The 72,089-nt window shown below is 43.2% G+C and overlaps 2 protein-coding genes across 2 annotated transcripts; both read left to right on the top strand.

Annotated features, from left to right (window-relative positions):
• The first annotated feature begins 22,893 nt into the window (after positions 1–22,893).
• On the top strand, positions 22,894–35,478 carry LOC115466825 (putative lysozyme C-2). The gene is made up of 4 exons (XM_030198370.1): positions 22,894–23,104; positions 27,185–27,325; positions 32,803–32,881; positions 35,018–35,478. The coding sequence occupies exons 1-4, from the start codon at positions 22,972–22,974 to the stop codon at positions 35,076–35,078; spliced, it is 414 nt and encodes a 137-aa protein (XP_030054230.1). The 5' UTR covers positions 22,894–22,971; the 3' UTR covers positions 35,079–35,478.
• Positions 35,479–51,559: 16,081 nt separating this feature from the next.
• LOC115466824 (olfactory receptor 5V1-like) lies at positions 51,560–71,790 on the top strand. The gene is made up of 2 exons (XM_030198369.1): positions 51,560–51,795; positions 70,768–71,790. Exon 2 carries the CDS (start codon positions 70,803–70,805, stop codon positions 71,724–71,726), a length of 924 nt encoding a protein of 307 aa, XP_030054229.1. The 5' UTR covers positions 51,560–51,795; positions 70,768–70,802; the 3' UTR covers positions 71,727–71,790.
• Positions 71,791–72,089: the final 299 nt, after the last annotated feature.

Here is a 72,089-nt window from a genome sequence, read left to right as displayed (position 1 = left end):
AAGGAGTTTATAGATCTCTATCATATCTCCCCTTAGCCTTCTCCTCTTTAAGTTGAAGACCACATACTCTGTAGCCAGTGGTGTGCTGGAGCCAGCTCGCACCGGCTCTCAAGAGCCGGTTGTTAAATTTTTTAACATCTTGCGAGCCGGTTGTTCTGCAGGGCGAGCCGGCTCTGGTAAATGAGGTAAGCATGGCAGGAGTGCGCCACAAGCCATGCTTACCCCATTTACCTCACCTCCCACCACTGCCCTCGTTTGCCTGCGCTGCCCTGGGGGGGGTTAAATCTTTTTTATTACCTCCGTCCGGCTGCATCACTGAAAGCCCTGCCCATCTCTAGCCTTCCCTTCGTGAGTTCATTCCCAGAGTCCCGCCTTCTGACATCATTTCCTCTTTCCACAAGGGCAGGACTCTGAGGGAACAAACTCGAAGGGAAGGCTAGAGATGGGCAGGGCTTTCAATAACGAGGCCGCTTCGACGGAGGTAATCAGGGGAGAGAAGAGAATCGCTGGGTATGGGTGGCTGGAGGGGGAGCAGGGGAGAGAAGAGAATCGATGGGTATGGATGGATAGAGGGGGCATGGGAGAGAAGAGAATTGCTGATATGGATGGAGGGAGGACAGGGGAGAGGAGAGTAGCTGGACATGGGTGGATGGAGGGGAGGCCAGGGGAGAGGAGAGTTGCTGGACATGAGTGGATGGAGGGGAGGGCAGGGGGGAGAGGAGGGTTACTGGACATGAGTGGATGGAGGGGAGGGCAGGGGGGAGAGGAGGGTTGCTGGACATGGGTGGATTGAGGGGAGGGCAGGGGAGAGGAGGGTTGCCGGACATGGCTGGAGGAGAGGGAAGGGAGAGAGAAGAAATGCTGTACATGGATGGAGGGGAGGGAAGAGTGAGGAAGGAGATGAGATCAGGGAAAAGGAAGAGAGGAGAAAAACTGCACATGGATGAAGAAAATAGGCAGAAGCTGGATCCACTGGACAGTCAAGTCTGCGGAGGACCCAGCTTTTACTTACAGATGTAGGGCAAGAAATGAAGAAGAAAGGCGAAAAGTAAAGAAATAAATGGAAAGGAAGCCCTGGAAACGGAGTTAAGAGGACAGATAGCAGCAGAATCAGATACTGGGCCAGCATGATCAGAAAAACAAAGTCACCAGACAACAAAGGTAGAAAAAATAATTTTATTTTCATTATAGTGTTTGGAATATGTCCACTTTGAGAATCAGGTGCTCAACATTAAAAGTTTATATTTCTTTACTTATTTATGGCATTTTATCCCACATTAAACATGAATTAGATTGGAACCTGGGATCATTTAATTTTTTTTTTCCTGGAGTAATGCATTGCCCCTCCCTGGCTATGTGCAGCTCTGCAATTTGGGGGGGGGGGGCGCAGAGGTGGACCGGGGAGAGAGCCTTTTGTTAAACATTTACCAGCACACCACTGTCTGTAGCTGTTCCTCATAAGAACTTTGTTTCATCCCCTTTATCATTGGCTGTTCTCCTCTGTACCTTTTCTTATTCTGCTGTATCATTTTCAGATGCAGTGACCAGGATTGCAGACAATACTACCGGTGTGGTCACACTATAGAACAAAAGTGTATGAAAAAGTGGGAGTACGACCAAGGAAACCAGAAACTGGAAGATGTTCTTAAAAAAGACTTTATTAAAGGTTAGAAGACCTGTTGGTGGATCTTCTCTCACACTATAGAACAATACAGAGGCATTATGATATTCTTTGTTTTATTCTCAATTCCTTTCCTAATATTCCTAACATTTTGTTTGTTTATTTCAGTGGTTCCCAAAGTGCACCTCAGCACCCTGGTGCACTGCAGCGAACTCTCAGGGGTGCTGCAGTGCATTGCTCCCTACTTTCCCCTCCTGCATGTCCGGCGTCTGACGCTTCCTGCTTCTTCTCTTTGCTGTGTCTGGCACTCCCAAAAGGAAGTTGCATCAGAGGGGGCCAGACTGGGAAGGCCCCGGAATGCCTGTGTGAATCGTGGATGGCCTGAAAATGTAAGCTACAAGCACTGCAGCAGCGGCAGGGGAAAGAGAAGGAAGTGACAGCGATCATGGACCTGCAGGAAGGAAGGTAGTGAGCGATGCTGGATTTGGGGAAGTCAGATGGCTGCAGGGAAAGGAAGACCTATGTGGCGGGAGGGGGGGGGGGGTGCCACAGAGTCCCATGTGGCCGGGGGGGGGGGGGGGGGGCCGTGCCACAAGCTGAAAATGTTTGCGAACCCCTGGTTTATTTGATTGCTGTCATATATTTAATATCCAGGTCATTTTCTGTCTGTGGAGTTCAACACTTCTGTACCCATTGACTACAGCAGGCTCAAAATTGGCCTATACTTATCTATGGGTAATCAGTTTTAATAGAAAAGTGCAAATGATCCTTACATATACACCTACTTTACCTGTGTAGAAGGGGGGGGGGGGGGGGGGGGGGTCAGAAATAAAACATCTTATTTCTGTGATTTAAAAGATATTTCTCAATGGGATTGGCTTTCATTATTGTCTGTAAGGAAGTTGTTGAACCATGTGATGTCAAAAACAACCCTCCTATTGCTAACATTCCTCTATAAAATTCCCTAAAGTGTCTGTTACACTTGAACCTTGTTCTACCAAAACATTACTGTATTTGTTCATACCGGAATTGGCGAACGCCTTTACGGTACAATGTAAGCCACATTTAGCCTGCAAATAGGTGGGAAAATATGGGATACAAATGTAACCAATTTATAAATAAGCTTAAATGTCAAAAACCAAACAAGACTTAAATATATTGACACAGAGTAAAGCAGAATGTACAAGAAGATAAAAGTCTCAGAGCCCCACCTTCACTCCAGTAACAAGTGATAAGGAATTAATGGCAACTACCTCACAGGCATGGGAGCTACCATGGCTTCCTCAATAGCGAATTTATTTATGCAACAATTTGAAAACAAATAGATAAGGTCAAATCATTTCACAGTTTATATGAAAATTTGACTGCGTTTTATAGATGATGTTTTTGTGGCTTGCACTGGTTCGGAGGAATCTTTATTGGAGTTTCATACTTGGCTTAATACTTGCCACCCTAACAAACAGTTTAGTATGACATATGATCAGAATCATGTGGCATTTCTGGACATTTTTATAGTTAGATATGAAGAAAATTTTGTGACTACAGGAAAGACACTGATAAGAACACCTTTTGGGATTTTTCAAGCAGTCATACTCCAGCATTAAAATGGTATCGGAGGATTTGTTCTGAACTGAAAGGATATGGGTTGGATCCCTGTTCTTTTTGGCTTTTCAGAGAGGATAAAGTGTTTTATCACTACTTTAACACGAATGATTGCCTCTTCAGTTCTGGGTCACACCCAGTTCCCTTAAAACAGGCAGTTATTAAGCCTTCTCGTAAGAAGATTTTTTTTAATGATCCTGTTGTCTGTAATTATCTTTGATTGACATATGCAAATATATTGCAATACTGAAAACCTGACTGTCTAGGCATGCACTGAAGAGAGGGTAGACAAGCAACTCTCTAGGCCCAAATACAAAAACATCCTTCTTTGTCACAGAAGATCAGTGACTCAACTGTTTGATGAGGCTAAGTTATGCAAGGCTAAGGCGGGGCTAGGACAGGATGAAATGGAATGTGATGGGGCAAGTTAAAATCTCTCTTTCTCTCTTTACTCTTATCCTACTACTACTACCACTACTTATCTTTTCTATAGCACTACCAGACATATACCGCTCTGTACACTTGAACATGAAGAGACAGTCCCTGCTCAACAAAGCTTACAATCTAATTAGTACAGACAAACAGGACAAATAAGGGATAAGGGAATTACTAAGCAGGTAATGATAAAACATGGGTACTGAACAAGTGAGTAAGGGTTAGGAGTTAAAAGCAGCATCAAAAAGGTGGGCTTGTAGCCTAGATTTGAAGGCCAGAGATGAAGCTTAACGTACCAGTTCAGGAAGTCTATTCCAGCATCTCCTCTTCTCCCCTCTCCATCCAGCGTGTCCCCTCTCTCTTTTTCCTTTCCATCTAGGGTCTCCCCCAGTATGTTGAGCTTTTCATTCCATTGTTTGCTGTGCTCTGCCCCATGATTGTTGCTTTGCCATGTTTGTACCACCTTAGCTGCTGCTCCTTAGTGTAGCCCCCCTGCTCTGACTCTCTTAATTCAACTAGAGTGTTTTGTTCATTATTGCAGTGCTGTTGGATTGTTTAGGTGCAAGTTATAACTGGAGAGGGCTATGGTTACAGTAATAGATAGAGGCCATAAAACTGAAGGGCAACAAATATACCTTTCCACCAGCACTAGTTACTATCTATACCTAATTTAAAAAAAAAAAAAAAAAAACCTCAGAATCACCGTGAGAATGTGGCATACCATTTAAATGCAACAAACTGACTTGCTTTAACTAAGTATTCTCAAGATGGGCAATGGTACACAGATTCAGAGGGCCTGATTCTGATACCTAAAAAGATGCAGATATAATTCATCATTTACCTTCAAAAGCACACTATGTAATTTGTTTTTGATTAGTATTTCTATTAATGTTGCAGAAGTTATAAAAAATGATTTCAATGAGATATCATGAAACAGACATCCATAGGAGCCAATTTTTCAAAATGATTGGGGGTGCTGAAATTTTTTTTTTACAGGTGGTGCAATCCCCCCTCCCCCTCTCTCCCTATCCTACCTCCCTCTCCCCTCTCCCCTCCCCCCTCGTTCCAGGCTCCCCTCCCTCCCTCTCCTTCGAATTCCAGAGCCCCTCCCTCTCCTCCGAGTTCCAGACCCCCTCCCTCCCTCCGAGTTCCAGGCCCCGCTCCCTCCCTCTCCTCCAAGTTCCAGGCCCCTATCCCTCCCTCCTCCGAGTTCCAGGCCCCCACCCTCCCGCTGAGTTCCAGGCCCCCATCCCTCCCTTTCCTCCGAGTTCCAGGCCCCCACCCTCCCTCCAAGTTCCAGGCCCCCTCCCTCTGAGTTCCAGGTCCCCCCTCTGAGTTCCATGCCCCTTCCCTCCAAGTTCCAGGCCCCCTGCCTCCGAGTTCCAGGCCCCCTCCCTCCCTCTGAGTTCCAAGCCCAACCACAGCCCTACCTCTTTTCCCACAGCAGTCCTCCACCGGTCCACCTTTGCCTTCCTGCGTGCTGCCCAGAATTTTAAAAGTCATCTTACCTCGGGGTCCCGGCAGCAGCAGTGAAAGGCGAGCAGGATCGGCGCTTCAGCCTTTCCTTCTCTCTCTCTCAGCTCTGGTCCCACACTTGCGGAAACAGGAAATGAGGGCGCGACCAGAGCTAAGAGAGAGAGACGGGAAGGCTGAAGCACCGAACCTGCTTGCCTTTCACTGCTGCCGCCGGGACCCCGAAGTAAGGTAACTTTTAAAATTCTGGCTTAACCGATTATGCACTAGCCGGCCCCACAAAAATGGATATTCAGTGCTGAAGTCTGGACAGACTACGGCATTGACTATTCAGGAATGACGCTGGTGGTCAGTGGCATAGCTAGGGTAGTTGACACCCGGGGCTGGTCATTTTTTAACACCCCCCCTCCAAAATCCAGTACTAGGCATGCCAAGAACACAAAACACTCAGGACCTATAGAGCAATTCTACCATACCATAAGCAATCATTTCTACGAGTCACACAAAGAAAAGGAATGCATCTTAAACACTACAGTGAGCACTAGAACATCAATTCACCTATTGTAAAACGAAACCAGACAGAAAAGTACAGTCAATGCCAACTGAAAGCCATGTCTTTTTCACAAACACAGATACACCCTAATCCACTATAGAATAAGTAATCATCCAAGATGGCCACATCTTACTAAGACGCTGTGAGTCTTGGAACCTCCGATTTTACAATGCCTAAACGCCGAGGAAAGCTAGTGACCAGAGCCTCGCCACTAACTCCCTCATTACCTAGATCCATTGAGAGATTCCTGAGACCACAGAGAGACATGCAGAACAGCGGTATGCTGCCAGTAGGGAGAGTCGGCGTTTCAGGAGAATCGACCACCCCTGGCCTTGAGACCACGCTGAGCCCCGCTATGCGCACCCCACCTCCCCAGCCGGTTGGAGCGAGCTCCTTTCTCGATGACTCGACAGGGTCTCCCCGCGAGGGTAACGTAGACCCCGAAGAGCGTCGAGTTGAAGGTTCAATTACATCAGAGAGAGGAATGGATGGCTTTGAGCCTGGGATACCGCCACAGATTGAGGGGAGAGGGACTGAGCGTCAGGACGAGGTACCAGTGAAGATTTCTGGAAAGTTTGAAATTCCAACGGTGTTAGCAGTCAGACCAAAGGAGGTAACACTTGAAGCTCTATGGGACTTGGTATCTAACCTGGGACAGACTCTTTTGAAACAAGACCATGAAACTATAACTAAAGTAAATGCCTTAGAAAATACCTTACAAGGGACAGAGGAAAAGATTAAAATTATTGAAGATAAATGGGGAAAAATGGATCAAAGAGTTATGAAATTGGATTCGCAACAAATTTTGATGACAAATGACTTGACAAATCTTAGGAGAAAAATGGAAATGTTTGATAATTATACTAAAAACTATAATCTAAGATTTGTCAATTTTCCTAGGATTAAGACTGTTGCTCCTCTGGATATGCTAAAACGATACATGCGGGAAATCCTGAATGTACCAGAGCAAAACTTGCCTCCATTTACCTTAGCATATTATATCCCAGGAAAGGAACCAAGTCAAATGTTGGAAAGTTCATTAGATGTGTCTCGTTTGCTTGAGACCTCTGACACCGAACTAGCAACAGCCGCGACTTTGGTCGCGACTGTTGCACTATTACCTGACAAGAGTTGGATCTTTCGTCTCTTTTTCCGTAATAAAGATAAACCCTTTTTGGGCCTTAAAGTATTATTATTTCCAGATGTCTCTAAGGAGACACGGAGGCGAAGGAAACAATTCTTGCTACTTAAGCCTGAAGTGTTGCACTTGGGGGGGGGGGGTACCTTTTTTTTAAGATACCCCTGCAAGTGCATAATAAGACTTGCGGAGAAGAAATATGTCTTTACAGAACCAACACATGTATCCGCTCTGATAGCATCGGTGAATAGGGATAAGCGTTGAAGTATAATTGACTCAGCTTAGTAAGAATGTGATAACCTTGTGTTACTATATTTGGTAATTTACCTTATTTAATCCCGTAATTCTTAAATTTTGGATCCCAATTTATGGACTTGAGTATCAATAATTACCTGAATGAAAGTTTTTTTTTTTTCTCTAATGATTTTGTAATATTCTTATTTTGGAGATACTATCTTAATCAAGATGTTTCTTGTAAAATTGATTAAATTGAATAAAGAAATAAATAAAAAAAAAATAAAAAGAATAAGTAATCATAAACTTTCTATTTAGACAAAAATTAAACTGAACCCCCAAGATGCCAGACTCTGCATACAATTCAACACCACAGAAACAGAAAATGTCCCCTAGTACTGTGCAAAATTGTTACAGTATCCTATCCTGACCTGAGGAAGGGGGTTTTGTTCTCCGAAAGTTAGTCAAAATGTATTAAAATTAGTCCAATAAAAAGATGACCTTGTTTACATGTTCTATTATAAACATTTATTAACACAGCTACAATACTACTTTATCCTAAAGCAAAAAAATAAAAATATATATATTTACAGTTTGTTGTCTCTGATTTCTGCTTTCCTCATCTTCTTTTCACTGTCTTCCTTCCATCCAGCATCTGTCTTCGTTCTCTCTCTCTGCCATCCAGTGTCTGCCCTCTGCTTCCCCTCCATCCAATGTCTGCCCTCTCTCCCTGCTCCTTCCAGCCACATCTGCCCTCTATCTCTGCCCCTTCCATTCACCATCTGTCCCTGTCTGCCCTCTCTCTCTCCCCCCTTCCATTCACTGCCTGCCCTTTCTATCCCTTCCATCCACTGTCTGCCCTTTCAATCCACAATTTGCCCTCCCTCTCCCATCCATCCAGGGTCTGCCCTCCCTCTCGCTCCCCCTTCCATCCAGGATCTGTCCCCTCTCTCTGCCCCTTTTTTTCAGTCCCCAATTCCAGCCCCCTTATCCCACCTACCCCTAGTTCTAGCCCCAGCCCACATCTCCCACCTGCCCCCCCTTTTCAGCCCCCAGTTTCAGCCCCACTATCCCACCAGTCCCTAGTTTCAGCCCCAGCCCTTTTCTCCCACCAGTCCCGAGCTTCAGCCCCCAGCCACTTCTCCCTGTCCCCTTTTCAGCCCTCAGTTTCAACCCCATCCCTTTTCTCTCACCAGTCCCAAGCTTCAGCCCCAGCCACTTCTCCCTGTCTCCTTTTCAGTCCCCAGTCCCCACAGTTTCAGGCCCTGCCCCTTTTCAGCCTCCAGTCCCAGTACTAGCCCCCTTATCCCACCTACCCTCCTTTTCAGCCCCACTTCCAGCCCCCTTCATCCACATGCCTTGCATTAGGGCCCCCCTTTTCAGCCCCAGACCCATTTTCCCACCAGCCCCAGGCATGGCCCCCATTTTCCCTCATGGCCCCTTCTCAGACCCCAGTTCCAGCCCCCTTCTCCCATCTGAGAACCCCCTCCCCACCCCAGTCCCCTTCTCTCATCTGAGAACCCCCCTCCCATCTGAGCCCCCCCCCGAACCGACTACCAGCTCCGTCAACAGACGACAGCCCTGTTCTCCTTCCACCACCCTGCCTTTAAAAAAAATCTGTGAAGCGGTGTGGCAGGCAGCGCCTCGCGTCTGCCCTGCTTGTAAAAGAAGCAAATCTCCTCATCATCGTCGGGCCTTCCCTCACTGTGTCCCGCCCTCGCGGAAATAGGATGTTACCTCAGAGGAGGGCGGGACACAGTGAGGGAAGGCCCGATGATGACGAGATTTGCTTCTTTTACAAGCAGGGCAGACGCGAGGCGCTGCCTGCGATGCCGCTTCACAGATTTTTTTTTAAAGGCAGGGTGGTGGCAGGAGAACAGGGAGGTCGTCTGTCAACAGAGCTGGTAGGCAGGTGGGGACTGCAGCACCAGTGGCCCTTTGGGTGGGAGCAGCGGGAGCGGAGCACCCCCCCCCCCCACCTGCTGACACTCGGGCTGGACCGACACCACCGCCCCGCCCTTGCTACACCACTGCTGGTGGTGGTCAGCAAAATGCTGAGTGCCAACGGCTGAATATTGACCCCCATATGATTACTATTGGGCTCATTTTCGAAAGAGTAAGCTCCTTGGAGCAGGGACTGTCCTTTTTTTTGTTAATCTGTACAGCGCTGCGTAACCCTAGTAGCGCTCTAGAAATGTTAAGTAGTAGTAGTAGATGGACGTCCAAAAAGTGACATAAATCAGCATTTGGACGTCCATCTCACAGAAACGTCCAAATCAGTATAATCGAAACCCCATTTTGGACGTCTTTCTCCGAAGTCCATGAGATGGACGTCCAAATCTCAAGGGGGGCATACCAGGGGCGTGTTGAAGGTGGGACTTGGGCGTTCCTAAGACTTGGATGTCTTTGAGCCATAATGGAACAAAGCAAAGACATTTAGCATTAAAACTTAGACGTTTTCAGCTAGACCTGTTTTTCTTATGAATAAGGCACAAAAAGGTGCCACAAATGACCAGATGACCACTGGAGGAAATCTGGGATGTCCTCCCCTTACTCCCCCAGTGGTCAATAATCTCCTCCCAACCCCCAAAATTGTGATGAAGAACATTAATTGCCAGCCTCTATGCCAGCCTTAGATATCATACTCAGGTTCATTACAGCTGCATGCAGGTCCCTGGAGTAGTTTAGTAGTAGGTGCAGTGTACTTCAGACAGGTGGACCCAGGCCCATACCCCCACTACCTGTTACACTTGTGGAGGAAACTGCTAGCCCTCCAAAACTCACCTGAAACCCACTGTACCCACATATAGGTGCCCCCTTCACCCGTAAGGGCTATGGTAGTTGTGTACAGTTAGGGGTAGTGGGTTTTGGGGGAGGGGTTGGGGGGCTCAGCACACAAGGTAAAGGAGCAATGATGAGATGTGTACCTGGGAGCATTTTATGAAGTCCACTGCAGTGCCCCCTAGGGTGCCCGATTGCTGTCCTGGGATGTCAGGGGGACCAGTCTACTAAAAATGCTGGCTCTTCCGACGTCCCAATGGCTTGGTCTTGGACGTTTTAGACTTGGACATTTTTTTTTTTCCGAAAGTGGCTGAAAATCAAAGACATCCAAATCACAGGATGTCCATGGTATTTTCGAACACAAAAGATGGACGTCCATCTTTTTCGAAAATGACCTTCTTCCCGGTTTGGAATTTGGACGTCTTTGTAAAACGTCCAAATTCTGACTTAGACTTTTCTTTTGAAAATGCCCCTCTACATCTCCTAGGCCCATTTTCGAAAGATATGGACGTCAATCTTTCAACATAAATCGGTACTTGGACATCCATCTCTTACACATCCAAATTGGTATAATCAAAACCCGATTTCAGACGTCTCTAGCGAAAGTCCGTTGCAAGGACCTCCAAATCTCAAGGGGGCGTATTGGAGGTGTGGTGAAGGCGGGACTTGGGTGTGCCTAAGGCTTGGATGTCTTTGAGCCATAATGGAAAAAGGCAGAGACGTCCTAAACTAAAACTTGGACGTTTTCACCCGGACGTGTTTTTATTACGAATAAGGCACAAAAAGGTGCCCGAAATGACCAGATGACCAGATATCTCACCTTGCATCCAAACCAAAGTTTCAGCGTGCTTGTCTGACATTGCTATCTGGATGCCTCAACGCCACCTGAAATTAAACATGACCAAAACCGAACTTCTCATTTTTCCCCCCAAACCCACCTCCCCACTCCCCCCGTTTTCTATTTCTGTTGATGGCTCTCTCATTCTCCCTGTCTCCTCAGCTCGAAACCTTGGGGTCATCTTTGACTCTTCTCTCTCCTTCTCTGCTCATATCCAGCAGACAGCCAAGACCTGTCGTTCTTTTTTTACAACATCCGTAAAATCCGCCCCTTTCTTTCCGAGCACTCTACCAAAACCCTCATCTACACCCTTGTCACCTCTCGTTTAGACTACTGCAATCTGCTTCTTGCTGGCCTCCCACTTAGTCACCTCTCCCCTCTCCAATCGGTTCAAAACTCTGCTGCCCGTCTCGTCTTCCTCCAGGGTCGCTTTACTCATACTACCCCTCTCCTCAAGTCGCTTCACTGGCTCCCTATCCGTTTTCGCATCCTGTTCAAACTTCTTCTACTAACCTATAAATGTACTCACTCTGCTGCTCCCCAGTATCTCTCCACACTCGTCCTTCCCTACACCCCTTCCCGTGCACTCCGCTCCATGGATAAATCCTTCTTATCTGTTCCCTTCTCCACTACTGCCAACTCCAGACTTCGCGCCTTCTGTCTCGCTGCACCCTACGCTTGGAATAAACTTCCTGAGCCCCTACGTCTTGCCCCTTCCTTGGCCACCTTTAAATCTAGACTGAAAGCCCACCTCTTTAACATTGCTTTTGACTCGTAACCACTTGTAACCACCTGCCTCCACCTACCCTCCTCCTTCCTGTACACAATAATTGATTTGATTTGCTTACTTTATTTTTTGTCTATTAGATTGTAAGCTCTTTGAGCAGGGACTGTCTTTCTTCTATGTTTGTGCAGCGCTGCGTATGTCTTGTAGCGCTATAGAAATGCTAAATAGTAGTAGTAGTAGTAGACCACTGGAGGGAATCGGGGATGACCTCCTGTTACTCTCACAATGGTCACTAACTCCTTCCCACCCTCAAAAAACATCTTTCAAAATAAGTCGTGCCATCCTCAGATGTCATACTCAGGTCCATGACAGCGCATGCATGTCCCTGGAGCAGTTTTAGTGGATGCAGTGCACTTCATACAGGTGGGCCCAGGCCCATACCCCCCCCCCCCCCACACACACCTGTTACATTTGTGGAGAAAACAGCAAGCCCTCCAAAACCCACCAGAAACCCACTGTACCCACATACAGATGCCCCCTTCATCCGTAAGGGCTATGGTAGTGGTGTACAGTTGGGCGTAGTGGGGTTTGGGAGGGTTTGGGGGGCTCAGCACACAAGGTAAGAGAGCTGTGTACCTGGGAGAATTTTATGAAGTCCACTGCAGTGTCCCCTAGGGTGCCCGGTTGGTGTCCTGGCATGTCCAAGTGACCAGTGCACTACAAATGCTGGCTCCTCCCACGTCCAAATGGCTTGCATTTGGACGTTGTAGACATGGACGTGTTTGATTTTGGAAATCACCGAAAGTCAAAGACGTCCAAATCTAAGGACATCCAAATCCAAGGACGTCCTTGGTATTTTCAAAATGAAAGATGGACGTCCATCTTTTTTCAAAAATGAGCTTTTCCCCGCCTCCAGATTTGAACATTTTACAAAGATGTTGAAATCCAAACTTAGACGTTTCTTTCAAAAATGCCCCTCATTGTCTCCTAGCTGAACATATTTTGTCCAATCAATTAATTCAGAAGCATATTGATGCTACCTTTAATGCTGGCCTTCCTGACAAGCCAGAATGGCCAATTCTTGGAGCAATAACACCTCCACCCTTTGAGTTTTGCAGCCATCCTCTGCTTGCTATCCAAATACTACAGGATCTCATTCAAGCTGTCTATAAATGAATTGTATTCCCTCAGCCCAGCATCACTATAGGTACACATGCTTTGACAAAGATCTCCAGGATCAGGAAAATGACTTGGAGGCACACAGCAGGAGTGGCTTTGCATTTCTTCTTCTGCTTTGTAGCCTTCAAGTCAATATTAATTCCACTTTACTTTGCATTGGAATCTCTTAGTTCCTGTTAGTGCTGCATTTCTCCTCTCCTGCTGTCTTGAGCTCTTCCATTCAATGTTTATGCTGTTTTACATCTCTTCGAGTTTTCCATACAATATTGGTGGCCTTTTACAATTCTCCTAGTGCACTGAGATTTCCAGCCAATGATAATGCTGATATGCTCCTCTCCGGCTGCCTTGCAAATTTCCAGAGAGCAGTAGACTTGCTTTACACCTCCCCACTGCCTTGTGTTTTTCTGCCAGATTGGAGGTGGGACTTCTCTACAACATTCCTGTAGACCTCCTCTATGTACCACTCTGTCTCCCTCAGCTCCTCCAAGTCTGCTACTCTAGCCTCAAGAGAACAGAATTGTTCTCTGAGAGTAAGGAGCTCTTTGCATTGAGCACACACACATATGACCTCTCACCAACTGGGAGATAACCATGCATGTATTGCATCCCTCTCACTGCTGGACTACTGTCTGCATCTTAGTATTATAGAGTTGTTTAATTGAAACATCTTAAGGTACTAGGGATATCAGATGAATATAAAGAGCCATAAGATTGGTGTAATTTGTAATTTATTTAGGGTTTGCTTCTTAGAAACTAATTTAATGTATTTAAAACGCTAATGAAAACTCCCAGCTGGTTGTACTAATTAGAATAATTGTCTATAAATGAAGAGTTGAGGTAGGGTTGGGTGGCAGTTGGGGAGAGTAGTTTGGAATGAGGACCGAACTGGGCCCTACTGTGCCTTCTAGAGACTGTTAATACAGTGGCAGAAAATTCAACTTTTAAAACTATGGGGAAAAGGATATGGAGACCAGCTTATAAAATTTGCTTCTTTTTCTTTTAATTCTATGTTTATCAATATCTTACGATTCCTCTTTTAAACCCAATCTTTATGATACCAAGCACAGAATAAAATAATGTCACTTAGTCATGGAAATGTCCTCTTCTCTCAGAACGTCTCAGAAAGAAAGTTAAGTGGAAACTTTGCGCTCTATATAGTTTGGATTCTAAGGGGACTGTTTCAAACAAACCCTTTAACACTAGTCCAGTAATCAGATTGCCCCTAGTATAGTAATCTTTGCAAATATTCTACTACCTCACACCTTAATTAACCTTAATTAATTACTGACCTAATTCAGGTCAGTTCCAGTGCTACTTCTCCAGCAGGCAAGAACAGAAAATAACTTTCTTTTAGGACAGTTTAAGCCTTGCTATTATCCTTTTTATACTCTTGGCTTTACACTGTCTCAGAATTATCTACTTCAGATAAGTTAGTACAAAACTGGAATGACTCTTTTAGTTTAAAGAAACAAAATAGGCAACGATCTTCTTACAAATAAACTGTATCTGAATCAGTGAGAGAAGAACTGCTGTTATTCAGTGTTCAGGAGCTGCAATTTGCAGTCCTGCATGCGAATTTGCTAATAAGTGGAATCACCTTTTGAACCCCTTATTAGTGTACTATAAACACCTGTCACAGCCTTATTGGCAAAACGTGGCCACGTCGGGTCCTTGGAAATAAATTTAAATCTGCACACCAGCTGGTTTGCTTTCTTCTATTTGATGATTCTTTTAGTGCCACACTTGAAAAAAAATAATCCCTTTAAGATTGCTCCCCAGTTCTCGGAGTAGTCAGGATCCTTGGTATACTGAGAAAATTAAATAAAAAAGGATTGTAGGAAATGAGATAAGGCTTGTCATTCTGAACAAACAGAAGAGCTGAAACAACAGTGGAGACAGCAGATCTCTTTATATAAAATCGAGGTTCAAGTTCAGAGAGGAAATATTACTGTAATACAATTATGGAATCTGGGAACCATTAGAAATTACATGTGTTCTCTACACACTACATAGCATCCATATGCCATACTATTCTATTATCTATTCAACAAAAACACAAGTCATGTTTTTTATCTTTTTTATTCAATCAACATGCATCTGAGTTGTTTTTTTTTTTTTTTTTTGCAACACCCACATCACCTACTTATTTATTCTTTCATCAGCGCCGGTCACCAGAACTGATAGACCTTCTTATGCACTGTGGTCAAAACCTTTATACATGGATTCTTATTTTCACCCATCTCATGTATTGCCAATACATCAATATGTCCGTCATAACGCGTCCATCAGTATTTTTTTGTTACTTCGTTCCGTTATGTATTGCAGTTTTATCACTAAGACACACAAACTTTGAGTATTGTGCATCTTACGATATGGATACATACTCCACACATCTTGATATGCAAGTGCATATAGCATTTTTCTATGTTTTTGTTTTAGAAATTTAAAGGAATGTAAAAGACACAATAGCATCCATATGTCACATCTCTTCATCAATATTCATTAAACACACGTCATGTCCTCTTACCCTGTCTATTTAACAGCCACACTTCCAACACCAAAATTTTGCAATACTTGCATCACTTACATTAGCCGGCAACACAGCTAATATTTTCCAACGTTCGCGCAAGACAGTTACGTCTGAATATATACATGTTCTTCTCGTTTCCTTCAAATAGCACCGATGTATGTTTGCCCCTACACGTTCACTATAACTTTATGCACTTGCAATATATTCTCACCATTTTTTATCAGTAATTTTGTTTTCACATATTTGTAACAAGTACTCTAAGCAATGTATCTTTGTGTATTTTTCACTTTTCTGAGTATTCGCATTGATAGCTCATCACATTTAGAGACTCTGTTTTTTTGGCGCCTTTTTTCAAAAAAATATGACATAAGCATCCCGTAAACCTATCACAGTATAGCGTTTAAATGCTCTGCGCATATCCAGCAGACAGCTAAGACCTGTCGCTTCTTTCTCTATAACATCAGCAAAATTTGCCCCTTCCTCTCTGAGCACACCACCCATACTCTCATCAACTCTCTCATCACCTCTCGCCTTGACTACTGCAACCTACACCTCACTGGCCTCCCACTTAACCATCTATCCCCCCTTCAATCCATCCAGAACTCTACTGCGCGTCTCATCTTCCACCTTGACCGATATGCTCATATCACCCCTCTCCTCATGTCACTTCACTGGCTCCCGATTAGGTACCGCATACAGTTCAAGCTTCTCCTACTAACCTACAAATGCACTCGATCTGCAGCCCCTCAATACCTCTCTACCCTCATCTCCCCTTACGCTCCTACCCATAACCTCCACTCACAGGACAAATCTACTACTACTACTACTACTACTATTTAACATTTCTAAAGCGCTACTAGGGTTACGCAGCGCTGTACAATTAACAAAGGACAGTCCCTGCTCAGAGGAGCTTACAATCTAATGGACAACATGTGAAGTCAGCTTACAATCTAATGGACAGTATGTACGGACAGACAAATTGGGGCTGTCTAGATTCCTGGGTAGAGTTGAAATGGTTAGGTGCTGAAGGTGACATTGAAGAGATGGGCTTTGAGCAAGGATTTGAAGATGGGCAGGGAGGGGGCTTGGCGTATGGGCTAAGAAAGTTTATTCCAAGCATAGGAAGAGGCAAGGCAGAAAGGGCGGAGCCTGGAGTAGGCGATGGTGGAGAAGGGAACAGAGAGGAGGGATTTGTCCTGTGAGTGGAGGTTTTGGGTAGGAGCGTACGGGGAGATAAGGGTAGAGAGGTAGTGAGGGGCTGCAGATTGAGTGCATTTGTAGGTTAGTAGGAGAAGCTTGAACTGTATGCAGTACCTGATCGGAAGCCAGTGAAGTGACTTGAGGAGAGGGGTGATATGAGTATATCGGTCTAGGCCGAAGATAAGACGCGCAGCAGAGTTCTGAACGGATTGAAGGGGGGATAGATAGCTAAGTGGGAGGCCAGTGAGGAGTAGGTTGCAGTAGTCAAGGCGAGAGGTAACGAGAGCGTGGACGAGAGTTCAGGTGGTGTGCTCAGAGAGGAAGGGGCGAATTTTGCTGATGTTATAGAGAAAGAAGCGACAGGTCTTGGCTATCTGCTGAATATGTGCAGAGAAGGAGAGGGAGGAATCGAAGATGACTCTGAGGCTGCGGGCAGATGAGACTGGGAGGATGAGGGTGCCATTTACTGAGATAGAGAGCGGAGGGAGGGGAGAGGTGGGTTTGAGTGGAAAGACAATAAGCTCTGTCTTGGACATGTTCAGTTTCAGGTGGCGGTTGGACATCCATGCAGCAATGTCGGATAAGCAGGCCGATACTTTGGCTTGGGTTTCCGCAGTGATGTCTGGTGTGGAGAGATAAAGCTGGGTGTCGTCAGCATAGAGATAATACTGGAAGCCATGGGATGAAATCAGCGAGCCCAGGGAAGAGGTATAGATCGAAAAGAGAAGGGGTCCAAGGACAGATCCCTGAGGAACTCCAACAGAAAGCGGGATGGGGGTGGAGGAAGAACCATGAAAGTGTACTCTGAAGGTACAGTGGGAGAGAGAAGAGGAGAACCAGGAGAGGACAGAGCCCTGGAACCCAAATGAAGACAGTGTGGCAAGAAGTAAGTTATGATTGACAATGTCAAAAGCGGCGGATAGGTTGAGGAGGATGAGGATGGATTAGTGACCTTTGGATTTGGCAAGGAACAGGTCATTACAGACTTTAGTGAGTGCCATTTCTGTTGAGTGTAGAGGGCGAAAACCAGATTGAAGCAGATCAAGGATGACATGAGAGGAGAGAAAATCGAGGCAGCAGCTGTGAATGGCGCGTTCAAGTATCTTGGAGAGGAACGGTAGGAGGGAGATGGGGCGATAGTTGGAGGGACAGGTAGGGTCAAGTGATGGTTTTTTGAGGAGTGGTGTGACTACAGCATGTTTGAAGATGTCAGGGACGGTTGCAGTACCCTTCTCCACCACCGCCAACTCCAGGCTCCGCCCTTTCTGCCTCGCCTCACCCTATGGTTGGAATAAACTCCCTGAGCCCATTCGCCAAGCCCCCTCCCTGCCCATCTTCAAATCCTTGCTCAAAGCCCACCTCTTCAATGTCGCCTTCGGCACCTAACCATTATACCTCCATTCAGGAAATCTTGACTGCCCCAATTTGTTTGACTGCACTTGTTGTCCTTTAGATTGTAAGCTCCTTTGAGCAGGGCCTGTCCTTCTTTGTTAAATTGTACAGTGCTGCGTAACCCTAGTAGCGCTTTAGAAATGTTAAGTAGTAGTAGTAGTAGTTTTAACATCGCTTAAGTTTCACAAGCCTTCTTTTTAAACGCACATATAATGGTCTCTTTATTCAACTATTCCCAACCATTTACACAGTATCATTTTTGAAACTTATAAATGTTGCTTCATTCTACACATACATCTCTGTCTATATTGTAGTTTAATCACTAAGACACACGGATCGCAAGCATCACTTTTTTATTTTATTGGCACTTCAATATATTTCAAATGTTTCAATATGCAAACATATGTATTCATCCTTTATAATTTAATTTAGATAACCAAAGGATTTTACAGCTAGGACCTCATTTTAGAGTTTCCTGTTGTTAAACACTACGCCATACCATCAGAGGTACTACCAGATTTCTACAATTCAATGCTCTCTGTATATATATATTTTTAATCTATATGCCATATTCAATAGTTTATGTTCCTTTCATAGTTTATAGCTAATGTCCTTATGTATTTAATTTATGTATTTTTTATGTATCAATATTTTCTGTAATTGTAATCTTAAGCGCGCCACTGACTAAATTCATTTTATAGTAATCTTAAGTGTCACACCGAGAAATTCATTTTCTGGTTTTCTCTACACTATGCATAATGTTCTGTTTCTGTATGTCTATCTCTTAATGTTTTATTGTGTTTTATTATATTTTTACCTTTATTTAATTACTTTAGCTAATAGACGTTATATATTTATGTCTGTTTGCGTATGCCTTGTAGTGCTATAGAAGTGTTAAGTAGTAGTAGTAGAAGTAGATTCATCAAGACCCCTGAGGCAGGCCTTTGGGCCGAAACACAGCCGTGTCAGGTCGTATTTTGGCCATTCCCAATAAAGACTTCTTTGTTATCCTCCTTGGATTCACCTCACTGTTTTTTTTCCACTGCTTACGGGATATCTGCAACATCATAATATGCAATTGGTCTGGAATGGTTCTTTTCCTAAGTTGGACCGGGGAATTCCTCAGGACTCCCCTTTGTCCCCCATTCTATTTAATGTCTATTTGAGTGAATTCCATCAACATCTGAGGGCCTCTTTTATCAAGCGGCACTAGCAGTTCCTGGTGCGGTAAAGAGCTCTGTCAGCATTGTTGTGTAGGAACCGCTAGAGTGGCTTGATAAAAGCAGCCCTACGATCATTTAAGATTATTTATTTTTCCTATGCCGATGGCATTACATTGCTATTTCCAGTCTCGCACAATTTTTCTGATACTGCCAGGTGAATATTTTGTTATTTGATAAGAAACATTTCTGAAGCAGTTTTGATGTAGTCTACTTTTAGAACTCTTCGTTCTTTACAAGAGATTAGATTGATAGTACCTTCTCTGTCAAAGTGTCATAGGTTGACTACTAGAAATAAGTCTATTATTGGCCAAGGTCCAGAGTGTTTGGAATGAGCTGCCTAAGGATATTAGAGATCACTTTTAGAAAAGCTATTAAAACTCTCCTGTTTAATCAGTATTTAATGGATTTGTCTATTTGGTTGATTTATTGTAATTTAGTGGAATTTGTCCACTTACCTTCTTTCTTAGGATTCCACCTTGAGCCTTCCAAGTAAAGCAGGATAGAAATGACAAGATTAGATTGGATTGTATTATAGTGTTTTAGAGTTGTTCTATGAATGTTGATATCTTTTTGTCCCTCTTCCAGTGCTTTGATGTGTTCACTCATTGTTGATGCTGTTTTGCTCCTCTCCGGTATCTTGAAGTCTTCATTCCACTGTTTGTGCTGCTTTGCCCTTCTGATGGGTGGCTTGAAGGCTTTATGTTGTTGTTAGTGCCATTTGCCCCTCTTTAGGTGCTATGGAGTCTTTCTCCCAGTTTTGATTTCTTGTAGTGCTGTTGCTGCTTTACAAATGTTTGCCAGAAAGAATGTAAGAACTATCATGCTGGGTCAGACCAAATGTCCAGCAAGCCTAGCAGCCTGTCTCCATCTGTAGGCAATCCAGATGACAAGTACATAGAAGGATCCCAAAAAGAAGCAAGATTCCAAGCTACTTACCCCCAGGGATAAGCAGTGGTAAACCCCAGTTTTACCTTAATAACAGTTTATGGACTTTTATTCCAGGAATTTGTCCAAATTTTCATTTTTTTTAAATCTAGCTACATTAACTGTTTTTACATCATCCTCCAGCAATTAATTCCAGAGCTTATCTATGCATTTTGCAGGTGGCGTCGAAGGTAGGGGTGGGGGGGGGGGGGGGTAGGGGGGATTGACAGAGGCTCACTGGACCACCAGGGATCCCTTGCTAATGCTGGGGGGTTAGAGGGGGGGCTGGAGACCCACCGGATCTCCAGCCCTCCCTGAACTGTGTCGGGGGGGGGGGGGGGTCAGTTGCCCATTGGGCCACCAGGGATTTTTTAGAAATGCTGGGGGGTGGTTGGGGGTGTTAGGGTGGGCTAGAGACCCACTGGATCTCCAGGCCTCCCTGATCCTTGATCGGGGCAGGGGTAGTTGGGGTCTGGTGTTCCCATGGACCGCCATTCCCCTGTGTTTGACAGGTCTGGGCTTTTGACAGCCCAGACCTGACAAACAAGTGCGGGAGGATTCAGACACAATTCTCCCGCACTTCTGCCCCATCATCAGAGATAATTGCGTGCTTAAATTTGCATGTCATTATCTCTGATCATAGGTCTAATAATGCCCTGCGCTGTTCCAATGCTATTTTTAGAGCGCTGTTTGGAACAGCACAGGGCTTTTGATCATCTGCCTGTAATTGCATAGTGCTACTGAATATCCCCTCTGACCACCTCGGAGCTATCCAGACAATGTCTGGGGATTCCATAGACAGAGCTTGGGCAGAGGCAGTTTTTTGTTTGTTTGTTTGTTTTTTGCTGTGTATGCTTTTTATTCTTTTTTTGTCTTTCTTTCTTATCATATATTTTAGTTCTTTTCTGTTCATTTTAATTATATTGGACACTGCTTTGATATGCCTGTGAAGGGAAGTATATCGATATTTTAATAAACTAAGCTAAAAAGGTGGTTCTACTTTTCTTTGGTTCGTTACTCAGCTAGCAGTCTGAATAGGGTCACTAATCAGGTAGTAATTCAGTGCTGAAACCAGATATTCAGCGCAAGCCGATATCCATATATTGGTGTGGAATAATCAGTTTTAATTTAACCACAGTGGTTGGTATTTTAGAAGACACTGACAGTTGTGGGCTGAACAGTGGCCCTATGACCTGCAGCCTCTTCTAAATCCTTCTTAATCCTGCACCATTGGCTCCCTGTTCTTTCCTGTAGTCACCACAAAATTCTTATCCTTGCTCACAAAGTATTTTGCACTGGCACACTTTCTTCCGTTTTTGCTGTCTTCTTCCCCTATACTCCTGCAAGAACCCTCTGTTCTCTTAATGTTAATCAGCTTAGAATTCCCCCATTACTAGAAGAACATTTAAATCCACTCAGACTCATACCTTTTTCTGGCTAGCCCCCTCTCTTTAGAACTCCCTTCCTGCTGATATTTGCTTTCAGCGCTCGTATCCTAAATTTAAAACTCTCTTAAAAATCACCTTTTTGAAAAGGCTTTTTCCTTTCAGTTAGACCAGACCCCACCTAAGCTGTTGCATCTTTGATGGGCTGACACTGAAAATGTGTAAGTGAGTAGTTCATGCACGGAACCCTCAATTGTCACAGAACTGAAACAGCTGCATGGAAGAATAGGCCAAAATTCCACAAGGGCAGTGTGAGAAGTTAGTACTGCTCAAGAAAATGCCAACCCTAATGGAAAGGGTTTGCATACTTTTTCATACATGGATACTTATTATCGAATCCTTTTGTTGAATATAGTAAACTAGTAAAAAAGGCCAGTTTCTGAGACCAATGAAATGGGCGCTAGCAAGGTTTTCATCATAGTGTGTATGTTTGGGAGAATGTGTGTGATAGTGACTGTGTGAGAGAGAGAGACAAAGTGAATGTGCAAGTGCGTGTGTGTGTGTGTGTGTGTGACATAGAGTGAGGCTGTCTGTGTGAGAGTGTGTTCGCTGGCTGGCTGGTTGGTTGGTTGGTTGGGTGACTGGCTGGCTGGCTGTCTCCCTCCGACGTTCAGGCTGGCCGCCTGTCTGCCTGTGTGCCTGCAGGACGCGAGAGCAGGGCTAACACTCATGGGCTAACTTTGATCTACACCACCACAGATTTAGAATGTTGGGACTTATGGAGGCTTCATTAGAATGTTGGAGGTGCGTTTTATATATAGAGATAGAGATAATAGAAACCTAAACATTTTGCAGCTTATTTTATCAGTGTGGATATCGTTCTCTTTCCAGAGTTTAGATTATGATCTAAGCATGTTTTGAGTAAACTGTGCTAAAATACAGAGCAATTTATAGGGTTTATAAAATCTCTCAGCACTGTAGATTACAAACATCACAAGCTATTCAAATTTTCCCCCAGAAAGTTTAGGTTATGTTAAGGGAGTTTATGCACATGCTATAGGTGAAATTCTAGCCACATATTTTTAAACGCAAGATCTGCAGTCCCTGCACAAAAGCTAGTAGGGTACTTCTGAAGCAACTTTCAGGCTTGATAAAAGGTTTTGATGGTATTATCTATTACAGCAGCAGAAGAGAGTTTCTTGAAATTTGATTTCTTATACTTCACAAGCAAAACAGTCAAAATTGTTCTTGCTTAAAGTCAGACCTAAGCCAGCCTGAAGCAAAAGGAAATTCATCTGGGCCTGAAAGGTACACTAACTCCATGTCTGAGGGTGTCTATGGGTATGGGTTTGGGTCAACTGGAGGGTACTGATGGAGGGTCTATGGTAGAATTTCCTCCTATATGCTCTGAACAACAGTTATCAGGCTCTGAAGAATTTTTATTGTTCATATCAAATATCAGATGAATATTTCCTTTAATGCCAATTGCTTATTTGACATAAATATTTCGCAATATTTGGCCTGAAAGGATTTTAGCTTACTGAAAGTGATGCTGAGAATGAAGAAATTATGTATTTATTTTCATTGTGAAACATAGGGAGCTATATCATTACTCCGTACATTCCTTCAGGGCAGCCGGCCAGGAAACTTCCCAGATGAATACTAATTGAACACCTCATATTATAAAAAGAAGATGCATTTCAAAAGCTTTCATAGTCCAACTCATTTCTGCCAAGATGAAGACTCTTGCCCTTCTTATCCTTCTTGGCATCTGTGCCCTGAGGAGTGAAGCCATAGGTGAATGTGAGGTGATTGCAGAGGCAAGAGCAGCTTCACTAGAAGGATACAAGGGTTATAGCTTGGAAAACTGTAAGTAATCATTTCCTTTTCCATCTCCTCACGCCTCTTTGCCCTTCTTTTCTTTCTTTTACAGGTGATGTGGCTGAATCTTTCTTGTCTCTCCATTCATCTCCCTCTTGTGCACTCCATCGTCTCTGTCGTTCATGTTCCCTAAGGAAGGCTCTGTCAGCTTTCGCTTGCAAACTCCCTGTGTCTGGCTTTCTCACAAGGTTCTTATGTTTCTTAGGAGTGGGCTAAGAAAGACATATTTTACTTTAATGTTAACCCCAGTTATTAGTAACTAGGTCTCATTGCATTAAATGGGACCTGTGTTAAAACAGTACAAGTCAGTGGTAAAATAGCATGCCTTAGCAATGCCCATGATAATTATGTTCTGTGGATGGGGCATTTTCAATATGACATCTAAATCCAACTTTGGACTTTTGAGGAAAAGTTCCAAAAATCCAGTAGTGACCGTGGCCATTTTCAAAACAGAAAAATGTCTTTTTGTTTCACACTTTGGCTTGGTTTAATTTTGGTCCATCTTTTATTAAAATGGTCAAAGTTTTATATACTGATCCGATGGCTTCAATCTCAGTGAATGGTACTAATTCTCAACTTTTTCCTCTCCGGCGGGGTACTAAACAAGGCTGTCCATTGTCTCCTCTCCTTTTTAATATTGCCTTAGAGCCATTGGCTCTGGCTATCCGGGCTCATTCCAATATCCCTGGGGTGTCTGTGGGAGGAGAGGTATTCAAACTTTCTATTTATGCTGATGATATTTTACTCTATACCTCCCCAATCTCCCTGCCAATTATTTTGGATGTAATCAATTCCTTCTCCTCTCTGTCTGGCTATAAAATAAATTGGTCTAAATCAGCCATCATGCCGTTAAATTCCCTGGTGTATAGATCTCAGATATCTCAATATCCATTTGCCTGGGAACCTTCTAAACTTAAATATTTGGGAGTTTGGTATTCCAGGTCGGTGGATCAGACCATGTCTCTTATTCAGAATCAAATTTTGAATTTGACCACTTCACTCCTGGGTTTATGGTCTCCGCTTTATTTGACGTGGTGGGGACGGATTGGGGCTATCAAAATGGTTCTGGCTCCGAAGTTGAATTATATATTTAGTATGACTCCCTTCTCTTTTCCAAATTCTTTCTATGCCAAGATTGACTCCTTGTTACTTAAGTTTCTTTGGAGACAAAAACCACCTCGCATTGCACTGAAGAAGCTTAAGATGCCGACTCATTCGGGAGGTCTTAATGTCCCTGATTTTAAAAATTATCACATGGCTTTTCACCTATCACAGTCTTTAATGTGGTTCCAAAAGGAATTCTGTCATCTGACGCCTAGGTGGATGATTTTTGAGGCCGCCTTGGTGCGCCCTTGCCCCTTATATCTTTTACCCTCTGCAGATTTGTATCCATATACCAAGCACTTGCGGTTGTTGAAGACCTCTGCCTCTAATATCCGTACTTTTAGGGCTGGTCTTGGAGTTAGCGCTGCCTCCCTGGAGGATGTCTCCCTCTGGTATAACTCTAGCTTGCAGTCTGTTCACCTGCAGTCCCAAAAAGCTGAATGGTCTCGTAAAGGTATATGGCTGTTATCACACCTTTATATTGCAGGTACGTTGTTGTCACCGGATGCTTTGGCTGCACTATATGATGTTTCTTTGCTAGCCTCTCCCATGTGGAAGGATATCTCTGCCTTTCTCTCGACCTTTCAGGTCTCTAATTCTCTGCTCACTACTCCTTCAGATATTGTTGCCCTCTGTCTCAGTATTGTAACCAGTGCTTTTTTTGTAGAAAAAAAGGTGCCGGTACTCATTATGGGCGGGGTCACCACATATGGCTCCACCCCTATGATAGCCACACCCACATTAACCACACCCCCTATACCAGCCATGGCGCATATAAACAGACATCATTGAAAATATTATAGTACTATAGGAGAAAAAAATAACGTGATTTTTTTTTCATTATAAATAATCTCTGTAAGCTCTTACAGCTCCAGTATACCCATTTCAAAATAAGACAGCCAATGTAAATTCTCAAATTGGACATATTACAAACACTAACATGAAAATAAAATGATTTTTTTCTACCTTTGTTGTCTGGTGACTGTTTTTCTTTCCATATTGGTCCCAGTCTGTGATTCTGCTTTCCTTTGTTTTCGCTTAACTGTTCTGTGCCATTTGTCTTTTTTGTCTCCTTTTTCTTTGCTTTCTTCAATATTTTTCAGGCTCTCTCTCTGTCCAGATTTAATTCATTCTTACTATCCATTCTTTAATTTCCTTCATCTACCTGTGGCTTTTCATCTTTTCCTCACCCTTGTTCTCCCCATGCCCCTTCCTCTTATTCTCCAGTCTTTCTCTATTCCCCTTTTCCATCCAGCAGCTCTGCTTTCTCTCCCATCCTTCCAGTGTCCTCCCCTATTTCTTTCTGCATTCTTCCATCCAGCGTCTTCCCTCTTTCTCTCCCTATCCTTCCGTTTTCCCTCACTCTCTCCCCATCCTTCCATCTGTTTTTCCTCTCTCTCCCCATCCTTCCATCTGTTTTTCCCCTCTCTCTCCCCATCCTTCCATCTGTTTTCCCTCTCTCTTTCCCCATCCTTCCATCTGTTTTTCCCTCTCTCCCCAATCCATCTGTTTTTCCCTCTCTCTCCCCATCCTTCCATCTGTTTTTCCCTTTCTCCCCAATCCTTCCATCTGTGTTTTTCCCTCTCTCTCCCCATCCTTCCATCTGTTTTTCCCCTCTCTCCCCAATCCTTCCATCTGTTTCCCCTCTCTCCCCAATCCTTCCATCTGTTTTCCCTTCTCTCTCCCCATCCTTCCATCTGTTTTTCCTTCTCTCTCCCCATCCTTCCATCTGTTTTCCCCTCTCTCTCCCCATCCTTCCATCTGTTTTTTCCTTCTCTCTCCCCATCCTTCCATCTGTTTTCCCCTCTCTCTCCCCATCCTTCCATCTGTTTTCCCCCTCTCTCCCCAATCCTTCCATCTGTTTTTCCCCTCTCTCCCCAATCCTTCCATCTGTTTTTCCCCTCTCTCCCCAATCCTTCCATCTGTTTTCCCCTCTCTCTCCCCATCCTTCCATCTGTTTTTCCCCTCTCTCCCCAATCCTTCCCTCTGTTGGTTTCCCTCTTATTCTCTCTCCCCAATCCTTCCCTCTGTTGGTTTCCCTCTTTCTCTCTCTCCCCAATCCTTCCCTCTGTTGGTTTCCCTCTTTCTCTCTCTCTCCCCAATCCTTCCCTCTGTTGGTTTCCCTCTTTCTCTCTCTCCCCAATCCTTCCCTCTGTTGGTTTCCCTCTTTCTCTCTCTCCCCAATCCTTCCCTCTGTTGGTTTCCCTCTTTCTCAATCTCCCCCCAATCCTTCCCTCTGTTGGTTTCCCTCTTTCTCTGTCTCCCCAATCCTTCCCTCTGTTGGATTCCCTCTCCCTGCCAAGTTTCCCGCGAATGGCGCGAAGTCGCGACGCACGCGGCACCAGCCCCTATTTCTGGCCGCTGCTGCTTCTCCTGTTGTTGAGCAGCAGCGGTCGCTACACAAAGAAAAAGAAGATTTTAACAAAAATTGAAACCTGGCTGAAACGCGGCACCCCAGCACTGTAGACAGCCATTAGGTATTGGCTGTTGCCCCGCAGCCGCTCCTCCTCTTGCCTCTACGTCACTGCGCTCCTCCGGGGTCTTCCTCCAGGGGCAGTGACGTAGAGGCAAGAGGAGGAGCGGCTGCGGGGCAACAGCCAATGCCTAATGGCTGTCTACAGTGCTGGGGTGCCGCCGCGTTTCAGCCAGGTTTGAATTTTTTTTTTAAATCTTTTTCTTTGTGTAACGGCCGCTGCTGCTCAACGGGAGAAGCAGCAGTGGCTGGAAATGGGGGCTGGCAGTGCGTGCGGGACATGGACTCACGGGGCGGGGGGGGGGAGCAAAAAATAAGGTGCCGGTACGCCGTACCGTTGCGTACCGGCACAAAAAAAGCACTGTGGGTAACCCTTCAGCATAGCCCTCTGAGTCACTGAAACACAGAAGCCCCTCCACCACTACAAGGTGGTGTTCCTTCGGAGGGGTGTTCACATTGCTTTTAACAGATTTTTCACTTTGTTTTCACAGATGCTTGCTTGGCATTTTATGCAAGTAACTATGACACATCATTCCAGCGAACTCCAGACGAATTTGGGATAGTTCAGATAAACAGAATGTGGTGCAACGTGGGACCAAAAGACAACAATCCCTGTGGCATACCATGCTCGTGTATGTAAACTATAATTTCTTTATTTTTACCTGTTAAACAAGGAACTGAAGTATTAAAGTGGTATATCTCTACTCCAATAAAAACTCCCTGACAAGAAGGACCATTTGCTAGTTTAAAGGGTGATTTAGAAGCCATGTGGGGAACTTGCAGAGCCACAAAGGCATTGTCTCCATGGCTCTGAAAGACCTTTTTTAAAGGGAAACACCCAGTAGAGTTTTAGTTTAATATAATGCAGGTGCCAGTTATATCAGAACTATGTCTGTACTCACAGAATTCGTACCTAGTTTGCAGCAGGGACAAAATTCATTTAGATCACATGCAGGGCTTGTAAAATGAGAGCCATAGAGCTTGGGGATTTTCAGAAGACTTTTGACAACGTTTTCCATGAGTAACTCCTCATGAAATTAAAAATCTATGCGCTAGGAGGTGATGACCTATTGTGGATTGATGACTAGTTTAAAATATAGAACATAAGAATTACTGTACTGGGTCAGATTAAAGATTCATCTAATCCAGTCTCGTTTCTAAAAGTGACCATTCCATGTCCCAAGTATCAGGCAGAATCCCAGTGAAAGTCTGTAACCACTACCCAGGTGGGAATTTATTTCACAATTCCTAGCTTAGGAGGTCAGTGTCTTATCCATCAGGAAACAGATCTAAATAATCAATTTCTTTTACACTGAAAAGAGTCAATAGCGGAATGACCAAAGGATTTGTACTGTTTAAAATAAATTGTTCGCTATTTGGCATTGGAGGATGTTCAGCTATTGCTAACAATATGTGTTAGAAGTCATCACTACCAGAAAAAAAAAGTTTGTTAAAATTTTCAGTCTAGTATTTTGCAGCTGCCGAACTAGCAAATAGAAGCTTAATGACATGTATTTTCACAGGACCATAACTAGAGCAGAACAACTGGGATTTTGCAGTGTCCCTGTGGCTACCCCAGGCTTGAAACTTCATGTTTTGGTGCCCAAACCCTTCCCAGTGTACACAGAGGTAGATGCACTAAACGTTTTTCATCGTTAAATGAGCCCTCAGGGAAGAATTTCCTATCCTTTCCATGCACTTAAGCCTATTTTCCGACGACAGTAGCAGCTAACGAAAACAGAATGGAGATGAGCAATTAGTGTGAAAACCCCATTGAAACGACATGCACTAACCTTTTCCGATTGCCTTTACGCAGGAAAAAGGCAGGAAAACTAACGAGAGGTCTGGACCTCTCGTTAGGACAGCTCTGTGCCAGGAAAAAGTGTTAAGTGAAAAAATAAACAAACTTTGAGCCAATCCCAGCGCATTAGCAGAGCTAAAAGCGCTGTGATTGGTCCAAAGGACCTCAGAAAACACATAAAAAAATAAAATAAAAAAAGGATCGGAGGGGGCAAGGGCGCTCATCAGGAGCGTCCTGTACGGACGGCCTTGCCCCCCCCCCCCCGCTGCTCCCCACTTTCCGCCGCTCCCCCCACCCCGAAAAAGCAAAATTCAAGCAGCCCCTGCCCCCCTCCCTTCCTCACTACTCTCACCTCAGCTCCGCCTCCCGACATCCTCCGTCCGTGCCCCGCCCCCTTTTGGGGTCGTCGCCGCCATTCCCCTCCTCCATCGGGCCCCCCTTCCTCTTACCGGGCCCGTGCAGCGCCTCTCTCCTCTGTCCGAAGGCGCTGCACGGGCAAGAAAGCTGAATCAGCTGATGCCTGCCTTCGCGATGGCGCGTCTTTCTCCTGCTGCGCCCGCCCCTGTCTGACGTCAGTAACCTACGTAGGTTACCGACGTCAGAAAGGGGCGGGCCCAGCAGGAGAAAGACGCGCCATCGCGAAGGCAGGCATCAGCTGATTCAGCTTTCTTCTTGCCCGTGCAGCGCCTTCGGACAGAGGAGAGAGGCGCTGCACGGGCCCGGTAAGAGGGAGGGGGGCCCGATGGAGGAGGGGAATGGTGGCGACGACCCCAAAAGGGGGCGGGGCACAGGACGGAGGATGTCGGGAGGCGGAGCTGAGGTGACAGAGTAGTGAGGAAGGGAGGGGGACCGGGGCAGCTAGCATTTTGCTTTTTCGGGGTGGGGGGAGCGGCGGAAAGTGGCGAGCAGCGGGGGGGGGGGGGCAAGGCCGTCCGTACAGGACGCTCCTGATGAGCGCCCTTGCCCCCTCCCGACCCTTTTTTTTTATTTTTGTTTTGATTTGATTTGGGAGCCATGTGCTTGTGATTTGACTGTGTTTTGACTGTTTGTGGCATGCGCAGAGCAGCTAACATAACGCTTGGCTGCTCTGCGCATGATTTGGGGGCCGATTAACGATGTGTATTGTGATTCTTTGGTACATTGTACGTTTCAATACCGATCTCAGCATGTGTGACTTTTTTTTTTGGTGCATTTTTCGTTATTTTAAAATCGTTAGGGACTTTAACGATTTAGATTTTTTTACGTTTGGTTGCTGCATCTGCCTCATAGTTTGGGGATGGGCAGATAAGGGTGTGTTTTATGCTGCCTGCCCTGATTATCAAAGTACCTATTTACAGTCCTGCCTTTTCAATATGGGTAAAAGTACTCATCCTGTCAATTAGCAGAGGTGGTTTCCCTGCACAGCTAGAGGGCTGTTTTCAGTCTCTCACTTTACTGGGCTAATTGCTTAGTTAATGAACACAATGGCCCAGATGCACTAAATAAATTGGGTGGCGGAGCAGGTGGGGGAAGAGAGGTTGGTGGTTGGGAGGTGAGGATAGTGGAGGGCAGACTTATACGGTCTGTGCCAGAGCCGGTGATGGGAGGCGGGACTGGTGGTTGGGAGGCGGGAAACACTGCTGGGCAGACTTGTACGGTCTGTGCCCTGAAAAAGGCAGGTACAAATCAAGGTAAGGTATACACATATGAGTTTATCTTGTTGGGCAGACTGGATGGACCATGCAGGTCTTTTTCTGCCGTCATCTACTATGTTACTATGTTACTATGTATGTTACCCTTTTAACGACCCTTTACTGACCCTTAAGGAAGAAATTTTCAACCGTAGCATGCATCAAAGGCCATTTTCCGAGGAAGCTAGCAGCTAACGAAACCGGAATGCAAACGAGAAACTACCATTGAAATGTTGCCAATTCGGAATGCACTAACCATACCGACGATAGCAACGAATCACTTACCGTCAGAAATTTAACGTGAGCTCAGACCTGTCGTTAAGGCCTGAGCTGTCATCTCCCCGCTGCCCCCTGCACCATGAAAAACCAAATTGCTGGCATGTTTAAAAAGAAAAGTGGCTCCCCGCTTCCCTGTGCCTAAAATAAAAAATGAAACAAACATAAAAAGGATCGGGAGGGGGCAAAGGCGCTCATCAGGAGCGTCCTGTATGGACGGCCTTGCCCCCCCCCCCCCCCGCCCGAGGTCACCGCTGCTCCCCACGTCTCCCTGAATATGAAATAAAAGCTCAATACAAATCAAAACTTTTGCAGGGCCGGGCCCCCCTCCCTTCCTGTCTCTCTTCTTCTTTCTCACAACACTGCTCCGCCTCCCGCCATGCTCCGCCTCCGTGCCCCACCCCCTGAGTTCATCGCCGCTGCTCCCCCCCCACCGGATCCCCCCCTTAATGGCCGGTGCAGCGCCTCTCACCTGTGTGTGAAGGCGCTGCACGGGTTGGAACAGATGATCGTCCATCGCTTCTGCCTCCACCGACGTCTCTCTCCTTCTTCCTGTGCCCGCCCGTGGGCTTTTATTTCATATGCAGGGAGAAGCGGGGAGCATCGGCAACCTCGGGCGGGGGGGGGGGGGGCAAGGCCGTCCATACAGGACGCTCCTGATGAGCGCCTTAGCCCCCTCCCGATCCTTTTTATGTTTGTTTCATTTTTTTTATTTTAGGCACAGGGAAGCGGGGAGCCACGTGTTTGTGGTGTTTTGGGGGGGGGGTTGATGTTTTGTGGCATGCGCAGAGCAGCCAGCATAATGCTTGGCTGCTCTGCGCATGCTTTAGGGGCCGATTACCGACAGGGATTACGAATCTTTGATACATTGTACTTTTCAATATCGCACCTAACATGTGCGACTTGTTTTTTTGGTGCATGCTTCGTTTTTTCAAATTCGTTAAGGAGTTTAACGTTTTAGATTGTTTTACGTTTGGTTGATGCATCTGGGCCAATGTTCTGAAAATTATCCTAACATGACATTAAAAGCAGCAATCAATCAACCATAGTTGCGATGAAAAAGTCAAAAGTTTTTAATTAGGACAAGAGAATTGTGGTTGCTGCCATTTTGAGAACTAGTAGCATCAGGCAGGAGATACAAGAGGGAATCATTCCTATCCTTGGTAGATGATAGACAGTGTGAGCGGACAGTGTGGGTGGAGCTTCTTTTTATAATTAGTGCCAGCAGCAGCAGCAGCTTAAGGTGACCAAACATTTTTTCATTTCATTTCTTTTTTTTAGTTTTTTGTTTGTGTTCTGTATTATTTTAAAGAAACAAAACAAAGGACAAGCAAAATGATAACAAGGAAGGAAAGGAACTAAAATGAAAAAATATTCAGTGCATCCTGCATACCAATAAGTCCCAATTTATCTAGAGGATTTCATTTTTTCTGAAATTTCAGGATAGAATAAATGTAGGCCCAAAAAGTCAAAGGAAGAGGCATAATCCAGTAGAACATAGAGTTGGACATCAACCACAAGACAACTTGTATATAGTTATGTCATATTCAATTGAGCAGTTGCTTAAGGCAGCTCATCTCACATAACTATACAAGCCATCTTCTCAGTCTTTGAAGGGATGACTCTATAATAGATTGTGAGAAGCGCATTTCTTCTTTTTTTCTGTGATCACTGAACATTTAGATATCAACATGGCTGTGTCAGTCTTTATTTTCCATCAAGTGAATATGCTGCACTGGAATACAGAGAACAATACCACACTGCTGTGATTCACGTGATTGATATCAAACTGTGTTCTAGTGAGAACACATTTAGGATCAACTTGCCTATCACTGATTTTTGAACAGGCTTTTTGCCATCAGATTATCAAGTGCTGTGCCCAAATGTTTCAGAAAGTGAATTGTGAAACGCACCAATGGTGGGTATCTATTATAGAGCAGAAGCACTTGTGTAAGTGCTGAACGCTATTCTATAACTGGCACATATAGTGCAAATCTGCAACGGCATACACATGGCGGGAGCATGGGCATGTCAAGGGCGTGTTGCCAAGCAGTACACACAGCTTATAGTATACCATCAGCTCTGCGCTTTGCATGGTGCATTTAGGAGTGTGAACTTACACCATTGACTTGCCTACATTTTGGAGCACTTTGAACTTGTATACTATAACAGCTTAGGCATATGCTTATAAGCCATTATAGAACTGGTGTTGAGCATGCTCCATTTCGGTGCCTAAAGCAAGGCTGCAATATACAGAACTGGCACCATAGAGTTTCTACCACACAATGGACTTATCCACTGTATAAGAAAAAGTAATCGCACTAATACTTAAATCCATGTTCAATCTCTTTCTATTTTTCAGCGCTATTGGACAATGATCTTTCTGATGATATGAAATGTGTGAAAAGAATTGTCCAGGATCCTAATGGCCTAGCAGCTTGGTAAAGGATTTTATGTCGGTTTCATATCCAGAAAGACTGTGTGTAAAAATCATTATCATTTCAAGTCCGATTGTGCAGATGTGAATAAGGGAATGCCATGTGCAAAAATCTTTACTGGGCCCATGGGAATTTGCATCACATCCTCTCCACATCTTCCATTTCCTGTGGCCTCATTAAAGTTGATAAATGCAATGTCTCCCTCAGGTAGTTGTCTTACTTCCGGTTGAAATCTCACACTGTAACTGGTTCAAAATAAAACAGCTGGTTTAGCAAGGGAGATTCACCTTTGCACCTGATCCTTTGTACCCCTCTTTTAAGGTGCTTCAAGACAAAGGGTCTCTGAGCCCAATTCACCCCATATAACCAAGAATAGTTATGCAGCAAATAAGCATATAAATGACCAGAATGTCACACATATGTGTAAATGCTGGAAATCCGCTATACACAATTCTGTAACTAAGCGTAAATCTCGATAGTGCATATTGTTAAGATGGGCATTCACTGGGCAGAGTCTGGGCACTGTGTGGGCACAATGTACCCCTACCCTCATAACCTATAGAATATAATAAGTTACATGCATAGCTCTAGAATCTAAGTGTGAACATATAATGGCTGCTGTATGTGCTCGTTAGTAAACACACAAGATGTGCAGATTTGAATTTTCTTCCCTGTGTAAAATAAAACAGGAATACATCTCCTACTTCACAAGCAGATGATCAAAAGCCCTGAGCTGTTCCAAACAGCGCTCTAAAATAGTGCTGGAACAGCGCGGGGCTTTACCGCACCGAGGATCAGAGATAATTGCATGCAAATTTAAGCATGCAATTATCTCTGATCATAGGGTAGAAGTGCGGGAGAATTGTGCCTGAGCATGCGCTCAGCACAGTCCTCCCACACTTGTTTGACAGGTCTGGGCTATCAAAAGCCCAAACCTGTCGAACATAGGGGCTGGAGGTCCAAGGGACCACCAGGCCTCAACTACCCCTGCCCCGAGCAACGACAATACCCCCCCAGGTTCATATAAGGGAGAAACTCCCTTATATGGTGTATAGCCCCACCCACCACATCCCAGAATACACTGGGCAGAGCTGGGTGCCACCATTTTGTGGCGTCACAGGAAGAGGAGGGAGGCAGGCTACCATCCCTCCTCCAACCCACAAGGTAGGGGATAGGGGGGGGACTGGACCACCAGGGACCCTTCCCTGGGGGACTATGGGGGGCTGGAGACCCACCAGATCTCCAGCCCTCCCTGAACCTGGGAGGGGGGATCGTCAGGGGGACCGGAGGTCCAGCGGACCTCCAGCTCCCCTGATGCTGGGGGGGGGGGGGGTTGGTTGGTCGCCCACTAGGCCACCAGGGACTGCTTGTTGAGGGGAATTGGGGGGGGGGGGCTGGAGACCCACTGGACCTCCAGCCCCCTGTCGCTGGCAGATTTGCTGTTGGGGGGAATGGGGGACTGCCAGCATACAAATGTATGCTGGACAGGGCTCACCATTCCTCCCCAATGATCTGCAAACCCTAACGCCAGTTTGGAGCTGGCGTAGAATTTGCTGTGGCCAGCAACCCAATCTTTGGTGCACTGGCCGCTGATCATTGGGGGTGAATATGTTTAGCCCTGTTTAGCATGCATTTGCATGCTAATTGTGTTCAGAGCCCTCAAGCACGTTGTTTCACGCGCTCGAGGGCTCTGATCATGGGGCGGTAGCAAACGCCGGCGCTAGTATGGTGCTAACAGCCTCTAGCACCGGCGTTTGCTTCTGATCATCCCCGTCAGTGAATTGTAAAAGAAACACCCTGAAACAGACCCCTTTCTACTGAAAAAAAAAATGGCTCAAACTTCTCAAACAAGTATTCTTGCTGCCTTTCTGCACTCCTCCAGAACACTGACTCCCTCCTGTGCATCTTGCAGATACTTTTAGAAGAAAATAAACCCACCCTGTAGAAATGGGTTATAGCAGTCATTCCCTTTGCTCACTCCTAAAACTGGAAATTTCCCATTTCCTCCTGTGGTAAAGGCCCCTAAGAGAAAAGGTCCCCAACGGATGTACCAAGAAAGTGTTGACATGCTTAGAGCATAACATAGGCTCTGTTTTCACCTGTTCATTTTTTCAACTTGTTTCTCTGTTTTTATTTAAGGAATCCCTGGACAGAGTACTGCAAGGACAAGGATCTAAGTCAATTCAAATGTCTTTCCTAGACCCGAACACATACCTGTAACTGGTTAAAAAAAAATTCTTTATTAGATTTTGTCTCTCTATGGATTCTTTTTGACTTTTATGTTATTTGTCTTTTTTGAAATCTTATGTTATCCACTTTTAAGCTGTATATGAGAGTTGGCAAATTATAAGTACCATTACCAACAATATAAGAACATAAGCATTTCCATACTGGGACAGACTGAAGGTCCATCAAGCCCAGTATACTGTTTCTAACAGTGGCCAATCTAGGTCACAAGTACCTTTCTTTCAGTGGCTGCGTAACATCTTCAAATACTTTGTGCTGAACCAAATCACCAAACCACATTTCAATTGACTCAGTCAATATAACTCTTAACATATCGTACATTAAATGTCTGCCATTAAATCATTTTGCATTGATGAAACTAGTGTCTTCATTCATGAAATCCTAGATTCTTTTCTTCATTCAATGGATTGTAGCAAGAATTATTTGTTTGCACAATTGACAGTTTATTGTGAAATATTTTGTTTTGGTAACAGGATGCTTTGCAGATGATGCTGCCTTTTGAAAATATTTTTTTAACAGCCTGCACAAATTATAGCCATTTTCAAAACCAGTTTTCACAAAATTACTTCTATTTGGTGCAGGTAATGTTGCTGTGAAAGCTCATGAGCATACTATTAAAAATCTTTAAGTGTGTCTGTAAATGTCCCCAGACAGTGGCCTCCCTGGAACATGTCCCCCAAAATGCAATTTACAAAAGATTATGTCTCCAAACAAAGTAAGCCTTTCTTTATAGATCTGATTTTAAACTTACACTCCCTATTGGGGCACAAGATATGAGCTATCTAAGGGCTATAGTATATAAGTATGTTCCACCCACCATGTGACCCTTATTCAATCAGCAACAGTTCATATAGAAAACCAGATACTGCAACATCTTACAGCACAAATGTTACAGGGTACAGATATGCCATATCCTTCCAGAGCAGTAATAACATTTAGAGTATAGCTATCAATGTGAAGGAGTAGCCTAAGGGTTAGTGCAGTGAGCTGAGATCCTGGGGTGCTGGATTCAATTTCCACTCTAGCTCCCTGTGATTCTGGGCAAGACTCTTAACCCTTCATTGTTCCAGATTCAAAAAAAACACCTTGGATTGTGAGACCACTAGGGACAGAGCAAATATTTGCATATAGGAATAAATTCTATATATGGCACCTTAAAAATCAGTGTTAAAAATATGCACCTAAACGTATTTTATAAATTTCATCTAAAGTTAGGTGCAGCTTATGAAATATACCTAGTGGCCATTCCTGCAACAAATCTATGCTTGTCTATTTAGGCCAACTAAAACTGGGTGTAAATGCTGACACCTAATTTAGGTGCGGAGCAGGTGTATTCTATAACACTGCTCATAAATTTCAGGAATGCCCACAACCCGCCGATGCTCCTCCCATGGCCACACCCCTTTTCAGATCTGCACGTTAGAATTTACACACATCACATTATAGAATATGCTTAGAAAGTTATGCGTGTAAATTCTAATTATTGCCAATTTGTGTCAATAATTGCTTGTTAGTGTCCAATTATTATCACTGATTGGATCATTACTCATAGAAACATAGAAACATGATTGCAGAAAAAGTCTAAATGGTCCATCCAGTTTGCCCATCCTCTAGCCCCTAACTCTTCCTTTTCCTAAGGGATCCCACGTTCTCATCACACACTTTCTTAAATTCTGGCACAGTCCTCGACTCCTCAACCTCCACTGAGAGGCCATTCCACTCTTCCACCACCCTTTCCATAAAATAATACTTTCTTAGATTACTCCTAAGCCTATTCTTCATCGTATGCCCCCTTATTCCAGAGTTTTCCTTCAGTTGAAAAAGGCTCACTTCCTCAGCAATCCTCCAGACCGTTCAAGACGCTTGGGTTATGTACTCCTACCAGCAGAGGGAGACTGAGAACACTAAAACTTCTTATACAAGTAGCCTGTGCAGATCTTCTACTAACCAGTATTTTCTCAGTCTCAGCAGAGGGTAGATGTGTGCAGCCTGTGCAGTGTACTCAGTCTGGTAGGGCCGTTTGGGGTTTCTAGGTTGGGTTGTAAATGTTAGAGAACCCACACTTGGATCTCTATTACAGGGTGTAAGTCCTAAGGGGCTTCTTATTCCCTGTGGGGTGTCACACCCGGGTGGTCGGGTCCCTCCCCCTGTGCTCTTCCTCTGGAGGACTGCTTGACTTCGGCTACAGACCTCGTTCTGTACCCTTGAGGCGTTTAGGCATCAGCAACGAGGTTTAAAAAATAAATAAATAAAATAAACGTTTTTAAAAGGCGGCTATTTTGGCCGTTCTTGTGGCAGTCCAGAGATAAAACGTCTTCAAGGGCTTTCTTGCCTTAGGCGGTTTTGCCTAGTAGTCTGTCAGAGCACAAAGCAACTGTTTGTTTTTATTGTGTTCGCGGCCATTATGTCTAAGCCGGAGAGGTGTCGGTTTTGTGCAAAGCGCGGCGTTGAAGTGAAAGGTGGCCAATGTATATTTTGTGGGGAGCCTACGTTGTCAGCGCTCTTGCCCCCCGTGCTTTCCCCTGAGTCGGCGGAGGTGTTGGGCGGTGATTTGACCGCACATTCCGGGCCGGCAACGGCGGGGCCGGTTTTGGCGGGAAACGCAGCCATTTTGGCTGCGCGTCCCGGGTCGGCCTCGAAGGAGCTGTTTTTGGCGGGAAGCACGGCCCTTTTGGCCATGCATTCCGTACTGGCGCCGGAGGAATCGTGTGTGGTGGGAAGCACGCCTAGTTTAGCCACGGATCACGCGATGGACCTGCCGCTGCGGAAGCGAGGGGGTCCATCGCGGAGACTGCGGGAAGTGTTGTTGGGGCTTCAGCAGCATCGGGCGGGGGGTCTGGTTTCCCTCCAGATTTTATTTGGTCTCTGTATAATGGCTGGAGAGCTGGCCTCTCTCAGGCTGTTTGTTCCCCGGAGGCTGCTAGCTCAGTGGGAGTTAAGCGCCCGCGGGTGGATATTTCGGAGCCTATGGAGATACTTTCTCTGCCTGGGTCAGAAGTTTGGAGTAATAAGTTTTCAATTCAACCTTAAACTGCTGATAGGATGCCTCCACCCACAGTTCTAAAGGAAGCTGATTCCACAAAACTGGAGCCTGCAAAAAAAAAAAATGCAGAATCCTTGATGACAGTCAGGCGAGCCTAAGAGGTATCAGGAGGAGCCAACATAGAAACATTAGCTGACCTCAGATTTCTCAGTGGAACATTTGTTGTAATAAAGAGGGAGTCCTCTGATACAATGCCTTATGCACTATAGACAAAATCTTATAAGATGCCCTATATTCCACAGGTATCCATTTATAATGCTTATACAACTGGGTTACATGCGCTCTCCATCCAACATCCCCCAACAATCTTACTTCTGCATTCTGTAATATCCTCTTCTTCTTCCACAAATAACACGCTATCCCAAGATATACCCCATTTCCATAGTCTAATTTTGAAATAACTAGCGAATGCAAAAAGACATGTAATGTAGCCTTGTCAAAATATGGTTTCACTGCAAGCAACATCCTCTATTGTTACCTTCCTCACCTGGCTCCAGGCCTGCGCAGCCGATTCGCCGGCAAGTCGTGGCCCGGCGAAGATAGCCAGCCATCTTGGATGCGGTTTCTCCAGGATAGGTCGGCCATCTTGGGATGGGCATCTCTGCTTGTGGCAGCCATCTTGGAGTTGGTTAGCTTCAGGAAGGAAGCCCATATTTGGACGTAGGGCATCTCTGCTATTGGGGACAGCCATCTTGGATCAGCTGCACATGCTTGAGATTGATTCCTACACTATTTAAAGCCCTGCCTCCAGTCCTTCATTGCTTCGGCCTCAATTGTGTTTGAGATCCACGCCAGTGCTCCTTGTCTTCGGTTCCTGTGTTCCGGTGTTCCTGACCTTGGTTTGACCTACGCGTTGTGTTGCTGCCTGCCTTGACCTTGGACTGTTCTATGACTATTCTTTGCTCTGATGTTTACGGGCTCCTGGAATGTGTTTGTTTGCCCACCTGTCTGGTCAGTGGTCGTGCAACCCCGCCGGTTCCGGAAGTCTTGCCTGCCACTTGAACCCAGGGGCTCAACTCCTAGGGGACAGTGGCTAAATGCAGCTGAAGCTAAGGGTTGTCTGGCTGCCTGACCGAGTGTGGTGGCACTCCATCCTCGCCGTGCTCAGTTGGGGCACAAGAGCTCACAAATCCCCAGTCATAACATCTATACACAAAACCCTGATCTGACCACTTGGGAAACCTGCTGCTCGAAGCATAACTTAGCATCCAATACCAGAAAGTGTTGCATAAAGCTACCCAACCTTCCAAAAATTGTGACATAACTGCTGGACTAGACAGATGGACAGTATGTCAATAGATCCTAGCTTTCTCTATATTAACAGTCAATTTATTCTCCCTAAACCATCCATAAATCAAAAGCAAAGACTCAATCATAGAGGTAATATCTGAGGAATGATAGGAAAAATATCCAACCACCTAGATATCATCCCTAAACACATATACACTAACTTGCTAGAGCTGTATCTAAAAAAAAAAAAACAGTGGAATAATAAAGCAGATTGAATCACTGAATCCCAAGCCCTAATGAATAGGAGTAGCCTAAAAGTTAGTACAGTGACTTGAGAACCAGGAGTATGAGGCTTGATTCCCGTTGTAGATCCTTGTGACTCTCAGCAAATCACCTAACACTCTATTGCCCCAGATACAAAATAAATATCTGCATATAATATATAAACCATTTTTATTATAGCCACAGAAAGGTGTCATATCAAATCCCATCCCCTTTCCCTTGAAGGCCCTGATTGCACACCACTGAGAGAAAATATAATAAAGGTCTACAAAATAATGAGTAGATTGGAACGGATAGACATGAAGTCATCATTTACTCTTTCTAAAAGAACAAGTACTAGGGTGCATGCAATAAAATTACTATTAGAACAAATTTCTTCACTCAATGTGTAATACTCAATGTGGAATTGAGCTCTAGAATTCATTGCCAGAGAATGTGATAAAAAGTGGTTAGCATAGCGGGGTTTGGATAAGTTCCTAACAGAAATTCCTGTGATAAACAGCATGAAATCTAATTTACTCTTTATGAATCCTGCCAGGTATTTGTGACTTGAATTGGTCACCGTTGGAAACAGGATACTTGATGGAACCTCAGTACATGTACTTATTTTATAAAGACACATAGAAGTCATGCTTTTTATAAAATAGGTTTAAAGTGTCAACTTAGTCTCTCCGCCTAGACTACTTGGTTCCTTATCTCCTAGCTGGATTAAGAATCATTCTGACGCAGGTGGAGAATGGTATCTCAGATCTTAACTGCTACCCCTTTGCTTCCCTGGTTTTGATTGATGCTGGATGGTTTGGGGTATAATTAAGTCAATGGAACTCCCCTGCTTTGGTCTATCCAGGTCTCAGTTATTTGCAGGATATCTAGATGGCTTTCACTGATGACATCATGAATCATAGGAAATTAATAATTTCACATGTTATAATTTGTGGAGTGGAGGGGTGGCCTAGTGGTTAGAGCACCAGTCTTGAAATCCAGAGGTGGCCAGTTCAAATCCCACTGCTGCTCCTTGTAATCTTGGACAAGTCACTTAACCCTCCATTGCCTCAGGTACAAACTTAGATTGTGAGCCCTCTGGGGACAGAGAAATAGCCAGCATACCTGAATGTAACTCACCTTGAGATACTACTATAAAAAGGTGTGAGGAAATAATCCTATATAATAATTCTCACCTCCAACATTCTGTCTTGCTGCCTGGGACTGTGGCTCATTCCAAGTTGGTCTGCTAGGCTCCGTAGATCAGCCATTATGATGTCGACTTCAGAACCCGGGGGAAAAAAACTTGCCTCACAGCTGATCCATGTCCAGAGGAGGGTCGCTGGACATGGGTGGCTGGAGGGGGGGCAGGGGAAAGAGGAAGGTCGCTGGACATGGGTGGCTGGAGGGGGGCAAGGGAGAGAGGAGGGTCACTGGACATGGGTGGCTGGAGGGGGGGCAGGGGAGAGAGGAGGGTCATTGGACATGGGTGGCAGGAGGGGGGGGTAGGGGAGAGAGGAGGTTCGCTGGACATGGGTGGCTGCAGGGGAGCCGAGGAAAACCTTGCAAGCACCCGTTTCATTTGTGTCAGAAATGGGCCTTTTTTTACTAGTAAATAAATAATTCCATTGTCCCAGAAGTTGTGTTTGTGGTTGGTCTATATTAGTCCCTTTGTGAGAGCCTGGGATACAGATAAATATTTAGACTTCATTCCATTCTTCTTTTCAAAGTAGATCCCCTAAATCCTTTCATGTGATCTCTCTGGAAGAATGACAGAAAGTATGCTGTTGCAATCAGATTTTCCCAGGGAAATCTGACATTTGTTATGTTATGATATGGTATGGTATGTTTTACAGGGGATTCTTGTCCACAAATACCAGATTTAGTTCATTGTGGTTTACAAGTTAAGAGCCACTGAGACATAAGCTCAGGAAATACAAGCTATCATCAGTGCAAAAACAAAAGTGTATTATAACTATATAAAAGAGGTCATACAACTTACTTGTTACCCAAAATACTTATGAAACAAAAAGGTTTTAAGAACTGTGAAATAGTTGATAATTCTTAAGCAAACACATCTCTAGAGGTAGAGAATTCCACAAAGAGACACTCCGATAATGACAGGAAGAGTCAAACAACATTTTAAATCAGAATGAGCTATAGGAAAATTTAGCAACATTTGTTCACAGGTTATTCTACTATTGATAGAGTTGCTATGTAAAAGCTGGACCTAATCACAAAAATAGAGTGGAGTATCACCATAAATGATCTTCAATGTAATAGTAAATAATTTAAACTGGGCCCTGGCCTCCACTGGGAGCCAGTGCAACTTTATCAGTAGCAGAGTGGAGGGGGGGGGGGGGTGCTAAAGGACCTCAAGGAAGATGGCGGAATAGTCGGTGAGCTCCTATCTAGTGTAAACCCCCTGGTGGCAGAGCAAGGTATTACAATGATGGTACCAAATATGTCACAGTGTTTCCCCAAAATGACTCAACACCAACCAGGGAGTTTAACAATAAAAAGAAAATATTTTTTTTTATCATTTGAATTATATTTAAATGCTAAGGAAATTTTATCAACTTGCAAATTTAACATATGTATTCCAATTACAGGTTAGCAACACAAATCAATTTAGTCTCTAGAAACATTGAGAACATCCTCAGATAAGTATAAATATTAGTTACATAAATCATTTAAGTACATTCATTTCCACAAAACACCAGACTCTTCAAAGTCTCCCCTCTCCTGTCCCTCAGACCCCTGGAGACCCCCTAGGATCCCAACATGTAAGTTTTCCTCTACTCTTTTTTTCTTCTTTGTTATCTCTCACTTATTGTTCAGGTTTCCTTTACTATTTTCTCTTATTTGCACTTTTTAAAACAGTTTCAGTCACTTAGCTGCTCTCTTTGTTTTCTCTCTCTGGCTCTCTTGAATGGTGGGTGCCTTTTCCTTCAGGTGATGATCTCCAGCATCAACTTTCTTCCAGTCTTTCCCTAGTAACATGTTCTCACCAATAGAGCTCTCTCCCAACTGCCAGCCTGAGCTATTTGTCACTCTCCTGAAAGTTCCATCAGTATGCGGAACACTCAGCGCATGCACACAGACTACTCAGTTTCACTGCACTGCTGCTCACTGTTTCTACACCAGATCTAGAAGGAGCCAGGTAATCTTTTAAAATTTAACCGATAGTTACACTAGGAAGGAATATTTATCAAGATTATGATTGACTAATGCTGAACTTTGCTATTAAAAAAAGATATTTCTAACTTTGCAAAGATGTCCACTGCAAAACCTCACAGGCAGGAGACAGGTTCAACTCTTGTATCTGGATCTAAAAGATCGAAATGTGATCCTCCAACGCTGGAAAAAATGGCATCCGTAAACAATCTCTCGCTAGCTGATATCCTTATGGAGGAAATCAAAACTATAAGCGAACTAAACACCAAACACTTCAGCACTACCTGTGATCTCAACGCTGATATAGCTATGCTGATCCAATCTATTACAGATTTCAACGCCAAATTAGATCTGCTTGAAGCAAAAGTAGATCACACTGCTACTGACCTTGTACAGCACAGTCTGCATACTACAGAAAAAATATGTCAGCTGGAAAGGCAGCTAGAAGACCTGGCTAATCGAAACTGTAGAAACAACATATGGATTTTAGGTTTAGTCAAAAATGCTAAAGACTCCAATATGATAAACAATTGGATTCCTTCAATTTTACATCTACAACTTGATTCACCACTTGAAATAGAAAGAGTGCATTGCATGACTGAGAAACTAAAACAGGGAGCTAAAATACCGCATCCTGTGGTAGCAAAACTATTGAAATTTCCTGAAATTCTCCAGATTCTAAACACTGCCAGAACTATTCCTTCAATCGTCTACGAAGGGCGAAAGATTACTTTCATACCATATTTATCAAAAATGATGGCATTGAAGAGGAAAGAGTTTTTGACAACGTCTTAAAGATGTCGGAGCCTGATATGGGCTTCAATACCCTGCAAAAATGAAGGTCACTCTTAACAGTTCAAGATCTTTTGATACTCCTGAAGATCTGCAAAAAATTCTTGATCAGTGTTCCTCAAATGGAATGGATGGGTAAAGTTTAGCTCTCTTCATAATACTACCATTGCCTTATACTTTTCCCGCCTTTGTATCTCCAACAAATAGGCACACATTTTTGACTATGAGTAGTCTCTTCTGGATTTTTGATTTCAGATTTGCTTCTATTAAGGTTATGTGCATGATATTAGAACTTCTATGCAACCTAATACTGATTTTTTAATATCATATGTTTAAAATACAGGATACAATCTAAGTCAGGTTCTTCTCTGACTCAATATTGTGATATTATGCTAGTAACTATTTTTCTTTTTTCCCCTTACAAACATTGGTAATCTATAATGTAAATCCTGATTTACCACAAATAATTTAAAGTCTTGGATCTTCTGGTTATCTGGTGGTCTGCTATCTGGTGGTTGTTTTTTTCTGAAATACAAGGGTAAAGAAGGGGAGAAAGAGAAAACAAGACTTCTTTTCTACAGTACATGGAAAATTATATGAATATTTATTACTGCACTTGCATGCTGACTCATACTTGCTAGTTTCTCTTGACATGATGCATTATTTTGTTTATATGTTAATGATAATATCATAATCAGATACTCGAAGGCACTGCATGCGTTTCTTATAGAGAACTTTGTATAACTCAGATTTTCTTTCAGCTCTAACACTGTTGAATTTATGTCTCTTCATTCTCAACTGCAGGTGTTATATATGGTTCAAATGTAATACCATATCCTTTTTCAGTATGTTTGGAATTTGTTATGATATAATATATGCTATTTTCTCATTCTGATTTAATAACTTTGCATGAAAATAGATGATTCTATAGCTTTTAAGCAAGCCTGCTAATACTCAAAATAACCCTGTGTTTTCTTAGGTGGAAAATGAATTTACAAATTACTTAGAACCACAAAGAACAGCATTAAATATACAATTTTGGATGGTATATATGTTAATATCTTCATTGTAAACAATTATTATTATTATTATTATATTGTTAGTCTATTTCACTTATATTTTATTATAACTTCTTTCCTGGGAGGTTGTCTCTCCACCTGTGTAGCCACTTTTGTGGTACTTCTTCCTCCAAATTCTCTTTCTATTTTTAGCTCGTTATGCTGTTAGCACTCAGGTTAGTTGTTGCTTCCTCCAATTTCTGTCTCACTGCCCATAGCCCAGTTCTCTTTCACCCAAAAAAGCCAAATATATATGGAAATATTGACGCCTTCCTACATCCAATTTCAAAATACTAGAAATTACCACTTACTAAAACTTATCTCTTCTTTCTACAATGGCTAGTCCTTTTCTCACTGACACAAAATTTGTATCATGGAATGTTCATGGCCTTCAGCACCCTATGAAAAGGAAAAAATATTCTTCTGGCACTTAAAAAATTACAGGTTAAAAGGTCTTTCTATAGGAAACCCATATACAAGACATTTTTCACCTATTAAAAGATAATGTATGGAATTCTGAATCCACCTGTTCCCCACCTATAGGAAAAAGGGGGAGTGGCAATATTATTGCATAGAGATTTAAATGATTGGATCAAAAAATAACTGATAATGAAGGTAAGTGGCTTATATTACAAGTTCAAATTTATAATGTGGAATTCATATTAATGAATATTTATGCTTCTGAAAAAGATGACCCTATTTTCTTCTCTAACATATCACAACTCCTCCTAGAATACAAATCTTGTCCACTCATGTAGCAGGAGATTTTAATCTTCCTTTGGACCCATGGTTGGGTAGGCAATCTAGAGCACAATATCATATACCAAAAGCACATATTGCCCTACACTCCCCGATAGATAACTTTCATTTAATAGATCCATGGAGGCAATTTCACCCTACTGGAAAAGACTTCACCTTCAGCCCCACTCTAAAGTCATACAAGAATAGACTACTTTTTAGTCTCCAATAAAATTTTAGAAGATATTACTCACACATATGGAGCCCATAAGCATGTCTGATCAGGCAGTTATTACACTGAACATTCAGATATCATCACAGAATTCGATGAAAAAACCTATTTAGCATTTACATTTTCAACTATTAAATAAGGAAGAATATATTGCTAAAATTCAAACATATATTAAAGATTTTTCTGAATGGAATAAAACTGCTGATACTAATTCTATCATTTTATGGGAAGCTTTTAAAGCACATTTAAGAGGCAAATTTACTTCAATCACTGCACACCAGAACAAAGAGAGACATAGGGCCCTTTTTAATAAGCTATGCTAAGGGCACACTATCGTTTTTAGCATGCTTTAATGATTAGTGCACACTAAATGCTGTTACCCATAGGAACATATGGGTGACTCTAGCGTTTACCCCTGGATTCTATATAGCATGCCTAGAATTACATGCGGTTCTGCAAGTAAGTCTACGTATATTCTATAACTAAGCGTGTAAATTAATTGTTTAAACAAGCTGTTAATTGTTGTTAACAGCTCTTAACAAGCAATAATGAGCACTAATTGGCAAAAATTAGAATTTACACGCGTACATTGCTAAGCGTATTCTGTAATGTACTGCACCTAAATTCTAATGTGTGCAGGCAAAAGGGGGCATGTTTAGGGGCATAGAAATGTCACGGTTGTGTCTATATTTCATGCCTACATTCACCTGGCCTCCAGGTGACTGGGTCCTGTGGTTGCTGTGGACTGTTTTTTCCTGTTTCCCAGACGTCTTCCAGGTTCCATTCCGGTCCTGATGTTCCAGCTTTCCAGACTTGCCCCGGTGTTTCTGCTGCCAAGCCTCACCTGTGACATCATCTGTAATTGACTTTATTAAGAACCTGGGAACTTTCAGGCTTTGCCTTTGCAACAGAGGTCTTCAGATGTGCTTTCATCTGTGAGTGCTTGTTGCAGTTCTAGCTCTGCTAGTTCTTGTTCTGTGTGTCTTTAAGCTTCAATTCCTTACTGTTTGTATCTAGCTGCTCTGTGTGTCTTTAAGCTTCAGTTCCTTACTGTTTGTATCTAGCTGCTCTGTGTGTCTTTAGTTTCAGTTCCTTCCTGTGTGTCTTTGTTCTGGCTGTCCTCACCTCTTGCTCCCTTCTTGTTTGTATCACCCTGTTTGTCCTAGCTTCTGCCCTACCCTGCTTGGGTCTGCCTAGTTCGAGAATCCTGAATTCCACTCCAGCCAAGCCCAGTCAGTTCCAGCATTTGGTACTAGCCCAGCCAAGCCAAGTCTGTTCCAACATTTGGTTCCAGCCTAGCCTGTTGGTGTTTGGCTGCGCTTCCCTGTTGGGTGGTCTTCCTGCTGTTGCCGGTCTCTGTCAGCAGCCCAAGGGCTCACTACTCCGGATCGCCTGCAGCAGTGTGACAGATTGCAAAGACCATGTGCTCGGAGGCACCACCCGCCGTGCAGAGGCTTCAGGATTACACCGAACAGATTGCACACCTTTATGAACTCTTTCAGGAAGTGACTACATGGGTAGAACATCTATAGGGATATGTAGAGGAATGCTTCCAGGGACTTACAGCTTCTCAAGGTCCGGAGTCGGTACCGGCGATCGCCCCGGTAATGCTAGGGGTCCGTCTTCAGGCACCACCGAGATATGACGGTAATCCCAAAGACTGTAGAGGCTTTCTCAATCGATGTAGAATAATTTTTGAGCTTCAGTCTCGAGACTTTCCCTCCGATAGAACCCGGGTAACTTATATTATTTCCCTGCTGTCCGGTCAAGCCTTAGCATGGGCCTCTCCTCTTTGGGAAAGAGATGACCCAGTGCTTTATGATTTCCATAAATTCCTGGAACAGTTTAAATGAATCTTTGAAAAGCCTGGGAAGGTTACATCTGCAGCTTCTGTGCTCCTCGGATTAAAGCAGGGGACGCGGGCCCTGGGCGATTATGCCATTAGGTTCTGCACACTGGCTTCTGAACTGGCTTGGAACAACGAGAGTCTGGTCGCGACCTTCTGGCAGGGGTTGGCACCACAGATTAAGGATGAGTTGGCCGGACGTGAGCTCCCGACCAGATTAGACAACTTGATTGGGCTCTGTAATATGATAGACATTCGATTTCAAGAACGTAGCCGAGAACGACGCCCTTCAGAAAAGATGAGCATCAAGAGTCCGAGCTATCGATACACCTCGCAGGATCCTAGTCCTAGGGGGGTCTCCCCCTTAGAGCCTGTAGAGCCCATGCAACTGGGTCATACTCCACTCTCGATGCAAGAGAAGCAGAGGCGTCGAACCCTTAACCTATGTTTATATTGCGGTAATATGGGACATTATGCTGACAAGTGCCCTAATAAACCTGGACCCATGGATCGGGGTTTGACTGCAGGCACCCTAGTAGGCTTATCTCCTGGTTTACTTTGTAATCAAGTGTTAATACCAGCAGTGCTTGATTTAGACCAAAGAGAGGAGCATACTGAAGTCTTTTTGGATTCTGGGGCAGGTGGAAACTTTATAGTCGAATCCCTATATACCAAATCTCTAGAGGTAAAAGCAGCATCTTACGCAGATGATATTATGCTCTTCCTCTCAAGCTCACAAAAGTCAATTCCATCTTTTTTTAAGATTGGTAGATGTATATGCTAAATTCTCTGGATATAAAATTAACAAACAGAAAATAGAGGTTATACCTCTAAATATACATGCAGCTCCTGATATTGTTTCCCCTTATGGACTGCTCTGGTCTTCTAAAGGGCTAAAATATTTAGGTTTGGATCTTTACCCTAATATTGACATTACATTAGAAATGAATATAAAGAAAATACTGCAGAATATAGTAGTAGTAGTAGTAGTCTCTTGGAATCCTCTTCATCTTACATGGTGGGGACATCTAGAGACTATTAAAATGGTCGTTATGCCCAAAATTAATTACACCCTTTAGTATGTTACCCTTTCTCTTTTCCATAATTTTTTTATAAGTCCCTAGACAAATTTCTGTCCCTCAAATCACTCTTAAAACCTTAAAAAACAGATTTTTTTCTTTTTCACAAAGCATATATTACACAACAAACATGTGATTGGTTACAAAATAATTTACAACATACTCCAATCTGGCTTATTATTGAACTTGATTTATGGCCTCATTATCTACTTCTAGGTATGAAACCCTATTTCATACCAAATCAATTTGCCTCCAATCCAATTTTTGAGGTCTTCACATTTATGTCTCATAGGGGCCCATTTACTAAGCTGCGGTAGGCTGTACATGCATGCAGCATACACCAAAATGAGACTACCACCAGGCCAGTGCACCCTCCTGGCAGTAATTTCAGATTTGCCGTGCGCCCATAATGCCTGGATGAATTATTTATTTCCTCCTATGTGCGCCGGTTCCAGTGGTAATCGGCACTTCACATGCACCAACTGGTTGTCACACATGTAGCGCATGAGTCTTTACCGCTAGATCAATGGCTGTTAAGGGATCAGACTGATTTTGGGCGCACACTGGTTTCATTTTACTGCAGGCCCTTTTCCCGTCCCATTAAAAAAAAATTGTAGATGCGGGAAAAACTGGCCTGTTACGCACCCAATACACACACCTACACTACCACAGGCCACATTTTCCCATGGCTTAGTAAAAGGACCCCTCAGACTTTGATAATTGCATGGAAGATCCATATGACAGCTCTATGTATACTCCAATATGGGGTCAACCCAAGCTAAAAAATTAATGGCCATTCTTTTTTTCTGGAGAATGGTACCGACAAGGTATTAATGCTTTCAACCAAATTATACTAGCTAATAGCATAATCTCTTTGTCTGAATTAAAAGCTCAGTTTTTGGTACTTGATAAACACTTTTATAAATGGTTGCAACTAAAGCAAAGTATAAAACTAGCAGACATTCTTTCCTATAAAAGAAAAACAACAACTTCAAACATGACATATGGAGGGGCATAATCGAAAGGGACGCCCAAGATTTCCTGAGGACATCCTCACAAAACGTCCCGATGGAGGGGCGGGGGAACCCGTATTAGCGAAACAAGATGGGCATCCATCTTTGGTTTCGATAATACGGTCTGGGACACTCAAATCTTGAAATTTTAGTCGTCCTTAGAGATGGTCGTCATTAGACTTGGTCGTTTCTGAATTTTGGCGATAATGGAAACCAAGGATGCCCATCCTAGAAACAACGAAATGCAAGCCATTTGGTCATGGGAGGAGCCAGCATTTGTAGTGCACTGGTCCCCCTCACATGCCAGGACACCAACTGGGCACCCTAGGGGGCACTGCAGTGGACTTCATAAAATGCTCCCAGGAACATAGTTACCTTACCTTGTGTGCTGAGCCCCCCCAAAACCCAATCCCCACAGCTGTACACCACTACCATAGCCCTTATGGGTGAAGGGGGGCACCTAGATGTGGGTACAGTGGGTTTGCAGTGGGGTTTGAAGGGCTCACATTTAGCACCACAAGTGTAACAGGTAGGGGGGTGGATGTGCCTGGGTCTGCCTGCCTGAAGTGCACTGCACCCACTAAAAACTGCTCCAGGGACCTGCATACTGCTGTCAGGGAGCTGGGTATGATATTTGAGGCTGGCAAAAAATATTTTTAAAATTGTTTTTAGGGTGGGAGGAGGTTAGTGACCACTGGGGGAGTACGGGGAGGTCATCCCCGATTCCCTCCGGTGGTCATCTGCTCAGTTCGGGCACCTTTTTGTGGCTTGGTTGTAAGAAAAAAAGGACCAATTAAAGTCGTCCAAGTGTTCGTCAGGGATGCCCTTTTTTTCCATTATGGGTCAAAGACGCCAATGTGTTAGGCATGCCCAAGTCCCACCTTCGCTACGCCTCCGACATGCCCCCAGGGGTTGTCCCCACGACGGAAAGCAGTTGGGGTTGCCCAAAATCGGCTTTCGATTATGCCGATTTGGGTGACCCTGTGAGAAGGACGCCCATCTTGTGATTTGTGTTGAAGGATGGGCATCCTTCTCTTTCGAAAATAAGCCTGTTGGTGCACGTCTGTTACACATGACAGAAAATAAAAAATATTTTTCCGATGTGCATAGCGGACACATGCCAAAATTGAAATTACTGCAAAGGCCACATGGTAACCAGGTGGTAACCCCAATTTGGCATGTGTTCGGCGCACGTAGGTGCCTATGCGGCTTAGTAAAAGGGCCCCTCAGTATGAAAATCTGCCTAGAAGAAAAGAATTCTAGTAGTAATACTATAAGGAAGGCACTAACATTTATTTACCACCTATGCATGTAAATGATTAGAATACCAGTGTATAAATATAAAAAATCTATCTACACTCTTCTGTAGATGAACCCATATCTTCCATAGTGCATATTTTACATGTGGGTATACATGGGTGGAGTCTGGACAGATCACTGGCAGAACTCCCACATACATAACGTATAGTATATTCTAAGTTATACAAGTATCTCCAGCATCTAGGTCTATGACTAGCATAAGAGCTTGCACTTATCTGCATATGTGCATACATCCCCGGTTACCCTAGTGTTCTGTAAATGAAAGCAGGTGTCCACTGTATGCCAGAGCATTGTTTCAGCATGTGAGCAGACCAATACCCAGAGACACAATTCCCTTCTTCAGATTTTGCTTCAGCATGCCCTCTAAGGATGTTTTCAGTTGTTTCTCTGACTGATTTTTGCTGGAGAGATTACGGAATTGGTCCCTTAGGCTCTAAAATAAATATAAATGTGTCAATTTAATCAGCATTTCTAGGGTGTGACAATTGCTTAATGGTGCTCCACAGCCAGGTTTGAAGAAGTCTGTGAGAACTAAATTAAACTGTAGCTCCATGACTTAGAAGTTGTGATGGATCTAGAGCCACTGAAGCACTCCACACACCACAGCCAGGGACCTCAAGATTCAAAAACATCATTGTTTGTCTCCACACTTGTGCTCTGAGCATAAACTGAAGTATTAAATCCCTGGACTAAGCTAATAAGATAATCCCCATCAACTTTATAGACTGGCTACGCATATCTTTCCTACTCTGCACGTGAAGAATATCTTGGACCTTATTCCTTTCATTTCAGAGTGAAATACTGTATTTTTCAGAAACATCTCACTGTGTACAGAAAATCCTCAAACCTGATCTGAGATCAACTTGTTACAATTTCTGGTACGTCTATTTCTCATTTTATTTCATTAGCTTAAGGGAATAATCTTTTATTAGTCCTAAAATTTGCAGCAGTGTTGGCTCTGTAGAAAACTGACTTGCAGGTCATGACAGTTGTTATTTGATGAACATGAAAATTATCCAGAACACTATGGTGCATGAGCTTTTGGGAACAAATAGGTTTCTTCTTCAGGTGGTCACATCTCCATGAAAAGGACCACACACCGAAAAGAATTTAGTGAAAAGCAAGATTGTTCAAGAGAATTAACAGACCAAAGCAGCTCAGCTAAAGGCTTGAGGTAGATATTAAATAAAGTAAGTGACAATATGGATCCCTTCAGGTCAGTGCCCAAGTTGATGATGTGCTGTCTGACAAATAGGATTTGAACCATGTAAATACTGTATCACTGATACTTGTTTCTGCTAGCCTTGTAAACATGATATTATGATCCACAGTGTCAAAGGTTGCTAGGAAATCAAGCAACACTAGTATCCAGGCAAATGCCCTGTCATGGATTCTGTGGAGATCATCAAGAAGGTTCAAAAGAACTGTCTCCAGGTCATATTCAGGTATGGAGCCAGACTTGACATGGGTCTAGCCAGTTATATTCATTTAGCCAGCCACTGAGTTGAATGCAGACTATCTGTTCTATAAGTGTGAACCAAAGAAAGGGGAAAAGGAATATGGAAAAAAGCTATAAAATTTTATATGATTAGAACCAGAGCTTAAAGAGGCAGAAAAACGTTGAAAACTGACTTAAAACTAATTCTTGATTTCAACCATCCAGTTCCACTGTCTTCATATCAAGAATGAAGAACTATTATTTTTCAGTAGTAACTTAGATGTGCCTCCTCCTCTCTTAGATGATATAACAACAAAAAAGGCACAGAAACACAGCTGTTCAAAGCTATGATTATAAGAGAGACAGTGTCCCACAAGGGGTTTGTTCAGGATTTTTCTTTTGATGCCACATTTTGTGTTCTAAAATCCTAGTTTTTAACTTGCTTTTAGGTTTACACATTACAAGGACAAACAACCACATGCACCACATATTCTGTACTGCAGTTGGAGAAAGAAGTGAGCAGATATTATCCGTGTGTCATGGGATGACTGAAGCTTTTTGTCTCAACCCTAACTTTGCAAGCTGCACATTTGCCACATTTAGGGGTCCTTTTACTAAGCTGTGATAAGCACTGCCTGCTTACTGAAGGTTAAAAACACTTACCTCAGGGCGCACTGAGGTGTCCCGTGGTAGTTTAGGCATGCCCACTTGCTTCCCATGTGCTAAAAAATATTTTAAATTTGTTATCATTGGGGGCATGTTTGGGGGTGGAGAGTTGGCGTGTTCAGGGCTAATGGGTTAGCTCGTGGGCATTGCCACATGCTAAACCATTAGCACATAAACCCTTACTGCCTAGAAAATAGGTTAGTTAAGGGCTCATGTGCTAATGGGGAAAGCGTGTGACCATTATTGCAGATATACACAAATATGCCATTTTGGACTAGAATCTATATGGTGCCTGAAAAATCGGCACCAAAAATATCTCTGCCTAGGCATATTCTGTAAACCACAACTAGGTTTAGGCACAGTTTATAGAATATGCTTAGCGGCCATGCCTGCGCCTAACCCTAGGCGCATCCATTTATGTCAAGTGAAAATTGATATAAATACTGGTGCCTAAGTTAGGTGCAGAGCAGGTGTATTCTATAATTGTGCGCTTAGATTTTCAGATCACCCATGGTTTGCCCATTCCACACACATGGCCATGCACCCTTTATTTATTTATTTATTTATTTATTTATTTATTTATTTATTTATTTATTTATAACATTTATTCCCCACATTTTCCCACCCGTTGGCAGGCTCAATGTGGCTAACATCAGTCCATAAAGACAATCGCCAATCTTGTAAACAAACAAATGAACTATAGTAAGGTGAATAGGAAGGATAGTAATTACAAGGGATGAAGGAAAAGAGGGGAAGGATAATAGAGTCCATCAGGTCCATAAATTAGTTGTATTCCAGGAATTATGGATTTAAGATGGGTCCATTAGGGTAAGCCTTTTCAAATAAGCTGGTCTTTTGGCAGCACGCAGTAGAATTTACAAGCACTACTTTACAGAATATGCCTAGCATAAGTACATAAGTATTGCCATACTGGGAAAGACCAAAGGTCCATCAAGCCCAGCATTCTGTTTCCAACAGTGTCCAATCCAGGTCACAAATACCTGGCAAGATCCCAAAAAAGTACAAAACATTTTATACCGCTTATCCCAGAAATAGTGGATTTTCCCTAAGTCCAATTTAATAACGGTCTATGGACTTTTCCTTTAGGAAGCCGTCCAAACCTTTTTTAAACTCCGCTAAGCTAACTGCCTTTACCACATTCTCTGGCAACGAATTCCAGAGTTTAATAACACGTTGAGTGAAGAAACATTTTCTCCAATTCGTTTTAAATTTACTACATTGTACCTTCATTGCATGCCCCCTAGTCCTAGTATTTTTGGAAAGCGTGAACAGACACTTCACATCTACCCGCTCAACTCCACTCATTATTTTATAGACCTTTATCATATCTCCCCTCAGCCGCCTTTTCTCCAGCAAGTTGTGCAAGTAAATTCTAATTAATGCCAATTAATATCAATAATTGCTTGTTACGTGGCAATTATCAGTGCTGATTGGCTTGTTAAGTAATTAAATTGCATGCACAAATCCAGAACATGACCAGATTTGCACGCGCCATTTTAGTCACGCTATATAGAATCCATGGGTTTACCCTCACATTAAAAGGTGGCCTCAGGGTGCGGGAAACCCACACACTATTAACAGTACAGGCCACCTTTTAGCACATCTTAGTAAAAGTGCCCCTTAAAATTACTACTGACATAATTGCCTTGTGAAGACAGAGCAGGCTGTATTGAGAGACCAATCATATCTTTAATATTTCCTCTCCTAGTATAGGTGATCATTTGTTCTTTATCTGAAAAATAAGCTAATGTCTTCAAAATATGACAATTTTTTTCCAAAATTCTTCTAATGCTATGTGGCAAATTGGTGAATTTGAGAAGACAAAGGAGCCTATTTTCCTTGTCCCTCTCTGTTTACTACCCTGAAACAAAATGTCCCTGTTGAAATCTTTTGCTCTCTTGTAACCTTGTGTGATATATATCTAGAGATTCTGTTTTGTTTTTGGCATATTTATCAACCATAATCTTTGATTGGAAATCTGTAGTGGGGCACCCTAGGGGGCACTGCAGTGGACTTCACATAAACGCTCCCAGGTACACATCTCACCATTGCTACCTTATATTGTATAGTGAGCCCTCCAAAGCCCATCAAAAAAACTAGTGTACCCAATTGTACACCACTACAATAGCACTTATGGCTGCAGGTGTCACCTATATGTGGATATAGTAGGTTTTTGGTGGGTTTTGGCGGGCTTACATTTTCCACCACAAGCATAACAGTTAGGATGGATTATTGGCCTGGGTCCACTTCTCCACAGTGCATTGCATCGACCATTAGGCTACTCCAGGGACCTGCTTGCTGCTCTAGTAGACTGGCTATAACATCTGAGGCTGTCATAGAGGCTGGTATGTACTGTTTCTTTTATATCTTTGAGGGGTGGGAAGGGTCAGTGACCAATTAAGAAATAAGAGGGTGTCATTCCTTTCTTTCTCCAGTGGTCATCTGGTCATTTAGGACACTTTTTTGTGGATTATTTATTCTAAAAACAGGTCTAGCTCAAAAAGTCTTAGTTTTAGTCCAGGACATTTTTGTTTTGTTCCATTATAGCTAGAACATGTCCAAGTCTTAGGAATACCCAAATCCTGCCCTTAACATGCCCCTGACATGCCCCCTTGAGATTTGGATGCACTGCAGACAAACAGCATAGAAAATACCAATTTGGTGGTTTTGTGAAAAAAGGTCCAAATGCTGTTTTATGCCACTTTTTAGACGTTCTTCTCTTTTGAAAATGAGCCCCACATTAACCTAGGAAACTGATGAGTAAGTAAATTGGTCTTCAGTGATCTGTTATGAAAATTGGTAAAGGGAAGTAGTTTATTTTTATCAAATGGTTTACAATATATTGTTGTGAAAAAAAAGCATTTTTTATTTTTTATATCAAAATATCCAAATAGGGTGTCTGGCGTTATATTTGAGATTTGTCTCTTTCTTTAAGCCAGCAATGAAATTATAAAAGTAATGCTGTGTCACAATTCCAAATGAGAAAAATATCATCCTTATATTGTTTGAACATAATAAGTCCTTGGTTTCAAAAGTTTGTTAGGTAAGATGTTTTTTTTCAAAATCAGCCACATTTATATTAGCTATGTCAGATGCCATAACCATCCCATGGCTATTCCTTTAATTTACCTTTTTGAGTGGAAGGGTAGCCTGATGGTTAGCACAGAGGGGCATAATCGAACGCGAATGCCCATCTCCATGGGCGTCTATCTCCGAGAACGGGTACATGAAGGGGCGGGACAAAACGTATTTTAAAAAAAAATGGGTGTCCATCTTTTTTCCGATAATACGGTTTATGCCAGCCAAATGCATCGAATTTGTGCGGATTTGAGCTGGGCGGTATCGTTTTTCAGCGATAATGGAAACTGAAGGCGCCCAACTCAAAAACGAACAAATCCAAGGCATTGGGTCGTGGGAGAGGCCAGGATTCATAGTGCACTGGTCCCCCTCACATGCCAGGACACCAACCGGGCACCCTAGGGGGCACTTGTAACAATTTTAAAAAAAGTTAACTACCTTTGAAGTCCACACCCCTTCCCTTGGGTGCTGAGCCTCCCAAATCCCCCCCCCCCCCCAAAACCCACTGCCCACAACTCTACACCATTACCATAGCACTTATGGCTGAAGGGAGGCACCTAGATGTGGCTACAGTGGGTTTTGGGGGCGGTTTGGAGCGCTCCCATTTACCACTACAAGTGTGACAGGTAGGGGGGGATGGGCCTGGGTCCACCTGCCTGAAGTCCACTGCACCCACTAACAACTGCTCCAGGGACCTGCATACTGCTGTGATGGAGCTGGGTATGACATTTGAGGCTGGCATACAGGCTGAAAATTTTTATTTTTTAAGTTTTTTTTTTTTTGGGTGGGAGGGGGTTAGTGACCACTGGGGGAGTCAAGGGTGGTCATCCCCAATTCCCTCCGGTGGTCATCTGGTCATTTAGGCCACTTTTTTGGGACTTGTTTGTGAAAAAAAAGGGTCCAAAAAAAGTGTCCCAAATTTGCGCTAAAAACGCCTTTCTTTTTTCGATTATCGGCCGAGGACGCCCATCTCTCCTCGGCCGATAAACACGCCCCAGTTCCGCCTTCACCACGCCTCTGACACGCCCCCGTCAACTTTAGCCATTTCCGCGACATTTTGCAGTTGAAGACGCCCAAAATGGGTGTTTGATTATACTGATTTGGGTTCCGACGGGAGAAAGACGCCCATCTCCTGATTTGGGTTGAAATATGGGCGTCTTTCTCTTTCGAAAATAAGCTGGACAGTGGCCTAGGAGCCAGGGGAACTGGGCTTGATTTCCACTGCAGTTCCTTGTGACTCTGAGTAAGTCATTTAACCTTCCATTGCCTGCGATACAAAATAAGTATCTGTATATAATATGTAAACCACTTTGATGGTAAACCACTTTGATGGTAACCACAGAGAGGCACCATATCAAATCCCTTTCCCTTTCCCTTAATAAAAGGGGACATTGAACTCAAACCACCCAATATTTAAAATTAACCAGCCAGGAATGGCTCTAACAATCTGGATGGCCTCCTTTTAAGGAATGTCTGTATACAATAATTGAATATCCATGGTAACCAGAAGACATTTTTCATCTATATTGGATACATTTTAAGTATATTGATCATGTGTACAGAGTCTCTTACACAAGATGGAATGAGTAGAATATGGGGGAGTAAAAAGAAATCTACAAATCTGGATACTGGTTCAAGTACAGATCTGATCAATGGGCTCATTCTGCCTTGCCTCACCCTATGCCTGGAACAATCTTCCTCAACCCCTACGCCAAGCCCCCTCCCTACCCATCTTCAAATCTCTGCATAAAACTCACCTCTTCAATGCTGCTTTTGGCACCTAACCTTTCGAGAAATATAGTATGCCCTTTCAGATCGACTCTACACCTGTCTTTTAGATTGTACACTTGTCTTTAGATTGTACACCTGTCTTTTAGATTGTAAGCTCCTTGAGCAGGGACTGTCCTTCCATGTTAAATTGTACAGCGCTGCATAACCCTAGTAGCGCTTTAGAAATGTTAAGTAGTAGTAGTAGTAGTAGTGATCAATGGGCGTATAGTTCTACCAGGAGGACTGGTGATGGATTTGTGTATTTTTGGTAAAATGTACAAAGTGGGTGTTACAGGATGATGAACATCTAGGAAATTCTTTTCTTCACTTGTTAAGAAATTTCCAAGTCTTATTTCATGGATTGAACCCTGTTCTTTAAATCAAGAGTAAGACCTATCTTTAGAAGGATGTAAACCTCTATATCATTAACCAGCCTGAGTATTTCATCTATGTATTTCTCTCTATCCATTACTACAATACCTCCTCCCATTGCAGCTGGTTTAAGTTAGTGGAATTATTTTTAAGGAAACAGATAACAGAGTGTTTGTCTGTAGAGAGGTTGTAATAAATTCTGTTTTTCATCTGTTCTGGTTCATCAGGGGTCCTTTTACTAAGCCGCATAGGTGCCTACGCATGCCCAATGCACGTCAATTTGTAGTTACCACCCAACTATCGCTTGGCCTGTGCGGTAATTTCATTTTTGACATGCATCCTCTACACACGCTAGAAAATATATTCTATTTTCTGATACGGTAACTCTGACTTGATGAACATAGGTGATTACTGCACAGTTAACGTGAGAGACCTTACCGCTAAGTCAATGGCTAGTGGTAAGGTCTCAGACTCAAAATGGATAAGCGCCAAATTTTATTTTGCCGAATGTCCATTTTCGGCAAAAAGTTTTTAAAGGCCTTTTTTTACAGGCATGCTGAAAAATGGATATGCCAATTTGCACGGTATTAGTATTATGTTTATCAGAGGGGGTTTCACATATATAGTTCTTCTATTATTACCCAACTCTCAAATTATCTTATCAACTACTGCATACAAACTTACAGGGTATTTTAGTATCGGCTCTATCAGATATCCATGTCACCACCATTCAGGCTGTAATGTGAACCAGGCACCAGGTGGGCATGTGTTCCTCATTGATCCATATTTTTTAATATTATTAAACTTTTCATTCATTATTTTAACTTCAATCTGTTGATCAAATTGCACTTAGCTTAATTGCAATCTCGCTTTATTTTCTTCTTTCTTTCTTTCTTTCTTTCTTTTTTTCTACTTTAAAAATCAGTCATCCATTGACTAGAACATTTTCTTTGTTACTGAGTTTACTTGGGTCTCGAGAGTAAGGCTGCGGTCAAGTGTGACACCGAGTATTTTCAAACTGTCTGAGGTAGGGAGGGTATGTCCTGGAGTGTTTATGGTTGTGGGTTTGTACTTGTTATGTTGAGAGGAGAGGATGAGGCAATGTGTTTTTTCAGTGTTTAGTTTCAATTGGAATGAGTTAGCCCAGGAGTCCATGATGTTCAGGCTGTCATTGATTTTGTTGGCTATTTCTGTCAGATCATGTCTGAAGGGGATGTATATCATCTGCATAGATGAAAGGGTTAAGGCCGTGATTGGATAAGGATTGTGCTAGTGGTATCATCATCATCATCTCTCCACACTCGTCCTTCCCTACACCCCTTCCCGTGCACTCCGTTCCATGGATAAATCCTTCTTATCTGTTCCCTTCGCCACTACTGCCAACTCCAGACTTCGCTCCTTCTGTCTTGCTGCACCCTATGCCTGGAATAGACTTCCTGAGCTCCTACGTCTTGCCCCATCCTTGACCATCTTTAAATCTAGATTGAAAGCCCACCTCTTTAACATTGCTTTTGACTTGTAACCACTTGTAACCACTCGCCTCCACCTACCCTCCTCTCCTCTTTCCTCTACACATTGGTTTGCTTGCTTTATTTTTTGTCTATTAGATTGTAAGCTCTTTGAGCAGGGACTGTATTTCTTCTTCTATGTTTGTGCAGCGCTGCATACACTTTGTAGTGCTATAAAAATGCAAAATAGTAGTAGTAGTAATAGTAGTATTGGTGATAGTGGTGATCCCTGGGGTACGCCGCAAACTGCTTTGCACAGTGGTGATATATTTGATTTTGATTTTACTTGATAAGTTCTGGTGGTTAGAAAACCTTTGATCCATTTGATTACATTTCCTTCAATCCCAAAGTGGCTTAGCAGTCTTAGTAATATGTCATGGTTTACCATGTCAAATGCGCTCGACATGTCGAACTGGAAGACGAGTATGCTTTTGCCTATGACTATCTCCTGCTTGAATTTGGCCAGGAGGGTGACTAGGGCAGTTTCGGTGCTATGGTGGGATCGGAATCCTGATTGTGAATTATGTAATATTGAGAACTTGTCCAGGTAATCTGTAAGCTGTTTAGTCACCAAGCTCTCCATCAGTTTTACTACTAATGGGATAGACGCCACTGGGCGGTAGTTGGTGAGATCGTTTGTGCTTTTCTTGGTGTCTTTTGGTATTGGGGTGAGTAGGATGTTGCTATGTTCTTCAGGGAAGAGACTTTGTTGTAACAATAAGTTTAGGTGTGAGGTGAGGTGAGGTCTACTACGAAGTGAGCAGGAGCAGATTTGAGTTGATGGCTAGGACATGTATCCAGTTTGCAGTGGGTCTTGGCGAACCTGTGAGTCGCTTTCGTGACTGTTTCGGTGTTGAGGAGTTTGAATGTTGTCCAGATCCGGTCAGCTGGGTATCCATCGGAAGTTGGATCCAGATCGTTGAAGTAGGTTTCAATGTCGGTGTTGTGGTGAGGAAGATGTCTCTGCAGAGCAGATAGGCAGCCTAGTGATCAGTGTAGTGAACTTTGAACAATAGCACCTAGGTTCAAATCCCACTTTAACTCCCTTATTTTGTATTGTGAACCCTCCAGGAACAGAAAAACACCTGCTGTACCTAACTGTACACTACAATAGCCTTCAGGCAGGAAGGTGTCTCATATACTTAGGTACAGTAGTTTGTTGGTTTTGGAGGGCTCTTAATTTCTACCAAAAGATAAAGAGATACAGTGGAATTTGGACCTGGGTCCCCTTGTTTACTGACCACTGCACTGACCACTAGGCTATTTCTGGGACCTGCTTGCTGTTCTGTTAAGTATACCCATAATGTCAATGACACAAAATGAAAATTTTCTGGCTGCCCATCTCTATCCCAGAACAATGCATACATTTACCCCTGTAGGGAAAAGGGTAGAAATATGTATGGGTATTCTACACGGGTACCCTCTTATTTTATAAAATATGCAGGTATATCAGAACTCCACTTTCTCTCTACCAACCCGGGGAATGCCTATTCATAGTTCTGTAAAAGAAAGGGCACTTGGGGGCTCATTTTCATAACAGAAAAACATCCAAAAAGCGGCATAACATAGCATATCGACTTTTTTTTAACCAAAACATCCAAATAACTATTTTCAAAACCCATTTTAAATATGATTTTCTGTGCAATTTGTCTGCAGTGCATCAAAATCACAAGGGGACATGTTGGGGACATGTTAGGGGTGGGATTTGGTCATTCCCAGAACTTGGACATTTTTCTGCTATAAGCAAAAATGTCCAAGGCTAAAAGTTAGATGTTTTGATTTAGCTCTGGAACTTCAACAAATAGTTAAGCTCTGGAACTCTTTGCCGGAGGATGTGGTAACAGCAGTGAGCATATCTGAGTTTAAAAAAAGGTTTGGACAAGTTCCTGGAGGAAAAGTCCATAGTCTGCTATTGAGACAGACAATAGGGAAGCAACTGTTTGCCTTCGGATTGGTAGCATGGAATTTTGCCACAATTCGGTACTTGTGACCTGGCTTGGCCACTGTTGGAAACGGGATACTGGGCTAGGTGGACCATTGGTCTGACCAGGTATGGCTATTCTTATGTTCTTATGTAATCATGACTAAGTCACAAAACGTTGCCCTAAATGGGCAGATGAACACTGAAGGGATTAAGGCATGATCCCCTTACTCCTCCAGTGGTCACTGATCCCCTCCCATCTCCAAAAATGTGAATGAAACAGTACATATCAGCCTCTATGACAGCTTCAGATGTTATGGCCAGTCTTGTTAGAGCTGCAAGCAGGTCCTTGGAGTAGCCTAGCAACCAGTGCAGTACACTCTAGAAAAGAGGACCAAGGCCCATATCCCCACTGTGTTACACTTGTGGTAGAAAATGTGATCTCTCCAATACCCACCAAACATCTACTGTATCCATATATAGGTGACACCTGCAGCCATAAGGGCTATTGTAGCAGTGTATAGTTGGGTTCATAAGGTTTTTGGTGGGTTTTCGAGGACTCAGCATAAAATATAAGGGGGTAACGGTGAGATGTGTACCTGGGACCTTTTATGTGAAGTCCACTACAGTGTTCCATAGGGAGCCCCACTGCTCTGCTCAGATGTTTGTGGTGACAGTCTACTAAGAATGCTGGCCCCACCAGAAGTCCCAATGGTTTGTATGTGTTTATTTTTCCCTTGAACGTTTATTTTTCCAAAATGGTCACAAAAGTAAAATGCACTGAGCGAACAAAATGGGCAATGTGATAATAATGGGTGACTTCAATTATCCAAATATAGACTGGGTAAATGTAACATCGGGACACGCTACAGAGATATAATTCCTTGATGAAATCAAGGACAGCTTTATGGAGCAACTGGTGCAGGAGCCGACGAGAGAAGGAAAAATTCTAGACTTGGTCCTTAGTGGAGCGCAAGATCTGGTGAGGGACGTTATGGTACTGGGGCCGCTTGATAACAGTGACCATAATATGATCAGTTTTGACATCAACCTTGAAGTAACTGTACACAGAAAGTCAAATACGTTAGCGTTTAACTTTAAAAAAGGAGACTATGATAAAATGAGAAGAACGGTAAAAAAAAAACTTAGGGGGGCAACTGAGAGAGTAAAAACTGTACAACAGGCGTGGACGCTGTTCAAAAATACCATCCTGGAGGCCCAGGCCATACATATTCCGCGAATTAGAAAAGAAAGACGGAAGTCCAAAAGACACCCGGCCTGGTTGAAAAGTGAGGTGAAGGAAGCTATTAGGGCTAAAAGAAACGCCTTCAGAAAATGGAAGAAGGAACCGTCTGAAAATAACAAGAAACAGCATAAGGAGTGTCAAAGCAAATGCAAGGCGCAGATTAAGAAGGTCAAGAGGGAGTATGAAAAAAAGATAGCATTAGAGGCAAAAAAACATAGTAAAAAAATTTTTCGGTATATTAAAAGCAGGAAACCGGCAAAAGAATCAGTTGGGCCGCTGGATGACCGAGGGGTAAAAGGGGCGATCAAGGAAGACAAAGACGTAGCGGAGAGACTGAATGAATTCTTTGCTTCGGTCTTCACCGAGGAAGATTTGGGTGGGATACCGGTGTCGGAAATGGTATTTCAAGCGGACGAGTCGGAGAAATTTACTGACTTCACGGTAAACCTGGAGGACGTAATGGGGCAGTTCGGCAAACTGAAGAGTAGCAAATCTCCTGGACCGGATGGTATTCATCCTAGAGTACTGATAGAACTGAAAAATGAGCTTGCGGAGCTACTGCTAGTGATATGCAACTTATCCTTAAAATCGAGCGTGGTACCGGAAGATTGGAGGGTGGCCAATGTAACGCCCATTTTTAAAAAAGGCTCCAGGGGAGATCCGGGAAATTATAGACCGGTGAGTCTGACGTTGGTGCCGGGGAAAATGGTAGAGGCTATTATCAAAAACAAAATTACAGAGCACATCCGAGGACATGGATTACTGAGACCAAGTCAGCATGGCTTTTGTGTGGGGAAATCTTGCCTGACCAATTTACTTCAATTCTTTGAAGGAGTGAACAAACATGTGGACAAAGGGGAGTCAGTTGATATTGTGTATCTGGATTTCAAAAGGCGTTTGACAAGGTACCTCATGAAAGGCTACAGAGGAAATTGGAGGGTCATGGGATAGGAGGAAATGTCCTATTGTGGATTAAAAACTGGTTGAAGGATAGGAAACAGAGAGTGGGGTTAAATGGGCAGTATTCACAATAGAGAAGGGTAGGTAGTGGGGTTCCTCAGGGGTCCGTGCTAGGACCGCTGCTTTTTAATATATTTATAAATGATTTAGAGATGGGAGTAACTAGCGAGGTAATTAAATTTGCTGATGACACAAAGTTATTCAAAGTCGTTAAATCGCAACAGGATTGTGAAAAATTACAAGAGGACCTTACGAGACTGGGCGGCTAAATGGCAGATGATGTTTAATGTGAGCAAGTGCAAGGTGATGCATGTGGGAAAAAAGAACCCAAATTATAGCTACGTCATGCAAGGTTCCACGTTAGGAGTTACGGACCAAGAAAGGGATCTGGGTGTCCTCGTCAATAACACACTGAAACCTTCTGCTCAGTGTGCTGCTGCGGCTAAGAAAGCGAATAGAATGTTGGGTATTATCAAGAAAGGTATGGAAAACAGGTGTGAGGATGTTATAATGCCGTTGTATCGCTCCATGGTGCGACCGCACCTTGAGTATTGTGTTCAATTTTGGTCGCCGCATCTCAAGAAAGATATAGTAGAATTGGAAAAGGTGCAGCGAAGGGCGACTAAAATGATAGCGGGGATGGGACGACTTCCCTATGAAGAAAGACTAAGGAGGCTAGGGCTATACAGCTTGGAGAAGAGACGGCTGAGGGGAGACATGATAGAGGTATATAAAATAATGAGTGGAGTGGAACAGGTGGATGTGAAGCGTCTGTTCACGCTTTCCAAAAATACTAGGATTAGGGGGGCATGCGATGAAACTACAGTGTAGTAAATTTAAAACAAATCGGAGAAAATTTTTCTTCACCCAACGTGTAATTAAACTCTGGAATTCGTTGCCGGAGAAAGTGGTGAAGGCGGTTAGCTTAGCAGAGTTTAAAAAGGGGTTGGACGGTTTCCTAAAGGACAAGTCCATAAACCGCTACTAAACGGACTTGGAAAACTCCAAAATTCCAGGAATAACATGTATAGAATGTTTGTACGTTTGGGAAGCTTGCCATGTGCCCTTGGCCTGGATTGGCCACTGTCGTGGACAGGATGCTGGGCTCGATGGACCCTTGGTCTTTCCTAGTATGGCATTACTTATGTACTTATGAGCACAAAACATCTATAAAACAATTAGGAAATAGCCATTTTCAAAACAAAAAGATAAACGTTTGGTAGTTCAAAAATGGCAATGTTCACCCCTTGATTTTTGGACATTTTCATCACAACATCCAAAATCAGATTTAGATGTCATATCGACAATGACCCTTTTGGTGGAACTGAGATAGTGGATAATTAATGCTCCCTTTTTCCAAAGTAGTGCTAGCAGCTGCCACGAGGCATCAAAGTGAATGGGCCATGTCGGTATTAACACACCGGCAGCCACTAGCACAGCTTTGAAGGAGGTGTTTCCTTGTAATTTATAGTTCATTTATGGTGTTTTCTTGATTTGCCAACTGATTTCATATTGAAGATTTTCTTGAAGATTGTTATTAAATGCAATTTAAAAGAAACAAGTAGGAGCACTCTTTCCATGTGCCTCCTCATTACATGTGAATGCAGTCACATAATTTCTAAAAGTCCTTTTCTGCATGTAAAACAGGCTCTGAATGCAAAAAAAAAAAGATTTCTAAATTTGCTCCTCCCTCCAAACACACATAAGGAAACGACTATATTATTGTAAGGCAATTTTATAAAAAGGTACCTATGTGGAAGGGCAAAAAAGTATCTATCTGCATCTTATTTTCTATATACACATAGACACATATGCCACTTATTGTCAAAGCATATGGACATTCCAAAATTCTGGAACGTCCAAATCCCAATTTTGCAAGGGCAAGTGTTCAAGAGGAAGTTCTTCAAATATTTGGGGGGTATTGGTAGGAATAGTGGTACTGCTGAGGAGGCCTCTACTTTTGGACCAGGAAGAGATCTGCAGGGCTGTAGCGAACTACATGCAGGTGGTGTGGCCACATAGATTGCAAGGAAATTGCACCTCATCCATTGTCTCCCCTGCTTTGCTTGGATGCAGTATGTGGGGCTGTTGTCAGGTTGGGTTGCAATTGGAGCTGTCTCTGGTGCTGAAGCAAATCATATGGGTTTAAGTAGGATAAAGTAGTGTGGTTGCAGTTGAAGTCCATTTTAAATATTGTTCTGTCTTGAATAAGAAGGTTCTTGCCTTTGAAAGCTAGTCAAACATGTATTAAGTTAGTCCAATCAAAATGTTATCTCCTTATTTTGATTTATTTTGTTATGTTTTGCTTCATTTCTGTTTATTAAGGATTTATGTATTTTATTTTTATTTGTTGCATTTGTACCCCACATTTTCCCACCTATTTGCAGGCTCAATGTGGCTTACATAGCACCGTCAAAGGCACTTGCCCAGTTGGTTGATAACAAATAAAAGGTTGTATAGTGATCGAATTAGGTATACAGTGGTGGAAATAAGTATTTGATCCCTTGCTGATTTTGTAAGTTTGCCCACTGACAAAGACATGAGCAGCCCATAATTGAAGGGTAGGTTATTGGTAACAGTGAGAGATAGCACATCACAAATTAAATCCGGAAAATCACATTGTGGAAAGTATATGAATTTATTTGCATTCTGCAGAGGGAAATAAGTATTTGATCCCCCACCAACCAGTAAGAGATCTGGCCCCTACAGACCAGGTAGATGCTCCAAATCAACTCATTACCTGCATGACAGACAGCTGTCGGCAATGGTCACCTGTATGAAAGACACCTGTCCACAGACTCAGTGAATCAGTCAGACTCTAACCTCTACAAAATGGCCAAGAGCAAGGAGCTGTCTAAGGATGTCAGGGACAAGATCATACACCTGCACAAGGCTGGAATGGGCTACAAAACCATCAGTAAGACGCTGGGCGAGAAGGAGACAACTGTTGGTGCCATAGTAAGAAAATGGAAGAAGTACAAAATGACTGTCAATCGACAAAGATCTGGGGCTCCACGCAAAATCTCACCTCGTGGGGTATCCTTGATCATGAGGAAGGTTAGAAATCAGCCTACAACTACAAGGGGGGAACTTGTCAATGATCTCAAGGCAGCTGGGACCACTGTCACCACGAAAACCATTGGTAACACATTACGACATAACGGATTGCAATCCTGCAATGCCCGCAAGGTCCCCCTGCTCCGGAAGGCACATGTGACGGCCCGTCTGAAGTTTGCCAGTGAACACCTGGATGATGCCGAGAGTGATTGGGAGAAGGTGCTGTGGTCAGATGAGACAAAAATTGAGCTCTTTGGCATGAACTCAACTCGCCGTGTTTGGAGGAAGAGAAATTCTGCCTATGACCCAAAGAACACCGTCCCCACTGTCAAGCATGGAGGTGGAAATGTTATGTTTTGGGGGTGTTTCTCTGCTAAGGGCACAGGACTACTTCACCGCATCAATGGGAGAATGGATGGGGCCATGTACCGTACAATTCTGAGTGACAACCTCCTTCCCTCCGCCAGGGCCTTAAAAATGGGTCGTGGCTGGGTCTTCCAGCACGACAATGACCCAAAACATACAGCCAAGGCAACAAAGGAGTGGCTCAGGAAGAAGCACATTAGGGTCATGGAGTGGCCTAGCCAGTCACCAGACCTTAATCCCATTGAAAACTTATGGAGGGAGCTGAAGCTGCGAGTTGCCAAGCAACAGCCCAGAATTCTTAATGATTTAGAGATGATCTGCAAAGAGGAGTGGACCAAAATTCCTCCTGACATGTGTGCAAACCTCATCATCAACTACAGAAGACGTCTGACCGCTGTGCTTGCCAACAAGGGTTTTGCCACCAAATATTAGGTCTTGTTTGCCAGAGGGATTAAATACTTATTTCCCTCTGCAGAATGCAAATAAATTCATATACTTTCCACAATGTGATTTTCCGGATTTAATTTGTGATGTGCTATCTCTCACTGTTACCAATAACCTACCCTTCAATTATGGGCTGCTCATGTCTTTGTCAGTGGGCAAACTTACAAAATCAGCAAGGGATCAAATACTTATTTCCACCACTGTATGTGGAGGATCGGAAGGGATGAAGATTGCGTGATGTCCAGTACGATCATTAGTAATGTTATGCTTCTGGGTGAAGAGGTTTGCGTTGGGTCGTTGAGGTAGGCCTTTTTGAAGAGGTTGGTTTTTAGTGATTTCCTGAAGTTCAGGTGATCATGGATTGTTTTCACCGCTTTTGGGAGGCCATTCCATAGTTGTGCGTTTATGTAGGAGAAGCCGGATGTGTGAGTTGTTTTGTATTTCAGTCCTTTGCAATTTGGATAGTGAAGGTTTAGGTATGATCTTGACGATCCGACTCTGTTTCTTACTGGTAGATCTATAAGGTCTATCATGTATCCTGGGACTACGCCGTTTATAATTTTGTGGACTAGAGTGCAGATTTTGAAGATGATCCATTCTTTGATTGGGAGCCATGTAGGGGAAGTGAGTTTATTATTTTAAATAGAATAAATGGAAATTGTATAGTAAGTGGTATAAAAAATGAATAAATGTAATATCAAAGCACACTAGGGATGTGCAGGTCAAACATTTTAATTTTGGTTAGTTTCCTATGTCATTTACAGAATATTTCATTTTGTTTGGGTTTTAGGGGCAATATTGTCAATAGCATGCACTTGCAAAATCGTATGCACTATTGTCAATAGTGCGCTTGACATATAGAGGGGCATAATCGAACATGAACGCCCATCTCCATGGGTGTCTATCTCTGAGAACGGGTACGTGAAGGGGCAGGACAAACTGTATTTTCAAAAAAAATGGTTGTCCATGTTTTTTCTGATAATACGGTTTGTGCCAGCCAAATGCACCGGATTTGTGCGGATTTGAGCTGGGTGGTTTTGTTTTTCAGCAATAATGAAAACGAAGGTGCCCAGCTCAAAAACGAACAACTCCAAGGCATTGGGTTGTGGGAAGGGCCAGGATTCGCAGTGCATTGGTCCCCCTCACATGCCAGGACACCAACTGGGCACCCTAGGGGGCACTTTTACAAATTAACAAAAAACAGTAAAAGAGTTCCCAGGTGCATAGCACCCTTCCCTTGTGTGCTGAGCCCCCCAAATCCCCCCAAAACACACTGCCCACAAGTCTACACCATTACCATAGCCCTAAGGGGTGAAGGGGGCACCTACATGTGGGTACAGTGGGTTTTGGGGGGGTTGGAGGGCTCAGCATTAACCAGCACAAGTGTAACAGGTAGGGGGGGATGGGCCTGGGTCCACCTGGCTGAAGTCCACCCACTAACAACTGCTCCAGGGACCTGCATACTGCTGTGATGGAGCTGGGTATGACATTTGAGGCTGGCATACAGGCTGGGGAAAAAAAGTTTTTAAAGTTGTTTTTTTGGTGGGAGGGGGTTAGTGACCACTGGGGGAGTCAGGGGAAGTCATCCCCAATTCCCTCTGGTGGTCATCTGGTCATTTAGGGCACTTTTTTGGGACTTGTTCGTGAAAAAAAAGGGTCCAAAAAAAGTGACCTAAATTCTCGCTAAAACAGCTATTTATTTCCATTATTGGCGAAAGCCACCCATCTCTCCTCGGCCGATAACCACACCCCAGTCCCACCTTCACCATGCCTCTGACACGCCCCATCAACTTTGGCCATTTCCGCGACAGAGTGCAGTTGAAGACGCCCAAAATCGGCTTTCAATTATACCGATTTGGGCACCCACGAGAGAAAGACGCCCATCTCCCGATTTGGGTCGAAATATGGGCGTCTTTCTCTTTCGAAAATAAGCTGGATAGTATACATTATTGAGCAATAATGTTAACTCTGCAACACAGAAAATACCTGAAATTTGGAGGATGCTCCTGTCATTTTGAGTTTAAAATGACATCAACTGACATGTTGCTTATAATGTGAAAGTATTCTTCCTATGTTATTGAAGGATTGTTCTTCTTTTATTTATTGTATCTCTCCTCATCCAGGTTATGGATGTTAGCGGAACAATTCTATAAGTGGGCATATCCTTTTAGGCACCTTTATGCCACCCAGTGAGAGCCTATTCTATACTGCCCTTATAGAACAGTGCTTAGTCATCTTGCTGCCAATTATGGCATGGTTTTGTTTTTTCATTTGCCAATAATAGTGTGCACTGTTTAGAAGAGCATGCCAGTGCTTATGTGCAAACTATCAAGCATGCACAAACCACTGCACATACGTGAATTTTATGCACATGCTGTCAGGAAAACTGTCCACTCTTTCCAAAAGTGTGTACCCACTAATAAATAGTACCGATAGGAACAGAGCGCCATAGCGATTGGACTTAAAGCTAAGTGTTGTCTGGAGGGTACACCGGGGCTGAACACGAACTGACACTTTGTATATGAAATTGATTATACCAAAGAACTATCAAATAATTGATCTGAGGAAGTAGAGACACACACACTGTTTAGATAAAATTTGAGATTGATATACCTGGCATAACAATTTGGAGAATAGATGTTGATGCTGGCATGTGAAACGATGGAGTTTTTTTCCTAAGCCAAATGATGGGAAGCCGAGCTCAAACCTTATAGTCTGCTAGTTCAGGCTGGTTGAGCGGCTAGGCTAAGGCTTTTTTTTCTCCATCTTGAGTGGATGTGAGGTAGTTTGCTATCAGTGTGAGTGACAGCACTAATTACACACAGCTGGTGCAAGGCTGGGTTTTTGATTTTCAATTTATTGAGGCAAGCTAGAGTGAATTATTAGAGAGAATGCATGCCACAGTTTTGAGTAGTTGTGTTCATTTTTACATGTGTAAGGCCTGTTTGCCATAAATTCTCAGTTTAGTACATCAGCCTCTTTGTGTTTCCAATGTTGTTACAGATGATACTGGTAATCTTTCCTGACAACCTGCACAGATGGAGCCGCAGAATTGGACAACTGTGACAGAATTTTTTCTTTTGGGCTTCTCAGACCTTCCAGAGCATCAGATTCCGCTCTTTTTGCTGTTCTTATCCCTGTATATACTTAACCTACTAGGTAACACAACAATGATTTCTTTAGTAGCCACTGATCACCACCTTCACACCCCTATGTATTTCTTCATCAGTAATTTGGCATTTGTGGACATGTGCTTCAGCTCAGTCGTCATCCCCCAGATGCTAACCAATATCTTCTCGGAGAATAAATCTATTTCATACGCTGCCTGCATGACACAGTTATCCTTCTTCATTACATTTGCTGGTATTGAAGGAACACTACTTGCCGTCATGGCCTATGACAGGTACGTGGCCATTTGTAACCCTTTACATTACCCCATGATTATGAATAAGAGGACTTGTCTCTGTCTCCTGGGAGTGTGCTGGCTCAGCGGGACACTTAATTCCTTATTACACACCATCTTGATGTGTCGCTTGTCCTTCTGCAGCTCCAGCAAAATACACCATTTCTTCTGTGATATCCCTCCACTGCTGAAGCTTTCCTGCACAGACACCTCACTCAATGAGCTAATGATCTTCACAGAGGGAACACTGATAGACATGGTGCCTTTTCTGTTTATCATTATTTCCTACATACGCATTATCACTACTGTATTGAAAGTTTCTTCTGTGTCTGGAAGGTCTAAAGCCTTTTCTACCTGTTCTTCCCACATAGCAACTGTTACTCTATATTTTGGGAGCATATTTTTCATGTATTTCCGGCCCTCATCCAGTTATTCACTGGAATATGACCGTATGGCCAGTGTGATGTACACAGCAGTGACACCTATGCTGAACTCATTCATCTACAGCTTGAGAAACAAAGATGTGAAAGTAGCACTGAAAAGAGTAATAAGTCGTTAGCCTGAAATATCTGTGTTGTCTTCTGGATCTCAGTTTCAAATCTAAGAATAGACACACTGCCTTTCATCTTTTTAATTATGATTAAGTGATACATATAAAGATAAATAGACTGTATATTATTCTTTTTTATATTATTCTTTAATATATCATTTTTTTAATAGATGTAAGGGAGGTAAAATGATGAGAAAGTGATGGGGTTAATGTTTCTTCAAAGAATGTTAAAGTTGTTTTACGTTTATATGATGGATTTTAGAAACCACTGTAAGATAATATACATTTATAAAATTAATATATCTATTACTAGATATTGGGAAGGCATACAAGTATCTTGAGCATCAACTAGTAATGTCTTCATTTACTAGC

This window comes from Microcaecilia unicolor, chromosome 3 (assembly GCF_901765095.1).
Source record: "Microcaecilia unicolor chromosome 3, aMicUni1.1, whole genome shotgun sequence".
In the NCBI taxonomy this organism is placed as follows: domain Eukaryota; kingdom Metazoa; phylum Chordata; class Amphibia; order Gymnophiona; family Siphonopidae; genus Microcaecilia; species Microcaecilia unicolor.
This window is presented reverse-complemented; position numbering and strand designations above follow the sequence as displayed.

Excerpts from the sequence above, each read along its gene's own strand:
- LOC115466825 (XM_030198370.1), top strand. The coding sequence starts at position 22,972 with ATGAAGACTCTTGCCCTTCTTATCCTTCTTGGCATCTGTGCCCTGAGG. Across the intron at positions 27,326-32,802 it reads CTGTGGCATACCATGCTCGT|CGCTATTGGACAATGATCTT; the intron begins GTATGTAAACTA and ends TCTATTTTTCAG. Across the intron at positions 32,882-35,017 it reads CCTAATGGCCTAGCAGCTTG|GAATCCCTGGACAGAGTACT; the intron begins GTAAAGGATTTT and ends TTTTTATTTAAG.
- LOC115466824 (XM_030198369.1), top strand. The coding sequence starts at position 70,803 with ATGGAGCCGCAGAATTGGACAACTGTGACAGAATTTTTTCTTTTGGGC.